This window comes from Physcomitrium patens, chromosome 19, assembly GCF_059467195.1.
Source record: "Physcomitrium patens ecotype Gransden chromosome 19, ASM5946719v1, whole genome shotgun sequence".
In the NCBI taxonomy this organism is placed as follows: Eukaryota; Viridiplantae; Streptophyta; class Bryopsida; order Funariales; family Funariaceae; genus Physcomitrium; species Physcomitrium patens.
In genome coordinates, this window is record NC_143428.1 from 8,889,754 (window position 1) to 8,961,842 (window position 72,089).

At 35.3% G+C, this 72,089-nt stretch overlaps 4 protein-coding genes across 6 annotated transcripts; 1 reads left to right on the forward strand and 3 right to left on the reverse strand.

The window, feature by feature from the left end:
* Positions 1 to 5,670: 5,670 nt before the first annotated feature.
* Positions 5,671 to 9,764, reverse strand: LOC112295851 (uncharacterized). The gene is made up of 5 exons (XM_024547854.3): positions 9,138 to 9,764; positions 8,005 to 8,886; positions 7,451 to 7,892; positions 7,070 to 7,343; positions 5,671 to 6,951 (listed from the first exon to the last, which is right to left on the reverse strand). Exons 2-5 carry the CDS (start codon positions 8,854 to 8,856, stop codon positions 6,699 to 6,701), a joined length of 1,821 nt encoding a protein of 606 aa, XP_024403622.1. The 5' UTR covers positions 8,857 to 8,886; positions 9,138 to 9,764; the 3' UTR covers positions 5,671 to 6,698.
* Positions 9,765 to 29,914: 20,150 nt separating this feature from the next.
* On the forward strand, positions 29,915 to 35,834 carry LOC112272883 (phenylalanine--tRNA ligase beta subunit, cytoplasmic). The gene is made up of 20 exons (XM_024501060.3): positions 29,915 to 30,143; positions 30,428 to 30,527; positions 30,642 to 30,697; positions 30,810 to 30,907; positions 31,169 to 31,298; positions 31,506 to 31,621; positions 31,832 to 31,898; positions 32,114 to 32,155; positions 32,328 to 32,369; positions 32,565 to 32,641; positions 32,849 to 32,975; positions 33,094 to 33,261; positions 33,570 to 33,686; positions 33,784 to 33,894; positions 34,061 to 34,195; positions 34,338 to 34,412; positions 34,512 to 34,619; positions 34,812 to 34,925; positions 35,327 to 35,410; positions 35,545 to 35,834. The coding sequence occupies exons 2-20, from the start codon at positions 30,470 to 30,472 to the stop codon at positions 35,617 to 35,619; spliced, it is 1,800 nt and encodes a 599-aa protein (XP_024356828.1). The 5' UTR covers positions 29,915 to 30,143; positions 30,428 to 30,469; the 3' UTR covers positions 35,620 to 35,834.
* A 5,167-nt stretch (positions 35,835 to 41,001) lies between these two features.
* Positions 41,002 to 46,469, reverse strand: LOC112272687 (uncharacterized). 2 transcript variants are annotated; one of them, XM_024500693.3, is made up of 10 exons: positions 45,891 to 46,469; positions 45,441 to 45,605; positions 44,989 to 45,243; positions 44,532 to 44,688; positions 44,112 to 44,380; positions 43,747 to 43,815; positions 43,384 to 43,440; positions 43,068 to 43,120; positions 42,737 to 42,812; positions 41,002 to 42,524 (listed from the first exon to the last, which is right to left on the reverse strand). In XM_024500693.3, the coding sequence occupies exons 1-10, from the start codon at positions 45,929 to 45,931 to the stop codon at positions 41,510 to 41,512; spliced, it is 2,157 nt and encodes a 718-aa protein (XP_024356461.1). In that variant the 5' UTR covers positions 45,932 to 46,469; the 3' UTR covers positions 41,002 to 41,509. The 2 variants fall into 2 exon arrangements, with proteins under 2 accessions (XP_024356461.1, XP_024356464.1); XM_024500696.3 differs by having other exon boundaries at positions 44,532 to 44,634; positions 45,891 to 46,467.
* A 1,189-nt stretch (positions 46,470 to 47,658) lies between these two features.
* Positions 47,659 to 51,589, reverse strand: LOC112272825 (4-coumarate--CoA ligase). Of its 2 annotated transcripts, none has more exons than XM_090244559.1 (5): positions 50,891 to 51,589; positions 49,276 to 50,459; positions 48,931 to 49,129; positions 48,551 to 48,764; positions 47,659 to 48,414 (listed from the first exon to the last, which is right to left on the reverse strand). In XM_090244559.1, exons 2-5 carry the CDS (start codon positions 50,413 to 50,415, stop codon positions 48,210 to 48,212), a joined length of 1,758 nt encoding a protein of 585 aa, XP_090100685.1. In that variant the 5' UTR covers positions 50,416 to 50,459; positions 50,891 to 51,589; the 3' UTR covers positions 47,659 to 48,209. The 2 variants fall into 2 exon arrangements, with proteins under 2 accessions (XP_090100685.1, XP_024356736.1); XM_024500968.3 differs by having other exon boundaries at positions 50,730 to 51,399.
* Between the last annotated feature and the right edge of the window lie 20,500 nt (positions 51,590 to 72,089).

The window sequence follows — 72,089 nt, forward strand, 5'->3', positions numbered from 1 at the left end:
CTTCTAGAAGGTTCCAGAGACTTGCTTCTAGAAGGTTCTAGAAACTTGTTTCTAGAAGATTCTAAGAACTATGTCCCTAACAGCAAAATTGGTTTACCTTTGTCTCATCACAAAAGAAAACATGCTTCCAATTACAAATGGTCCAATACTCACAACATCTAGCAAATTCAAGCTGCTTCTTGATGTGTTTCTACTTCAATTTACACATGCACATACTCTCTTGCTCGCTTTTGGTATTATGTGGTGTGTAGAAGAGTTCTAGTTGTAGGCATTATCATTCCAATGTCAATGTTTGTTTATTTAATTTGTTGTGTTATCTCTGCTTTACTTCTAACTTGATATTTCAATACTTGAATTCATGGTTTCATGCTGAAAGGACTTATCAATGGAGAGAGGAGTGGGAATTGTTTTGCATTGCAAAAGAGAGAGGGAAATATTTTGGAGATTGTGCTAAAAAAAATCAAGAGAAAATAAAGTCAATGAGTTTCATGGAAAATGTTATGATGAAATTCATGGTAGTTTTACTTTTGTCTTTGTTTATATTTATCATTTTTATTTTGAAAAATTAAAAATATAACCCAAAAGTTCATAATAAGATAATAAAAAATTAGAGATTTATAGAACAATGATTTTTTTAATATTTAGGAAAGTATTTACTAAGACATAATTTTTTTTTTTTGACGATTTTGGTAGAGTATAGAGGTTTTAGAAGGCACTAAGACTCAAAATTTGGAATATTGTTTTTCTACTTGCTATATGTTCTATAAAAAAATAATAGTGTTAAATTTTTAATTTTTTAAGAATAATTATTAAATTATTAGATATTTTCATAGTAAGAGGTGGTATGTGGACTATAAAAGAAAATTATTCAAATCAATTTCAACATTTGAGAATCACTTGCAAATTATATCTACATATTGATATTTTAAAAAATATTTTTAAGTTCAACTTATAAGAGTTTAACTAAAGATATTATAGAAAATAAGCATATAATTAAAAAATTTAAATTTTATGATTGGAAATAATTCCATTATAGAAAAAATTATTTTTTAAAAAAATATTCAAAAATAAATAAACCAATCAATTCTATATTTTATAATGAAATTGATTTAAAATTATATATAATTGATAGTTGTTTCATAGCTTGAATAAATGTTCATTACAGTTGCTTTTAGAATTTTAGATATTTACAAAAATAGGACTTCAAAATATATATAGTATTAGAAAAAAAAATTCCATTTTCTTTCAACAAAATTGTTTGAAATTTTGAAATATAAACAAAAGATCATAGTGGAAAGTTATATTAGAATCTATTCAAATATAGTTTTTAAAATAGATATATATATATATATATATATATATAGGCTTTAATTTTTTTGAATTGAAAATATAAATAAAATAAAATATCTCTAATATTTTTTGTTAGCAAGTCTTTTAAGGAAGCTTTTAAAATGAAGACTTCTCTAGAAACTTGAATTAGAAACTTAGACCAAAAACTTCTAACCTTCCAAAGAGTACATACAAAGACAAAACTAAATCATTCTTACTCTTATTAACTTATTACTTGAGTCTGTTTTAAACTTATGACTTAAAATCCTTTATGTACATGATCTTATAGTTAATACAGTATCTTCTAATGCAAACATTTGTAGCTATCACCTTTTAATTATCTTTACATAACATTACTTGTTCACAGTTAAAAAATCAAATTACATCTATGGTACCACCTACAAACCTAATTGCCTAATTTTCTATAAACATTATACAAAAATTCTATTACAACTAAAAATACTTACAAACATCCAATAAAACATGAACATAAATTCAATTTTGATGCCTAAATTAAGACTGTACCAAAAGCGAAAATGAATCACTTAGCTTTTTTCCATCTGATCTAATGAATAAAGAGAAAAAAGTCAACAACTGCCCAAATAAAGTAGATAAATAAACCGAAAGTCAGATGCTCACAACGACTAATTCCTGACAGGATTCTATGAGTCATCTCACCAGGTTTTCCTTTTTCTCCAAAAAGAAATTTCAACCCAAAAGGACATACGATATCATGTAAATAAATACATAGATTAATTAATTAATTAATAAAAAGAAAAAGAAATACATGTAACAACAACATTAACATCAACAAATACAACAACAGCTTCTCAGAAAAGAAATACATGAAGCATACATTCAACCATGGTAAGAACCAAAATAGTGGCACATCAGACACAAAAATAAATAAATAAATAAATAAATAAATAATAAAAAAAAGACCAACGTTGATGCATTTCTCAAAGCCATGGCATCAGTTCATTCAATATATATATATATATATATATATATAGTTATACACCCTCCCAACACAGCAACCCAATAAACAAATGGAACAGCACGAAACACACTGTGCCCAAACAAATTCTCTGTGTGTGTGTGTGTCTGTCAGTGTGTGTGTATGGGTGCGTGTGAGAACGCGTTCTTTCCTTCACAAAACACATGATCCTACACATACACAATCTAGAAAGAATGGAATGCTCAGAAAAATGGAGGAAGAAGAGGAAGAGCTCTGAGAGAGTCAAAGTCTACATAGAAAGAAAGTAAGAAAGAAAGGCAAACAAACAAACAAGGGGTCTGAAGTCTGAACCACCCAAACAACACTGAGCAGTGAACCAAAACCCATACACACGCTAAATAGAAAAGAATAGACAAATAGACAGATAAATAGATGGATAGAATCCGGAATGTGATGGACCCCGCTCCCTCCCTCGCTCGCTCCCTTCTGATCCCTCCCTCACAGATAACGTGACTGATCCGGTGCTGTTTTGGTATCGACACGTTCCGATGAAGGGAGGGTGTTTTTCTTTATTTCGCTGGTGGAAGCCACTGGACACCATCAGACCCTCACGCCCCTCCCAGTCAACCAAAGCCTTCGTCGTTGACTGTTTGATGTGGAAGAAGCGAATGATATAAATTCGGTGACGTCCGGCTGGCTGGCGGGCTTCGGGGTGTACCCTTGACACCACGGCCTTCTATTATCAGCGATGGATCCCGGTTTGTTTGCTTGCTTGTTGCCACAGTTGGGTTGTGTGAGGGCACTCTGGACGCAGCCACTTTTGGTCGAATCCATGCAGATACGAGGGATTTTTGTGTTTTCCCCCGTGTCACTCCCAAAGCATCGGTAGAATATTCCTGTGTTGGGGAGATTTTTGCTGGACGTTTTACTCTTTGTTGACTGCACTGCGGGAAAGATTGCCAAGTTCGTTCCCCCTCTGGTTACCGCAAGCTACCCTACTTTGTTTGCTTAAGTGTCTATCTGCTATTCCTGTTTGAGACGGTGATGCAGTTTGTCATCCTCGTCTCGATCTGCCGTAGCGGGTATGCCTACGAAGGTAGCTTCAGCCTGTGGAAGCAAACGGAGGAATGGATCGAGGTATATGGTGGTGGTGGCGGCGGCGAAGTACTCGGTAAGATGGACCTGGAGGTGGGAAGCATGGGTTGGAAACCTCCCTCGCTACTAATCGGTGCTGTTGCTTTTGTTCATTTATTTACAAATATATATATATATATATATATAGAATCTTTAATCTCTCTGTTAGAGGAGTATCACCAGCTTCTTGGAGATGATTCAATGAAAACCTTTGTGATCGATCACAATCGGTCCATGTGGGGGAACTTCTTCTCCCCCCCTCCCAGCTTTCTACTTCCAACGCACCTCTAGATTGGATGTGTTTGTAAAGTTCATACCGATCGTTCTCCCGTCAAAAGAAGCTGCAAAGTGCACCTGCAAGCCTTGACTAAAAAAGATATGAACCCACAGGTCGACATTGCTTTAAGAGTTCGCAAGCTAATGCCGCTCTCTGTCAAAATCAAACAGTGCTGCGAACTCTACCAAAGCTTCCGACAAAGAAAAATGCAGGTCGCAAAATAAATAAATAAATCAAATCAAATCCTTGTGACGATGGCACAAGCACAGTGGGTGGTCCAAAGCAATTCAGTTCTCGTGACATGGTATGATGAAAGTACACAAGGAACTGTGATCGTCCCATTCCAATCCACGATTACACTGTTGACACAAAAGAGGATGAGGTCAAGGCAACTGTTGTCCGCCACGACAAGTCGAAGCCACAAAAGTCCTCATTCCTGCAACAAAGAGAGTGCATTGCAGAATTCCAACACTGCATGGAATTCAGTACCCCCCCCCCCCCTCCTTATCGAGAGCTGATTACACAGCTGGGATCCTCACAAGAATGGTGTGTTTGCAGAAGCAGTATTTAGCAACTTTGGAGGCTGAGATTGTGGTGGATTGTTCACATATTTTGCAGTCTTATTGACTGACTTCGTTGTAGTAGATTATATTGACGTGTTTGGTCTTCATCTTTATTTGTCTTTTGGATCATGTATGCTTATGTTATTAGTAGGGTTTGATATCCTTTACCTTTGCTTGTGTTGAGATTGTGACTTTGCATAGGAATATACACAACATTGTAACTTATTGTAAGCTGGTTTTTTTGTCTTGATTATTTGGCATAGCATGAGACACTAATTTCTTCTTTTGAATGATTTGTCACAGCTGCGGAAAAAAGTGGTCAATGATTTCCTGTTGCCTTTAAAACTATATGTATCCTTGAACTCAACTTTTTTTAAGTGTTGAATTTCAAATTAAAATACCACATTTTGTTTTATTCTGTTTTGAGTTATTTGTATGTATATTATGAACAGCTTTTAAGTATATGTGGATGACTTTGATACTCGTTAAAAAATTTGTTACAAATTGACTTGATGTTTCAAAGACACACATTGACCCTTTACAATATAAAGTTCATGTTTTTTGAAAAATCAATAAATTGATACGTTTGACCAATTTACATAAATTTGTCATTCTTCCAAAAACTTATTTAAAAAAATAACTAGAGAAAAAAGAAAAAAGAAAACTCTATGCAAAAACATAATATAATTTCAAATAAGATCAAACTAAATTGAACCCAAATTAAATCTAAATGATGTAAGAAAATGCAGTGCAAAGTTAAGCAAATAACACGACATCAGATTCTTTATTTTTATTATTTATTTATTTATTTATATCTTACAGAGGTTATTTAAAATAATTTGTTTATGAACCATCTAGTGAGTGAAATTTGGTTTTTCATTTACATTTGCAGATGTGTTGTTCTAATATTAATGGTTTTTTTTTTTTTTTTTTCAAATATTATGTTATTCCTCAATATCGTTTTTTATTGCAATGAGATACATAACCCTTAAAACAAAAAAATATATTACGTATATTTAAATATATGGTTATTTAGTTAGTTAGTTTATGGTCAATAGAAACCAAAACAATTCAAAAGAAAGTTAAGGGTATACCATGCTTTAGAAAGTTAACATACTCAAAGAAGTACATACTGCTAATGTTTCTTTTGCACAGATAGGAACATTTGTTTCCGTGCTTTCAGAATTTCAACATACATTGTTTTTACATATTATTTTTAAGAATGAGCAAATACATGTTATTGATGCTCATGCATGAAAATGGGCATTGCATCATTTCTTTCATGTTCAACTTTCTTTTTACATGCAACAACATGAGTTGAATCAACAGTAATCACGTTTCTTTGTCAATTTGTCTTCGGTTCATTTCCCCATGAAATTTTCAGAGATCTTGAAGGCGTCAAGGCACTATTGCATGCAGAAAATCAAAACATTTTTATCACAATTCGACAAAACTGTCCATATCTTTTTCCATGAAAGATGCGCAGTAAAACCTCAGGTTACCATTTTAGAGCTCCTCACATTTTGCGCGAAGTCACACAACTTCAGCCTCTTTGCATCTATTGTTTGGTTCTGTAGACCCCGTAAAAGCATAGTATTAAAAAAAAAAAAAAAAAAAAAAAAAGCGAAGAGATTGAAGAAGATAGTATAAACAAAAAGCCCCGTTTGATAGACTCCAAAAAAGACTATAACAAAATTGGCTGCATATGGCAAGTCCTTGCAAGCATTGTCTCCAATCTCGAAGAAAATGTTGCACAGCAAGGCACCCATGACACGGAGATGCAAGGGGAGGACTAATGTCAGTGACAAGAGATGGCACTGCGGCATTGTGGTGAGAAACTGAGTTTCTCATGCCTCAGCATATCGGATACATCGTTACGTTTCCTGTGATGTCGTCGAGTCTCGGACGATCTACTCCTCATCGCACACAGCGATATAGATTCACCAGGATTGATATGCTTCCAATAAGGTCTACTGGGGAGCGAAAAGGATGTCGACTGTGATGTGCTGGTGATAGCCAATCAGGCTGTCATCGTGAACACTGTGAGAGTGTCTCTAGCGCCGCGCCGGCCGTTGTTATCCTAAGCAGCTGCTCTAATTTGGTTCGTTGTTATGATAGTTCAGTGGCTCAAATCTGCCACTTCAATGCAACAGACCATCGCTGCTCCATACCGTTTATTTGGTGCAGGCTCTTTCTAACTTACTCAAGCTTTGGGCAGAGTCTGAATCTGGCAGGTGCATCGGTCCTCAACGCATAGCTGTTGGGTGGCAGTAGCCGTATGATGCTAACTCCGAAAAGACAGGGCTGATGGTCTCGATCTGGAAAAAAGATGTGAGAGGACATCGCAGACACTTGAGGGATGACCCGTGTGGAAGGCCTTGGCCACTGTCAGTAAAAAGGAATGCCAACTGATGTGATCGAGCGTACGATGATTCAACTAACGCCATCTCAAGTGGAGAGGGTCCTTGTAACACTGAGTTGCATTCACACCAATCAAGTAATGTTTCGGAGAGTGGTCAATTTGCTTGACGACATCGAAAGCCACCCCTTCGCAACTATCTCTGGAGAACGCGGCCAGCACGGTGAGAGCCGACTGGTCTTGTCGGTGGTTCATTGGGTTGGATCCCTCCGGAGCTATGCATTGCCGCGTAATGCAGCACTCGTACCATGGACGTGCCAGTTGCTTGTACCTGGGTGGGATCCAAAAACCGAGCCGGTTCATCATCAGATGGATTCAACCTCTTTCCAGCACAAGGATAAACTCAGACTCATCGGAGAGATGAGAGTAAAAAGTGCACAGTTAGGAACCTGTCGAGAGTGAAGCCAATGCCAGAGGTGTCGCAGTTTGGCATCACGGTGATGGGGCGTCTGTTTGCTCCAAAATATTCCAGCTGCCTCACGTGAGTGGTATCCTTAACACGTCCGCCGGACATCCGGGATGTAAATCCTTTCCTCTCCAAGTGACGCAGGGTTGATGTTAAACCATTGGCGCTTCGGAAGCGATCCCCAGCATTGGCCCAGTACACAAAGCCCCTTTCGAGAAGCACCGTGTGCATTATTATGGCTTTCCACGCGTATTCTCCTGCATTAGAACAATAATCAGGTCTATCAACTGCGAACGATTAATAAAGCTCAGGTAATGAATAATAATTCGGAAAATTAGATCATCGAGATATTTAGGATTGTTACCACTTCCGGCGTTGGGGCTAAGTGTCTGATTGAGGTGCATCCAGGACGGCCAGGCGTCAAAATCGAATTGCCGTATCTCCGCTGGGACCTTGTACACAGTCTGAAGCTCATTAATCACACAGAGTAAAACACGTCGGGCGATGGCTGGAAACCTGTTCAGCGTATACACAACCACAGAGACATTGAATTCCGTTTGCTCGGCCGCCACTTTGCCTAACGATCGGAGCATAAGGAGACCAACTTCCGCTTTATTGCTGCTGAAAGCCGTCACAATGGTCGGCCGCCATTGTGACTCTGGCAAAATCGGAGGGTTTCTTGCGGGATCCTCCACGTCTAGGTTCACAATCTCCACGGTGTTCCAGAGAAAACCATATCTACGGAAGTCATCCCATGATGGTTGTGGGCTGTATCTCTTCGTCTCTCCAACCACCAAATGCTTGCACTGCAGATTGCATTAAAGCCAAGAAAAATAAGACACCTAGTTACCAAAAGGTCACCGCCATTGATTTACGTGCACATGGACAAAAGACAAGAGCCCCTGAGGCTAAACTTACATGATTCGTCTTTACGCCGAACTTGTTGTAGTTGGAGCACTCGACCGACGGACCAAGTTCGTCGCTCACCATGAGACAAAGGATTGTTGAGAAGTCGCCCCCTACATACAATTTTCGTTCGCTGAGGCTGCTCCAAGGCTCCGTCCCATTCGGCGCACCCTTGGCGGCGTTGAAGAGTCTGTAAAGCTCACCGTAAGGCAGGGCTGGTCGGTCGATATTGGGCTTCCGTCCAGTGGAAACCAACAAGCAGACATCGTAAACCCACTTGGTCGAAGCAGTTGGGACAAGCTGAAACTCCTCTTGGCCCACATTATCCTTACCAGATTCTTCCTCAATAGGCGAACTCGCAATCTGATCCAGATCTATTTCCCCCCATCCCGTATCCCAGTCAATCGAATCCCCTGCATCAGCCCCATCTTCAATGGTGGTTGACGAATTTTTCTCTGCATTAGCATGTTCATCCCCGTCAAACGAACTCCCATCGGCGACTTCTGGCGCACGAGGTGCAGTTCGAACTATCGCTGCGGCTGGCTCTGTAGCAATGTGCAGCGGAGCTTCGATATCGGCAAATTCGGAAGAGGAATTTAAGTCTGAACCTCTGTTTTCCGGTGCATGGCTTGTTAAATCCTTAGGTCTGGCAAGTTCAGGGGAAGGCTTTGCACTGAAGAAACTTATTGGATCGGATGCTTCTGCGCCAGAGAGCCACTCTACGCCCTTCTGAGAACTGCTGAAAGCTTCAAAATTCACTCTATCGATAACTAGACCGATGCACACGAGTATCGTCAAGGAACCGGCCAATCCACGAGGCGCCAAGCACGGACTCATCAATGAACATCTCTCCAATAGCCTCATGTTCTGAATGATTGTAAGATCACATGAACACTGCACGTCGCCGAAAAGATACGGTTCAGCACTTCTCAAAATCACCTAACCAGCAAGCTTTGCATGTCCGACCACGTCAACATCCAGGTGGCGACCCCGCAAAGAACCCTCCTTGGACCACAAATTGCAACAGAAAAACTGCACAAATCTACCAACAAACCGAAACACACGCAACGCTACTACTACCATCGAGCAGTCTACGTCATCACTAGCCAACTCCGTCGGCATGTTCTCTTCGACCGACCACTCACCAAGTTGGACGCAATCTCGACGACTAGTTCTCCACGTTGCAATCAGAAACAACGGAATGCGACCCACAAACCGGATGACAATCCGCCTCGTCTTTCAGATCCCACACCGAAAGTGTGAATCTGCAAGCACTCGTAAGACGTCGAAGACTGAATTTTAGCGTCACGCGCGCCGTCACACGCACTTTGGCGCATCGACAGATCTCGGCGATGAGGTCGCGGCTTGTGTCGGCATTGGATTTGAGGATTTGCACGGAGACTCCGCACACTGACACACTACATCTAGTGGCACCGATGCTGCATCTCTTACCAAACTTAAGCGAAGCAAAGCAAAACCTCACTGAAGCGTCTGTTGCTCGTTAAAAGAGTTCAGATCCCCTCCCGCCTATCGAATATTCTCTGTTTCTCTGATGCAATTTCTACACCAGATATGCTTCCATTGACGGCTGCAGTGTCGGTGTCGGTGCAGAGACTTAGGGTTTCAATTTCAGAGAATTGGATTTACATTCAAAATTGTAGGCAATAGATAATATGGAGCATAGGAATGTACTTTCCCGGGAATTGAAAATAAGCTGAGTATGATTGATACATCCGAAATGTTAACTTGTTTGTGATGTGATGTAGCTTTCAACTATTATGAATCGATGCTTCACACGATTTTTGGAATATTGAGGTTTTGGATAAATTTTTCATACAAATCAGGGTTATATGCATAAATAAATAGGGGACTGTTAAATAGAACCAACCTATTACTAAATTGATCCACCCATCATGAACAAAAAAAATGACCTCTAGATTCATTTCACCACTATTGGATCTACAATCAATAAAAATCAACCACATTCATCATAATTACCATATTCTTCATCAAGGTTAGGTCTATTTAGTAAAAGTATGGTTCTATTTAACATTCCCCTATATATATTTATGTAAATAATTGTAGTAAATTTTTTCTGTATATTACATTGTGGTATTGAAATAATACAAGAACTTACCATATATTATTCTTGAATTGTTTCTAAAAACATATGAGTTATTTTATAACATATGAGAATTTTCATTGATTTTTGCATGTGTGTTATTATTATTTTATTATTTTTGATAATAAAATATAAAGAAGAAATGATTATTAGCTTTAAGTTAATGGATTGAAAGTTTACTTAAGAAATTATCATTGACAAATATAATAGCATATATTTTTTAAAATCATGAGTATCAAAGTCAAAACACTAAATATACATTAATCACACCAAATATAGTGTAAATCTTATAAACTATACAAAACTTATAAACTCAAATATTTTTCTACTTTATTGCAATAGTTTCTATGTGTGTATTTTGAAATAATTTTATCCAAAAATAATTAACACCTTGATTTATTAATATCTCAAAATCAATCACAATATTAAAAAAAATAATAAATAAGAAGAATTGGCAAGATACAAGTATATTTTAAAACATTACATAATAAATAGTATTTTTAGATTCATTTTAGTATATTCATTTAAAAAATCATTCTTATTATATGTCAAAATGAATATGGTGTATATTTAATAAATAAACAAGACATTCAATTTACCACCTTTTTAGTGATTTTTTAATATCATATTATATTATGATATCTTAAGTTATATATATATAAATATATAAATATATATATATATATATATATATATATATCAAAAGAGTGAAATATACATACATACATACAATAAAATTAATGACATAATTTATATCTAGTATATAAAAAAATTAAAAATTTATAATTAAAATAAAATATTATTATTTGATATTCTTTAGATGAATATATATATATATATATATATATATATATAATGAGAGAGAAAAAAAAAAAGAAAAAGAGAGAGATAGTTTATATTCTAACCATCATAAAAGAAAAAAGAAAAAATGGCCCTTAGATTCATTTATCTACTACAAGATCCACATCCAATAAAAATCAATAACATTAATCATCATTATCATATTTTTTATCATAGGTGATTTGATTTAGTAAAAACATGGATCTATTTAATATATATATATATATATATAACATCAATTTTTATAATTAATTATGCTTTTATTTTTATTGAAGCATATTTCAAAAAAGAAAAGATTATTTAAAATATATTTTACTCTACCAATTATATCTAAAATCTTACATATAAATAATTATTAAAATTATGAATAAGTATTTTATATATATGTGTTACAGACATATATTTATTGTAATTATTATCTAAATAATATGAATAGGTAGAAATATATATAAGTAGATTAATTTCATAATATCTTATAGAGAAGCTTTTTAAAAGTTTCATAGACGTTGCTTTCACTTTACATGTGTTTGTAGTTGATTGATAGATTAGAAACTTGGTATCAAAGACATGAATCTTAAAGAAAGAAAATCCTCAACACACTCCTGTGTCATTGAAAGGAACTAGAAAGTCACTCAAACATGAATAATATGGAATTGGAATGTCTATTACTAAAAACAACAAGATTAGAAAGTCTTGAAATAAGATTGACTAGAAGTAAAGGCATTGACAAGAGTAAAGAAGGCTTCATTCTTGCCTCCCTATATACTCTCTAATTAAGAGCTATGTGGACCTCCAAAATATGTTGACTTTGCTAGCCACATGTCTTAACTTGCGAGGCAAGTTTTCTATGTATGCACCACATAGTTAGCTCATATTACAAGCTATTATATGAAGTTAACTTATTTGACAAGCTACTAACATGTGATTAACTTATTGGCCAAGTTTCTATCCTACAAATACATCTAAAATCAAAATCACATTTATAAAGCTTCTAAGAAGCTTTTCTAGAAGATTTTGTACAATTAATCTATGTTTATCTACTTCTATCTAATCATATAAGTAACTATTGAGGTAAATGTATATATCCGTGACATTATCCTTTCTTCTAGGAACAAGTTTCATGAGGAGTGGTTTTCATATGTTGAAGAAATCCAAGATGCAGTGAATTGTATTTGCCACATACTCTTATCTTTGCTCTCTTCGAAGATAGTTGATAGGCCCTCTATGCCATCAATAGTGTCTTATACTAGGGCGAAAAGACCATCCTATTATTTGATCATTGTTGAGGTCTTTGTAACTTCTTTCAAATAAAACATTTGGAATGTTGTCAAAAGTTGTTCCTACATCTAATAAAATTACCAAACATCAAGAGTCTCTTCTAAGGTCATGATACCAAACATATTGTATCTTGCTATCAATTCAAGGAATGATATGTCGTTCTTGAGGGTCTTTATCTCGATTTCATCATCTTGAAGATTGTAAAAATCACAATGTTTCATCTAATAAGTCCGCAAATAAAAGCTCTTGAGTTGAATCTATTCATTGTTGGTTCTCCATCTCCTTAGTATCACAAATACATAGAAGCTATAAAAAAAGATAAAAAATAGAATGTTATCTTCTTTTAATCTTGTTTCTTTTATAGCAAAGAATTGCTATTCTTCATCTTGATTTAGATGGATGTTGTTGATGAAAGGCTTCAATTCTCTTTACTGCATTTGCGAGATTCTTTGATGGCTCCTATGTTCGTTCATTAATATCATATCCATGCCAATGAACAAGATATTTTAACCTATTTTAGCATCGCCTTGAGTCTAGGACTTTTTCTACCTCAAACTCTTGATTATTATCCACTTCTATAGGAAGAGGTGGCATTTATCTTCTTTCCAAAATATTCACTATCTTATACGACTAAAGAAGGGACACATGAAATACAAGGCAAATCTTCATAGATTCTAATAGATATAATTGATAAGCAACAGGATTGATTTGTTTACAAATAAAAAAAGGTCCTAGCCTATGATAGTCCACTTATCACAATGAAAAGTAGTCTTGATATTGCGATAAAGTAATCATACCTTGTCACCTATGTTAAATTGTAATTGCTCGTTGGAATAAGCATCTGCGTTGGTCTTTTATCATTCTTGAGCTTCTTTTAATTGTGTCTTCATTGTTGCATGTAGCTCTAACAAACAATTTGCTAAATCTTCCGCCACAAGATTATCAACTTTTAAAAAGTCAAAAATATCAAGACATAGATGATAACCATAATTAGCAAAGAAAGGTGTTTGTTGAATAGAAGAATGTATCAAATTATTGTATAAAAACTTTGCTAATGGTAAAAGAATTGTCCAATTATCTTGTTGATAGTTGATAGTACACCTCAAATATTGCTTTAGAACTTGATTCACCTGTTCCGTTTATCCATCAGTTTGAAGATGAAAAGTTAAAGAGAGCTTTATATCCACCTTTAGAATCTTAAATAGGGTTTTTCAAAATCTTGATGCAAATTGAATCCCTCTATCCAATATAATATCCTTTGACAATCCATGATAGCAATAGGTATTCTCAATGAAAAGCTTACTTATTTCTTTGCTTGAAATAGATTTTATACATGGTATAAAATGTGCCATTTTAGTGAAGTGATCTATGATTATAAATATAGAATTATATGAACCTAAGACTAGAAGATTCGTGATAAAATCCATCAAAACAGAAGACCATGGTTGTTTTGGAATTGGTAATGGTTGAAGAAGTCTATAAAGGAGATGGCAAGGAATTTTGGGTCTTGAACAAGTATCACATGATTATACAAAGTCTTTGAAAACCTTCTGCATTTAAAGCCACCAAAAATCTCTTGATATTAGCTCCAAAGTCTTATTGTATCCAAAATGTCTGATTGCTGAAAAATCATGACAAACTTGAAGGACACGTAATCTTGCCTCGCTTCCTAGAATATATAGGCAATTTTCAAAATATAGTACGTTATTCTTGAATTCAAAATTTGAAGTGTCATAGGGCTTAGAAGAAATATTCTTAATATCATGAACAAGAGGATCAGAGGTCATACTTGGTTGAATTTGCTTGACAAAGGTTGAATCAACAGTCAATGTTGATTTTATTATTCAAAGATAAAAATGCTTGGGCTTCAAGAGAATCATTCTTTGTTGATAAAAAGATGCATCTCCTTCTTTTAGTGCAAAATAAGAACATTTAGAAAGGATGTTTGATAGACCTTGTTGTTTTTCAGGTTGACATATAATCTTGAAATTGAATCCGGATAAAAACATGCTCTAATACACTTGACGATGATTCAAAACATGTACTAACATGAAGTACTTGAGGTTCTTATAATCTACATATACGATGACTGAATTTGAAGTGCCTTCTAGATAATGATGCTATTCTTGAAATGAATCCATGATTGCAAAGAGTTCTTTGTCATAGATCTCATAATTAATCTCGACTGCTGAAAATTTATGGAAATAGAAAGCTACTGATTTGAGTTTGTCATCTATTCCCATTTATGACAATATAGCACCTATTGTAAAGTTTGACATATATGTTTCTATAAAAAAATACTTTAAAAAATTTGACACAATACAAGATTGGTGTAGAAGTAAACTCCTTCTTTAAAGTATTAAATGATGCTTTTACTTCTTTATTCCACTCAAGTTTGTCTTTACAAGTCAAATGTGTAAGCAGAGCTGCAGCTTGAGAAAAGTTCTTGATGAAGATTTGATAGTAATTAAAAAAACACAACAAATATTATACATCTCATATTGTCCTTGGAGTCTTCTAATTTATGACAGTTTCGACCTTTTTAGGATCCACCTTTTTGGGAATGATATACCCTAAAAAATCAACTTAAGTAGTGAGGAATAAATACTTTTCTAACTTAACATATAATCTTGCATCTCTAAGTTTGTATAACATGCGACAAATATGAAGTTCATATTCTTCTATTATTAGAGTAGATTAGGATATCATCTAAATAGAAAACCACAAAATCATCTAGAAACTCACAAAAAACATCATTCATAAGATGTTGGAAAGCAGCTGGTGTATTGGTGAGTCTAAAAAGCATGACATTATATTCAAAATATCCATATTTAGTTCAAAAAACACTCTTCTATTCATCTTCTTTGATATGAACTAAGTTGTATGCTCCTTGTAGATCTATTTCAATACAAATCTTTGCTTGATTGAATTGATTAATAAGTCCTAAAATCAAAAGCAAATAATATCTATTTTTGATGGTAATCTGGATGAATCCTTGATAATTCATATACATCTGCAGAGATTCGACTTTCTTCTTCACAAATAAAATAGGAGTCTCAATTGAAGATTTATTATGGCATATGAAGTTCTTTGCAAAGTTCTCATCAATATACTCTTTTAATGCAACCAACTCATTGTGCAATAAGCTCTAGATTGGTTCGAATGGTAATTGAGCTCCTTCTTCCAGTATAATTAAAAAATCATAAGGTCAATGCTTTGGAATAATATTTGCATTCTTCTTTTCGAAAATACCTTGGAATTCTTGATATTGGCTAGGAATATCACTTGACATTTTTTCTCCATTAAAAATGGATGTAGCATATATAGCAAAAGATGATCTTTTTTTTGTAGCATGTATGAAAGTTCTCGCACCTGTTAATAAAAGTTTGGATGTATTGACTTATGTACTTTTACTTCATTAATTAAATCTTAGATTATACTACTAGAAAAATTAAAGTTACTAGAAATCCAATATATTTGAAGATTAAATTTTTTTATCCACGATAATTCTAAAATAATCGGATTGAAAGGAGATCTTATTACATTAAATACTATTATGTTGTTATGATCTTTAATTGCTACATCTAAAAGAACAGTCTCATAGGTAATATTTTCAGAAGACAATGAATAACCATCTATGACTTCTACATATACAAATTTAATATTCTTGATTAAAGATTTTTTTTTATTTATTTATTTTTGACAAAATCTTTATCTATAAAATAAGCTAAGGCTCTTGAATCTAATAAAGCAAAGACATTGTAATTTTTAGGTTTTAAATACATATCTATTGTAAAATAAGGTGAGGGATCTAAAAAGAAAATAAGACCTTTATTAGATGTTGTACATGATTCCAACCGTACGGTTTCTATTGTAGTTGAAGAAACTTGTTTCCCAATACATTATCTTCTTTGGTAATTGTGCTTCTCATTTTGTAATTGCTTTGCTTCTTTAGAAAATATTGAGTAGTGTGTTTAGCTTCTCTACAATATAAATACAAACCCTCTTGGCAACGTCAAGTCTTTTTTTGCTCCATGAGAGATTTAAAATATATTATATTAATTTGCATTGGTTCCGGCCTTGATGAATATGTTTCAAAAAACTTAGGAGTTGTTGCTATTACTTGATTTTTTCTTCTTTAATGAAGTTTATGTTCTTGATGCTTTTCAAATAATTAATTGTCGCATGCAATGGCTTGAGCAATAAATTATTTTAAAGATTTTGCTTTTGACATTGTTAATAACAAATCTTTGACACTATCTTTTAATCTATATCAAAATTGATTGATAAATACTTTGTCATTTCAATCCATGTCTCAAACAAGGTTTTAGAATTCAGTAGCATATGTGGTGGCTGATTGTGATCCTTATCGTAAAGATAAGAGTTTGGTCTCTACTATTCATTTTCAATCATTTTTTCTAAATGTGGCCATAAATACTTCTAAGAATGAATTTAAATCGTAAAGTAGTCGGAATCCTTTTCCATCAAAGGTGCAAACCAAAAAAGAGCACTTTTAGATAGAAGTGCATTTATAAAGCTGACTTGGGTAAATCCATTTGCATATTGGAAAGAATGTAACCTTAAGTAAAGCTTAACTTGTTGTAAAAATCCTCAAAATTTTGATCCTATTCCATCAAACTTCTCGAGCATATTAATTCTTGCCACTCTTGAGCTTGTAGAAGCAAGACCTCCTAAATTTGGTTGTAAGGTTGATCAACTTGTTTCTCTCAACTGTACAATTTCTTAATGTAGACTTTGAACTTCTTCTATAGGTATAGAAGTAGTGCTCCCATAATTGATGTTGATAATGCATGAAATTTCTATCCTAAGAGTGTTGATAAGTTCGTGAAGATTTACAATAGTTACAAATCTATTCTTACTTCTACTAGGATTAGCATCCATAATCTTTCCTTCTACAGATAATTCAAATAAATCCAAAAAATTAAATTAGAGGAGGGTAATCTGCAACCTCTAATAAAAACTTCTAGAAAGAGGGATAATCTACTCTTTTTAAAGAAAAGTTAAATGTTAGAAAATAAGATTTTTTGTTTAAAGGTGAGTAGTCTACAACTTTCAAAACACAGTAATAAAAGTAGAATAATCTACTCACTCCTAAAATAAGATAAAAATAGTATATTAGTACTTTTGTCAAACTTTCAAGGACATGAATTTTAAAGAAAGAAAATCCTCAATACATCCTTGTGTCATTGAAAGGAACTAGAAAATTACTCAAAGATGATATAATATTGAATTGAAATGGCTATTGCTAAAAATAAGAAGATTAGAAAGTCTTGAAATAAGACTAAAGACTACATGGCTAATATTCTATAGGATCTTCAATATGTGTTGACTTTGCTAGCCACATGTCTTAACTTGTAAGGCAAGTTATCAATGTATGTACCACATAGTTAGCTTGTATCACAAGTTATTATGTGGAGTTAACTTGTTCCACAAGCTACAAACATGTGATTAACTTATTGGCCAAGTTTCTATCTTAAAAATATATCTAAAGTCAAATCCGTATTTATAAAGCTTTTAAGAAGCTTTTCTAGAAGATTTTATAAAATTAATCTATATTTATCTATTTCTATCTAATCATATAAATAATTATTGGAATAAATGTATATGTCCATGACACTTGGTCAACAAATTAATTACATGCCATGCATATTTGTTTCTTGTAAAATAAACTAATTATGTGATGTCCATATAAAAAACTTGTCTTGTAAGTTAAGATATAAGTTATACAAAGTTAGTACATTTTGGAGGTCTTATATAATGTCACTACTTAGCTTTTAGGTAGATAATATATACAGAAGCAAAAGTAAAGCCTTCTTCATTATTGTTAAATCCTTTCTTGCTTTTAATCTAGTTTTAAGAATCTATAGTTTTTTTGTCTTTTGGCAATAGCCATTCTAGCTTCCTTTAAATACATATACTTCCTTATTTCTATTTTTTCATATTTCTTTGAGAAAGTCTCACTTGTTTATTTTCTTTCATCAAGTTGTTGTCTTTAATAGATATACAAGAGTACACTTACAATATTGGAGTTTTGTCTTTTTTTGATTAAGAGTGAATTATTATTTTTTTTAATAAGTCATAAGCATATTAGAAGTTACAGATTATATTTTTCTAAACTAATATTATTTTTAGTATTTCTTCTATTTTCAAATTCTTTCTTTTACTTATCTTGAGTAATATTAGACATCTCTTTTTTTTAGTATTATTATGGTAGAACTTACTAAAATGAAGAGTGTAATGACAAAAATGCAAGAACAATTGAGAGAATTAATGCTTGTAATGCTTGTAATGCATCAACTCAATCTACCACCAAAAAAAAGACAAGAATGATAAAAAGTAGAGATATAGAGATGATTGGAGCTGCTTTAATATTTATATCAAATCATGTCTCTTTTCTTATAATAGAATACCATTCAAGTACTAAAGAACCATAAATTGCCTTCTTTGAGAAGTTTCATAGTATAAGATCAAAGTTTCAAGGATTCATGAATAAAGTACAATTAGTAATTAAACTTCAATTCCAAAGCTATCCAACTTCAAGATTACAAGTCAAGTTTGTTAAAACACTACTTTTTATTTTTGTATTATCATAGTTTTCATCTTTTTTTGAATGATGTGATTCAATATTAGATAATTTAAAAGATTTCTTGACAGAGTTTCAATCAATGTATAGAAAACATAATACAATTTGTCTTATAACAAAAAAGATATATATTATGTGATAAAAAAATCAATTAGTAATATTGTATGCTTTACAATTTTAATAACTTGTAATTGATAACAAGTGAAATGATGTTGTAGTAATTAGTCAATTTTTTTATTGATTATAATATGAGTTAAAGAAATTGAAATTAAATTTTCTTAATTTTCAAATATTGAATGAAGTAATTGATTTTTCTATAAAGTGTGACAATTGACTTTTTAAATTTTGGTCTCAGAATTACATAAGTAGGTATTAATATTATTATAATTTAATATCAATACCAATGTCTTCTCATATATCTTTGAAAGTAGAGGATATACAAATTGATGTAATATATTTTAAATCTCATATTGAGTAAGAAAGGACTTGTCATCATCAAGAAGGATTATGTTTATATTATAGAAAATCAAAGCACATTACTCAACATTGTCTAAAGAACTGATGCAATTATAAAATAAAAATTATGATTGTTAGAAAAGATAATATGTCAAAAAACAAATTTGATGAACTACAATAGAGAACGTACAATTAGAATCTTACACAACATCTAATGAAGGTCTTATTTTTTCTTCAAAATCCTTTCTTTATTTTATAATAGATATTAATTTAGAATCTAAACATCACAAAGCCTCTACCTTAGTAAATTTTGGAGTGTCAACTTATTTTTTGGATGAAGAGTTTGTTAAAAGAGATAACATATTTTTATTAAAGGAAATAAAATATGTTCATGTAGAAGTTATAGATGGTTGTTTGTTATCTTTTAGAGACGTTATTAATGAATTATTTCCTCTAAAAGTAATAAGTCCTATTTATACTTTGTTCTACCACCTTGGACTTTCTAAAATATTCTTAGGTAATGGAATCTATTTAGATAACTGCCTTAAACTCCTTCTAAAAGGTTTTATAGTAGGCTCCGCCTAGATAACCACCCTAAGCTTTTTTTAGAAGGTTCTTTGATAAGTGCCACCTAAATAGTTGACTTGAATTCTTTCTAAAATGTTCTATAGTGGATCCTACCTGGTCCATTAATCTAACTTCAATTCTAGAAACTTCCATGGTTCTAACTATCTATTTCTATGTGTAAATAATATAAATAACTCATCTATACTATGTTATAGTTAATCTCCTTCTACTAATGAGGAATGTCTTTGTTTTTCTCTTGATGGTATCTCCAAAATGTTTCTTGGCAATGAGTGAGGTTTTGGACAAGTTCCTAAGTTGCATCGTGAATGACATAACCTTTCCAAAGAAATTTGTATTGAAGTTGTGGACATCTATTCCTATGGCAAAGGTAGCAATGCTCCAAAATATTTTCTACTTCATATTCTCATTAGTAATCAACTACAATTGGTAGTGGTAGTGGTGATTAGTCTCAATCCGATGTCGAAATAAAGAGAGTTTATCTCAAAAAAATGTTGGGCTTATGATTGTGATTAATTATTCAATCAAGCTTCAAAATAAAGAAAGCCCTAATTTTATATATAACTTTTTTCTTTTTGAGAAATTATACCAAATATATAAGCTTCAAGTAACTAACAACATCCAAAGTATGATAAAATCCTCTAAAACCATGTATATCCTTATGTAGAAATTTTCTTGAACTTGAATACCTCATATCTTCTAATCCAACCATCCACACAAATTTAAATTTTACCTAAGGTAGTAATGTATTCTTATTAACTTCTAAAATAAATTTCAACTACAAATTGTTGCAGATCTTGAGATATCTTGAAAATCCTAACAATCACTTTAAACCCTTATCTTTATACACCTACATGCAATTTTCTTCATATTTCACAAAATATAAGCTCAAATGCCACGAAATTTATATGCAAAGATTTTTAAAATAAAATTTTACATTCTTCAAAAATTTTGAGCTAAAAAATTGTCAAAAAACTCAAGTTATGGCTCTAACCATTACTATGAATAAAACCACTCAATTATTGCCTTTGTTTTGAAAGTACCACCTTCAACTCCTTATAATTCTTTTATATAGACTCTAAAAGTAACAATTCATTTATAAAAGATATAGGCCTTGAAATCACCATTTCAACCGCATCTTTCAATTTTCAAAAGCTATTATATAATTCCTTGTATTTTCAAAAGAGTAATAGTATATCTTAAATTAATACCTTAACTTCAAATGGTTATATCTTCTTCATCCTAACTCCAAATCATTTAATTTTTATATATAAATTATAATTCAAATCCTAAACTTTACAATCTTGACTTCTAATTTCTAAATGTTCTCTTTGAAGTCACTAAAACCTTTATTAAGGTCGCAGGTAGCTTCCTCAAAGTCTACTAGGCATGGTATTTGACCAATAGGGATGAAGTTCTCCATTCCTTGCCTTCATTCGACCATGTGTTACTTTCATCTCTCTCAATTAGCCTCCTATTAGTTTAGATTTTTATCCTTAAGCTTCCACCTTCTCCTAAGGCTTTATACTAAATATTTAGGTCCTATATTTGTTTTAAAGTCAAAATCAAAACAAGTAAAAAAAAAAAACAAAATAAAGTTTCCTATACTATCTTTTTTTTTAATTTAATCTACTAATCATTCTAATATACATCTAGATTTATTAACATATAATATGTTTTAACTAATTTTTACATACTATAAGTATTTATAATATGACACCAAAAAGAATTTTGGCTCAATATGAAATTCCTTCAATTACAAAACATGGAAGATTGGATGGATCCAAATATATGGCGGAAGCTTAAGGCGGTATGTGACATCAAAAATCACTTCAAAAATGTAAAAAGATCCAAGCCACCAAGGTACTAGTTTATAGATTTTGATTGATGTAGCAAGTGGCAAGTTGGCATTGGAGAATAATACCTAATTACTTGCTCATAAGGTCTTGTGTTGCCAGTGGTTATCTGCATGCTCCTTTTGTTAGTTTTTTGTGGTAAAAAAGTGGTGCCATGTCTCTTATAAGGTCATTGTAAGCTATTGTATAAATTATTTTGTTGTCAAGTTGTCACTATTGATAGGACGATGGAGAATTATTTGTATAATTAGATATTGACTAGTATTAAGAAAAAATAGTAAATGACCACTACTTGCTTGAATACTATTATTGTAAGAAAATTCCAAGAACGTCAAGTATTCATCCCAATTATTATGATGAACCATCACAAATATCCACAATAAATCCTCTAAGGTCTAATTTATATGCTCTAGTTTTCTATTTATTTGAAGATGGAAGGTTGTATCCATGGCAAGTTGTGTGCTTAGTAGCTTGAACAATATTTGTTAAAAACTTCCTATGAAGCGTAGATCCTGATCTAAAATAATGACATGAGATAATCCATGGTGACAAAAGATGATATCAAAGAACACTTGTGCAAGAACTAAGACATCAATATTTAATCCTATTGTGGCAAAGTAAAGTTACCTTAAAAATCAATCCATAAAGATGGCAACTATGGTATGATTATGAGGCGACTATGACAAACACATAATAGGACCCATAATCACATGCTCCTAATGTATCGTTGTCATGATATAACACAACTAATAGGTGAAAGAGTGTGGAAATTATTGTAATGTAAGAGATCTTAGTTTAAAGTATTAGAAAAAATTATCTTAGAAATATAGTTAATAGTCAAAAGGGTAGTAAAACAAAAAGGTATCAATGCTGCCTTTTAGAAAGGTGACTTCTATTTACTTTGTAGGACCATAAGTAAAGCAAAACAAAGTAGATTGGAAAAAGAAATGATATAGGCATCTTTAGAAGAAAGTTAAGGATAAATTCTAGTAAAATTTACTTAGAAAAATTAGGACAATTATGAACTAGGATCAAAATCAGACCCTAAGGTACAAAATTAAATCTTGATGACGATTTCAGGGTTCTTTTGCAGATCGGAGAGTGAAGTTTGATAGCAGACTAGATAGGATTTCTATGAGCATTGGTTTTGGATAATTTGGAGTTGTTATGACTTTGTAAGAGCTTTAAAAAATCAAGATTGTTTTTAGATGACTTAGAATTTGTGAAATAAAATAGGGTTGACGTTTCTAATGATTTCAAGAGTTCTATAGTAGATCTATGGATGAAATTGTGTAAGTTAACGATCATAGTTGTAGTTAATATGTGTTGTAAATCTTAACTCAATCTAATCGTTAAAATGAGGGTTATTGAGGTTTAAGTGGGTTAAGGTCTGAGAAAGTAGAATTTTAGGTCAAGTGAGGGTTTTTAAGATTTCTTGCAATCTACTAGTTGAATTGCAGTGAAATTTATGTAAGAAGATATTAGACTTGTTTTTTTTATGTGTATGAGAATTTTGAGATCAATTGAATGGTGAAAACAAGAGATATTGGCTTTTGGAGATTGGCATCAAGGTTGGGAAAGGAGGCCGGCCAATACCCGAGAAAGTTTCTGAGATTATCGTCTATTTGGTAATTTTGATCCTTTTCAAAAATTTTGTGCTTGTTTTCAACTTAGTTTTTAAGAAGTGTGCATAATTTGAGTTAATATCAATATTTCATATATTAGTTAATAAGGTTTAATTTTGTTATAAAAATTACTAGGGTTTATTTAGGATTTGGTTTAGGGTTTAGGATTTGATTAGGGTTTGATTTAGGATTTAGGATTTAGTTAGGGTTTGGTTTAGGATTTAGTTTAGAATTTAGGATTTAATTAGGGTTTGATTTAAGGTTTAGGATTTAGTTAGGATTTGGTTTAGGATTTAAGATTTGATTAGGATTTGGTTTAGGATTTCGGATTTGGTTAGGATTTGATTTAGGATTTAGGATTTGGTTTAGGATTTAAGGTTTGATTTAGGATTTAGGATTTTATTAGGATTTGTTTAGGATTTAAGATTTAATTAGTTTTGGCTTAAAGTTTGAATGAAGTCGAATAGGATTTTAACTAGAATTAAATTAAGATTGAATTGATATGTATTTGAAAGATATTTGTGATCATTCTAATATTTCTTTAAGATTTCTTATTATTTCTTTGAAATTTCTTTGAGATTTCTTTGAATTTGATTAAAGTTTGCTTATCATTATTATAGTCTAATTAGAGTTTATTTAGTATTCTAGTATAGTTAAGATTTTATTGTTATAATTTCCATTCTACCTTCCACAGCTAAGTGTCCAGAGCATTCTCAAGCAAGACTTCATGTATTACGACACCGTAGGTAGTAGAATTGGCTCCAATAGTCCAAAAGACATTGCGTTGTATGCTTTATTACATTGATATGACTTGCAGGAATATACAAAGGTTCAAACATTATGATCCAAATCAGCCTAAAATCATGTCCTTAAGATCTATTCTAGAGTCTTTTCTTGTCTAAAATGTCCAGATATTAGCATGTCATTTTCCTTTTAAAGTATGCGCATCCGAAGTATAGCATTGTCAGGTACATAAATCTGTTTCTTGAAATAGAATAAGCCATCATAAATATTGTAATCTTAATATTATATATCGCTCATATTCAATCAATTGCTAATCATCTTAAAATAAGCATTTCAATGTATACCTTCCTTCCATTCTATCTCTTTGATTAGATTTAAAATGACACTATTAATGGTAGTGATTTTTGTCTTGTTTCTTCATTTGTCCTTTAAGTCTTGTCCTTAATTTAATAGGCTGTCTAGCATATTAAATTATTGCACTTACTTGTATTCAAGATGGATATCAAAAATTTGCAACTTTTCTTTCCAACGATGATGTCATGATTTAATATTTTTCAGATACAAATCATGTAGCAAGGATCAATGGTCAATCCAAACAACCACTGTTTTTTCTAATAGATAGTATTGCCTTACTTTTATGGTGTGTACAATTACTAATTACTCTTGATCACATGTAAAGTAATTGTGCTCTATTCTTTTGAGCTTACATGATTTATATGCGATAGATTGAAGGCTCCTACCAAAGTCTTATTGAAGGATTACTCTAATAGCAAAGACAGAAACATTAATGTGAAGCATACAAAGAAGATTTAGATCATATAGTTGTAATATTGGAGCAATAATGAGTGCTTCTTTCAACCTATCAAAGGCGCTTTACTGCTTCACTTTCCATTCAAATGGGGCATCCTTCTTCAATAGATTTGTCAATGATGTAGCAATATGAATAAATTACTAAACAAAATAATAATAATATCCAGCAATGCCTAAAAATGAGCAGACTTTAGAAACATCCTTGGAGGTTGGCCAATCTTCTAGTACTTTCTCTTTATCCTGCTTCATGTGTGCATCTTTGAAGGACACTACATGCCTCAAAAAAGTGACTTTCAACTTCTAAAGTTCACATTTTGATTGCTTACAATGAAGCAACTATCATATAATTGGTACAATACTTCTCATAAATGTTGTTTATGCTCTTTAAGGATTTTATTATATATAAGGATATTATCAATGAAGACAACTATATACTTATCCAAAAGGTCTCAAAATAATCTGTTTATCTGACTCTTGAAAGAAGTTGGAACATTGGTGAGGCCAAAGTGTAAAAGCAACCATTCAAAATGTCTATAGAGGGTACAAAATGTCATCTTTTTCACATCCTCTTTTGCAATAGGTATTTGCCAATATCTTCTCCAAAGATTTAATTTATTAAAGATGGTCACAACTTAAAGTTGATGAAGAAGATCATCTATGCGTAGAAGTGGATATGTATTTTTAACAGTCTACTTATCGAGGCTTTGATAGTTGATGTAAAGACAAAGTCATCCATCCTTCTTAGGTACAAAGAATATAAGTATTTTCGATGGTGATATATTTTGTCAAATGAAGCCTTTCTCCAAGAATTCGTCTAATGTCTTTTGCAACTCTTCAAGTTCTTTTGGTATTAAGCAATAAATTGGTTTGCTTACTCATTTGGCTTCAAGAAAGTATATACTTCTTCTCTTGATTGTTTTAGTTTTAATTCCAAGTTAGTCAATAATTTCAGTTGAAATATAATTTTTTATAGAACCACAATCAACAAGCATTTGATATGGTTGTCTTTTTAGTAGTCTTATTAGATGCAATAATTGATTCTTTTTATAGTTATCCAAGGCCATGCTATTTGTCTTTGAAAGATAGTAGTTATTCTTAGTATTGTCTCTTGGCGCCTTTACTAAAAAGCCTTGTTTTTCTGCTCTGTCTCATTATCAACTTATTGAGTTTTGAGACTATGAACTTGCTTTGTTTTATTGGTGCTTGAATTTTGATGTTTTAGACAATCTCTGCTCTAATGGCTTGGCTCCCAACAATAAAAATACAATCTTTTTTACACCAATATTTGTCATCTTTGTAATGTCAATGATCTTTGTAGGTCATTAATCTCCATTGGTATTGATTGTTGAGCCATAGTATTAGATAGCAAGATAAGACTTTGTGCTATAGGTTGTACTCTACAATTTTTGAAGTCTATAGCATCAATACTATCTATAATTCAAATTGCTTCTTTGAATGTTTGTGGATCCCTTAGCTCTACCTCTCATTGGACTCTAGATTTCAAACCTTATAAGAATTAGTTCATCATCTTTGCCTCCAAAACATTGTCAATTTGAAGATATAAGGACTTGAATCGAAAAACACAATCTTATATCGACTTAGATTGTGTAAGATTTGCCAACTTATTATGTGCTATCTTCTCTATATTTATGGACCAAAATTGATTCCTAAACTTGGTCTTAAACTCCTTCCAATCACAAAATCTATCTACTCCATAGCTTTAAACTCGATGTTGCTATCAAATAGCTGTCACATCTCTAAAATAGCTAGTTACACACATAATTCTTTTAGTGGTATTTGCTCCAGATAGTTGGATGTATTGTCGTATGTTAAAGAGCCATTGACATACATCTTCTTGTCTTGAAGTCCCAAAGTAGTATTAGGCTTATTTAATTTTATTCTAGTAGATATCGACTCTCTTGTCTTGAAGGCTTTTATTTGCCCTTGCAAAGTAGCTATTTGATCTAAGAGGTGTTGTATTTGAGCTTCCTTCTAGAATTGCTCTGCCATATCTTCTATGCAATAATTCCTTTGATGTATTCCACTATTAGAATGCCTTCTCATCTTCCACTTGATTTTTTTAGAGCAACTCATCGTAGCCTCAACACAATATTTAGTGTAACTCCAACAATTGATCTTGGACTAGATGATGACTATTGACATATTACCAAAAGAAAATAGTCTAACAGTGGCTCTAATACCAATGAAACAAGACCGATTTATTTCAAGTGTCCAAAATCCTTCTAATCCAAGTAATATGAAACCTCATCAAAATATAAGACAAATTGGATGAGAATTAAATACAATGGGATATGGAAGACAAATATGAGCAACCAAAAATAGAATATAATAAAATAAAATAAAAAGATACAAAATCCAATTATATTAAGAGAAAGGGTCTAAAGCCATACTTGACCAAATACTCCAAAAGGCCTTGGCTAGTCCTATTTATATTTTGTTCTACCACCCTAGACTTTCTAAAATATTCTTAAGTTATGGACGCCATTTAGATAATTGTCTTAAATACCTTAGATAGCTTTTTTTAGAAGATTCTTTGATAGATTCTACCTAAAAAATCACCTTAAATTCTTTTTAGAATATTTTATAATGGATCCCACCTAATCCACTAACCTAACTTCAATTCTAAAAACTTCCATGGTTCTAATTATCTATTCCTATGTGTGAATAATATAAATATCTTTTCCATACCCTATTACAATTACTTTGTAGTAATATTAAAACTATTTTTTTTTGTGATAAGTTGAATTATTATAGACTTTGATCATTTCTTATATGTGAACAAGTCAATCCAATTGCTTATTGATTACATCTATCTAAGTCTATGATAATCCATCTCATATTTCACATATGTCTTTTGGAGCCATATAAAATAATGAATATCCCGAGAAAAAAACAGATACCACCATATCTTATAGAAGTGGATAATAATAAAGAATTCAAGGTGGAAGAAGTCTTCAACTAGAGGCAATGCCAACTTAGATTAGAATATCTTATTCATTGGCCTGGATACAATATTAACAAATGTACATGAGAGCCAACAAAAAATCTTATAAATGCAACAAAGAAGGTCAAAACTTTTCATCAACAACATCCATCAAAGCTAAGATAAAAGATAGTACACATTTGTTATAAAAGAAACACAATTTAAAAAATATTTCATTCTATCTTCTATCTTTATTTGTAGTTTTTGTATAATTGCAACATTAAGGAGATAGAGAACCAATAGCTAGCAAATTCAACTCAAGATCTATTATTTGCTAACATTGTAATTATCACAACCTTCAAGATGATATTATAGGAATGAAGATCTTCAATAATGACATGTTCTTCTTTGAATAAATAGTAAGATATAGTGCGTTTGGTAATACAATTGGCTCTTGTTTCAAATAGAAAAAACTAGCAAGTGATTCTTTAATTAGATTTTTATTTTGATTTTTTACTTATATATATATATATTATATATATATATATATATATATATATATATATATTTATAATAATTTATCAATCTTAAAATTTCAAATATATATATATATTTGGTTATTTTAAGAATATAAATTGATATTAATTATATCAATTTATGTTCTTACAATAACCAAATATATACTTGTTTGAAATTAATAAATACTTAGATGTTAAATTTAATAAAATTCCAATAATCTATATTTTATATTTTTAAGAAATATCAAAGAATATATATATATATATATATATATATATATATATATAGAAAGTATATAAATCTATAATAGTTTTGATTTTTTATCTAATAGCCTTATAGATTATATTATTTTTTATTTGATTTGATTTTAAAATAATACATACATACATCTATCTTGCATCATATAAATATATTATGACATTAATTTTTAAACTATATATAGGATAATATTAAGTAAATACAAGTTTTTACTAAATCAAATCACCTATTCAAACTATCATGAAAAAAAATAAAAACAAATGACATATAGATTCATTTCTTTGTTATTGAATCTATAACCAATAATATCAACTATATTCATTATATTTACTATATTCTTTATTAAGAGTGGGTCTATTTTATAAAAATATGAATCTATTTAATATTCCTATAGATAGATAGATAGGTAGATAGATAGATATAGTTGCAAAAGACCTAGTATATATCTTGGCATTGTAAGTAAAGATTTTTTATATTGATGGATCTAATTTATCCTACTTATCCACATCTAATTTTTTTATAATCCTTGGTTTATATTTTAAATGCTTTTGCATTTGAACTTTGTTGACTACTTGATCTTCTAATATTTCTTAAGACTTACAAATTTTACAAAATATTTTTATTAAATTCTAAAATATACAAATGAAAACACAACAAATATGAAAAATATGAACATGTATAGACATTCATATAATATAAACTTGATATATTATATGTATAAATTTTTAGTCTTCAAATGTTATAAATATATTTACTTTTTTGAATGCCAAATAAATGATTACATTATTTCAAATAGCATTGAGAACACAAATGAAATTTGTCAACTATTCATTTACTTATCTTTGAAAATACCTTCTATTCAAAGTACAATCAAATTAACACAAAAGGATAAAAGAATAAACCAAACATGTAAAAGAGAAAATTGAAAAGAATTAGAAGCCAAACAAGCATATAACACTTTTTAATCAAACATATTTCTTTTATAGATTAGAAATCTCATAAGTTATTGTACAACATCTATACTAATATGTGCTAATGTAAAACACAAAATTATTAAAAATTGAAATGAAGGTGTTTTCATGAAAGAATATAAATGAGAGACATAGAAAACAAAAGAATTGACCACAATAGTATAATGAGTAAGTCCTCAAACCACATGGTAATGGATGATAAGGAATCACACGATAGATGAACGTAGACGAAAGTGGATGAATGTTGATGGATGGACTAATCACGTTACATAAAGACATACGATAAGGTCGATCTCCAGTGTCCCCCCCCTGCGGTGGGAAAAGGGTGAATGTGGAACCAGTCTTTTCATCGCAAAGAAGGACCAGACTCGTGGTGTCTCTGCTTTGACGACGACGAGGAGCAAGAGCGTTGTTCGTTGTTGCTGGGGGGGACTAATCCTCACTCACTCCATAGCCACAGCCTTCGATCTCTCCATTTTCCTGATCGTCCTTGCATTCCGAACCTCCAGGCTCACCTCATTGCATTGCGGTTGGACGAGGTGAGCTCTCCCTCTGTGGATGTCTGCAATGCGGAGCTCCGTATGACGTTGCTAAGGTTTAGGGTTTTAGGGTTCAGGGTGTGGAGAGCTAGAGCGAGCGAGCGAGAGAGAGAGAGAGAGAGAGAGAGAGGCGTGCCGGTCTTTGACGGATTGAGATGTGCAAATTGCTTTTGAGAGTGTGTTTCCCTTTTCTCTTTTTGGATAATATTGTTCTGGATTGATGAGGTTACCACTTTCTATCCGCAGTTTTTGGGAAGTGTTTTATTTGTAACGGATCTGTGCAGGGTTGAAGGAAGTGGTGTTGTCCTGTTAGGGCGCGGGTCGTCATGCCGATCGTCAGTGTAGGCCGGGATCGTCTCTTTGCTGCGTTGGAGCAGACGTACAGTGAGTGTTTTTACTTGATCTTATTGTTTTTTTCTTGGATTTGGGTTCTCTGCTCTTGGATTTTGTTTGATTATTCGTCACGACGTATTCACGCTTGAGATTTCGCTGGTGTAGCTGACCAGGAATTCGATGAGCTCTGCTTTGAGTTTGGCATTGAGCTTGATGATGTGGTAAGTGGCCTCTCGTGACTCTCGTTTACTTCACTTTGATATGCGTTGTGTTCGCAGCAGGTTCTGAATTGCTTCCGTCATGGTTTAAGTGCAAAGTGAATTGATTGTGCAGACCACCGAGAAGGAGGTGATGCGAAAGGAGAAGCATATGGATGAAGAGGCAAGTGCAGATGAAGAGATCATTTACAAGATTGACGTACCTGCTAACCGGTATTTATTGCTACTGCTCTTTTACGTACCTTCCAAGGAATAAAAATTAAAATAAATTAAAGAAGCAGCAATAACAAACTATTGAACGAAAAAAAACAAATATATATATATATATATATATATGTGTATCAAAACTTTTTACAAAGCCTTTCTTGGGAAAGCTTTGAGGTGTTTTCCTACAGTACCTCCAAATACAAAGCGTAGGAGAACTTAAGAAGCCCTTTAATTTAATTGGCTAGACTTCTTTGTCCTTGTTGACAGGTATGACTTGTTGTGCTTGGAAGGCCTGGCAAAGGCCTTAAGAGTATTCACTGGGAAAGACCCTATTCCCAGTTTTCGTGTGTCTGAGGTTCCAGCAAGCTCGATACAGAAGATGGTTGTCAAACCAGAGGTGCGCAGAAGTTCAAGCAATCTGTTTTACGTTCTAGAAAAAATTCAGTAGAAGTGTTCCGGATGTTAAACGCGTATTTGTTTTGTTTTGTTTTGTTTTGTTTTTTTTTGTTTTTTGTAAATTCTGACTTAGTGATGGCGTCTCTGTGCTGTATTAATGTATTGTTTGATTTCGAGTGATATTCATGTGTTTCATGCAAATGTGTAGACTTCGTTAATTAGGCCGCATGTGGTCTGTGCGGTGCTCCGGGGAGTTACATTTGATGAAGCGCGTTACAGTAGTTTCATTGACCTTCAAGACAAGCTTCATCAGAACTTGTGTAGGTATGCTTGCACTTCACTACCTTAAACCAGGGGTTCATTTATGTAGTGACAATACGAATCTTTCTACGCAGTCATTCCTCTGTTTCTCCTGCTTTTGTTTCATTTATGGTGCGTTTAAGTTCATTCACGTATCTATTTTGGACTTAGCCTTCTCTGTCTACGTCTTTCGACCTACGCCTCAGCAAGGTGTATTATTTTGTCAATTTGCAGGAGAAGGACTTTGGTTGCTATAGGGACCCATGATCTTGATGTGCTTGAAGGTCCTTTCACTTACGAGGTTATATCACGTCTCAACCTTAAACTTCCATTGTTTAACGTCGCGGTTGCTAGCACAACATCGCAGTATTACTAATACATAACAATGATATTGTAACTTCGTATAAACTGTTCATCTTTAATCCTTAGTTTACATCAGCTTGTGTAATTTTCAATCGCGCGAAGAAATTGGTCTGCAAATATTGGATCTATCTCACTTAAATATTCCTGGTGCAGGCTCTCCGACCAGCTGATATTAAATTCGTTCCTCTCAAGCAGGTAGGGTTGTTCTCATGTGTTCACGAAATGGAGCCTTCTTAGTTCAGAGGCATTATTTTGAAGACCCGTACAGTTTATTGTGAGTTTGCATGAATTTTTTCACTGGATTACTTGATGTATGTTCTTTTCTCATCATGATGTTGTGTGTGTGTGTGTGTGTGTGTGTGTGCAGACGAAAGAGTTCAATGGTGCCGAATTAATTGAGTTTTACAAGGTCGCTCCCCTGTGAATTTTTGTGATTAATATTTATTAGTTTTGAACTTTGCAAATATATGAGCGTTCCTGCTGGCAAATTTGTTAGGGACATCATTTGCGTTTGGTGACAATTGGGCTTCAACCGAAGCGGAAGAAAGAAAGCTACCAATTAATTTGAGAAGTAGAGGCTAATTGTGTTACGTTATTCTTACAGTCAGACATGAAATTGAAGAAGTTTCTACATATCATTGAAAGCTCTCCAGTCTACCCTGTTATCTACGACAGCAAGAGGTAACTTTCTTAAATACTTTTTCTTGTATTAGATTTTAAAGATCTGAGAATGTCAGCTGACGAATTTGTCAAATCAATTCTTTTCCGTCAGGCGATTTATGCATTACATTGTTTTCGTGCTCCCGTTCTCATGTCCTTAAATGCACTCAGATTGATTTGGTTTTTCTCTCTAGGGGCTCAATTGCCTGTTTCGCTGTGATCTATCAGGAGAGTGTTGTCATTGCCCCCAATTATTAACGGAGCACATTCGGCAATTTCTTTGAAGACAAAGAACGTCTTTATAGAATGCACAGCTACTGATTTGACCAAAGCAAAGATTGTCCTAAACACTATGGTATGCCATTCTTCTGGTTGGCGCCAATCCTTCTCATTAATCTTAGTTCCATTTTTCATTGTTACTATTGTCCAGGTTTTACTGAATAACTGTGTTTTGCTTTGGTTGCGGGGGACAGGTTACAATGTTCTCGCAGTACAGCAGCCCACAGTTTGAAGTAGAGCCTGTGGAGGTGGTCTCAGCTGACGGAAAGTCTACACGGTACCCTGATCTTTCACTTCGTACCTTTGAGGTGGATATGGCTTACGTCAATCGAACTATCGGAACTTCACTAGAGGCCAAAGAGGTAATTTATCATAATATCATTACCACTCTGGATATAGGTTCTGAAACCCCCATCACATTCCTGTTGGGCGGAGTCGGATTTAATGTTCGAGGAATCTGATCTACGTCTATTACTTTATGTAGCCCTTCGAACAATAAATTCAACTATCGGGATGAACTCCTTTCTGAAGGAAAGGCGAACACTTATCGAAAGTATTACTTGCAAGAATTTGTAATGTGTCGCACATATTGATGTATGGTTCGACTTGTACATCATTCAACTTAAAAAGTAGCATTTAGCATAATATCTTCGGAATTGTTGTGTTGCAGGTCTCCAAGTTGCTTAACAAGATGCAACTCTACACTGAGGTTCAACCTGACTCAAAACTTCGAGTGTCGGCTCCGCCTACAAGAAGCGATGTTCTGCATGCTTGCGATATTGCTGAGGTTGGTGTTATCTCTTGTATCCGTTTCATGCTTGTATTGAATTTTGTGATAGGCAGTTGATGGGAAAGTGACGCACTCGAGGTGCTGCTCTTTGCAGGATGTTGCCATAGCGTATGGTTACAACAATATAATAAGGACTGTGCCGAAGTCACATACTCAAGGGAAACAGCAGCCTTTGAATCACTTCACCGACTTGATAAGAGCAGAGGTACGAGGCTTCTGTTGGGTTCCAAATTTGCTCTTGAAATTACTTCGAGAATCCCTAACAGAGCATGTGCATTTTAAATGTACGTCCGTTGGATCAAACACATTGTACCATTCGTGGCTGGCACGCTGACTTATTCAAGTTGCCTTGGGTCTGGTCACACTTGCAGGTGGCAATGGCTGGATTCACCGAAGTTGTCACTTGGATTTTGTGTTCTCTTGAAGAGAATTTCAAGATGGTTAACCGAGAGGATGACGGGAATACAGCCGTAATCATTGGCAATCCGAGGTCTGCTGATTTCGAGGTGACATTTCTGCCGATGGTGTTCATACAGCTATAAGCATCAATAACTTAAGCTCTATCAGGGTTTCATTGTAGGTGGGTTTTTGATGGGAGATACCTTTCTGATGGATAGTCACGATTTAGATTCTGCTTCGTTATTGCAGGCAGTACGCTCAAGTTTGCTTCCAGGGATTTTAAAGACCATGGGTTCCAACAAAGATGCTCCTAGACCACTCAAGGTTTCATCTCATTATCCTCTCTCTTGATACCTTCATTGTCGCTTTATTATAATCTTAGTATTGATGATTAAACTGATAAGGGGGTAATTCTCATTGCAGCTCTTCGAGGTTTCCGACGTCGTTAGACTGAACAGTAAAGAGGACGTGGGTGCAAAGAACAGCAGACATCTTGTTGCTGTTTACTCCAATTTGAATTCCGGATTTGAGGTGCGCTAAGAACCTAGTGCAGACCCTGGCTCTGTCCATCTGGTTCGCCTTGAGACGCTGTTTCATCTTAGCATTCATTAGGATGTAATTATCTGTAAGTCTAGTGCTTTTGCAAAGGGAATTCCTTCTACAGTGTGAAGAACGTTCGTTTTTCTTGTTGGGTGCTAACTGCCTTTTTGGGTTTGCAATTAGGTTATCCATGGTCTTGTTGACAGAGTGTTCGAGGTTGTCGGTATTCGACCTGCTGAATTTGATAAAGTGTCTGGAACCTTCAGTGGAGATGGCTATTATATTACTCCATCACAGGTACGATACTGTATGCACTCTCTCAATTTCTTGTCTCATTATAGAGTCTTCTGCGGTGTACGCTTGTGATATATACTGGATTGTACCTTCTTTAGAAGTGAAGGAAGTAGCGATGTAGTACTGTGTTGAGGCTATGCATCTCTGCTGACCTAGTCGGCTGAACGGTTGTAACTTTGGTGAAACTGTCAAGAATTTCAATGAAGTACCGAAACAGGCAGACAAGGTTATACTAGGTCCGAGCTTCTGTTGTCCTAGACTAAAATGTCTTGGTTGTGATTTTTTCACGTTCACCTGTGAAGTAGGGAGGTTTTCCCTTATCTTGTTTTCACTATTTATAGATCCTTCTACATTAATGTTCCATCTCACAATGAGCTAACCAGAAGTTTTTCTATCTGCTTCAGGAGCCTGAATACTTTTCGGGACGGCAAGCCAACATCATGTGTGCAGGATCCTGCATTGGCTCCTTCGGAATCGTAAATCCTGAGGTCTGTGCCTTGCATGTTCATTATTCGGAATGCTTATTCAGTTGAATTCTCGCGTGCTTGTTCAGTATGCTGTTTGCTGCACACCCCATCAAATGTTCCGCTCAGCTCACTTTCCGTCTCTGTGCCTGAAACAGGTTATGCAGCGTTTCGACATCATAGATCCATGCTCAGCTGTGGAAATGAATATCGAACCTTTTTTATACTTGTAGTGCTCTCGGTTTCTTCTATTCCATATTCACATCTTTTGGCGGTCTGTTGTGACGATATTGGAGGATCATTTCCTTTTATGCCATTAATGTTGAGAAAGTATACCTTGGGATTCCCTACGTTCTCGGTATTTAGCCTCTCCATCATAATATGATTTAGTTGCTGTGTTCATGGTTACGTCTATTGATTGGCATCAATGCAACTACGATTGAACTAATGATGGGCTCTGTCGTATTTATTTTTATCTTTTATCGCACTATCTCATGTTAGAACCAGCTGGCAACTTAATGTATAGAAAATAATAAATTATAACAATATTGAAACAAGCTGGTGTGAGTAAGGCTGTCGTTGTCATTTGAAACATTAGTGTGAACTTCTATCGTAGATTCATGCTCAGAAATTAAGTTGGGGCGCCAGTGCCTGTGAATGTGCCAACCAGAATCATCTTACACCCAACGTCCACCATCTTCACATGTCACCTTTTATGTCGTAAAACATTTTTGTTGACAAAGTTACAGGAAAGCATATTCAAATAGTTGTGTCTTATCGTTGGTTTAGTATTAAAGAAATTATCATAATATGATATAAAATGAAACAAAATTGGTTGTATTCTAAAAGCTATGAAAAAATAAAGTGTGGAAACTGCAATTGGTTTATGGCGGCAGTTAGTACCTCAAAGCAATCGTAAAGTGATGTTTGAATTGCCAGTACTTCCTGGTTTACCGGCTGGTTCCAAAAATCAAAGTCGACTGCTGTTGTTTCTTCAGCCTCATCAAGGGCAAGTCCGTATTGGCTTTGCTATTGCTGAAATCCCTCGACTTTGGTGCTCGCTGCAATTCAAGACCTCGATCGCAACCTCGTGTGAACTCGTAGGATTGTCGATTATCAGCCCTAGCTGTACGAAAGTTCGGGGTTCTCGCCCCAATTAGCAATGTGAAGCGTTGACATTGTGACACCGCGAAGATCGTCAACGCTTGCAATCCGTCTGGGATATGGAATCCCACATGTGTTGCTTCTTGTCTCTTCTTGAATTACTGTGGAAAAGTCTCTGTTTTGTTTCGTAAGATCTAACCTGATACTGTAGCTTATTTTAATCGTAGTTTGTGAATCGGAGTGTTCACAGTCGTGGTGTATGCGGCGAATCGGTCGAGTTTTGGGACGATGGGTAGGATACCATTGTTCGATAAGCCTCGGCACATGAGGGCAGTCGTGCTTTTGGTTCTAGGATTTTTTTTTAGCTACTTTCAGTAGCAGTTCAGCTCAAGACGGGATGCCCATATGCAATGCTGGAGATCGAGACAAGCTGTTGCAATTCAAATCCCAGCTCGACAATCCCGAGAACCCTCTGAATGCGTGGCAGCCGGGTTCGAGTTGCTGTAACTGGGGGTTTCTGTTTGTGGTCGAATGCAATGGGGCAGGAAGGATTAACACAACTTATTTGACGGATTCTTTCGACGACGAAACTATTCCGGCAGGATACCAGGTGAAGGTGAAGCTCGGAGTTCGGAATCCAGGAGCTTCTCTTGGCGACCTGACGGAGTTGACCACCCTGGTTATGCGAAGAGCTTCATTTAGGTTTGCTTACGCTGTTCCTCCGCAGTTCGGCAAACTTGTCAAACTTGAAAGATTCACTTTAGAAAATCGTGATTTCATCCGCAGGAGTCCTGAGTTTATTGGCAATCTCGCCCCGCTGTCAGAGTTGAGCATGACCGGCAATCAGTGGACTGGTGGCATTCCGGTAAACCATTACACACTCTAAAAAAGAGCTTTCTCTTTAAAGTGACAGTGTGCTGAACAAGTTATGTTTGCTTCCGGAACATAATTATTAAACCTCATCATGTTTGATATTCTACATGCCAGGATTCATTTGGCAAATTCAAGGAGCTCCGCATTCTCTCTCTCCCCTAAAACGGACTAACAACCATCCGTTTGTCCAAGATCACCCAGCTAACAAAGCTCGACTTTGTGAGTTTTGACGACAACAAAATCTCGGGCTGCATACCCAAGTGGCTTGGCAACCTCAAGGTTCACGGCACGCCAAAGCCTATAGGCTCCAGAGGCACTCCACGACTGGCGGGCAACCCCTTCACAAGCCAGATCATAGGCGAGCTTTGCAACATCAAAGACTTGAATGAGCTCTACATCTCTGGCACCAACGTGACCTCCATCTGACCCAAGATCGCCAACTGCAAAAAGTTGTTCGTCCTTCACCTGAACAACAACAAACTCCAGGGCCAGTTCCCAGGGGCACTAACCCAGTTGACGTCGCTTTCTTCTCTATATCTGGGAAGCGATACTAGACACCGAAACCAGCTGACCGGCCCTTTCCCACTTGGCATTGGCGACCTGAACCTCATCAAGTTCGACGTCGGCAACAACAAGCTGCATGGTCTGATTCCGTCCAGCTATGGTCCCTTTGAACTAGGTGCGCGTCCGGGCACCAAATTCAGCGGCAGCAACTGTTGGAGTAATCCACTTTGAGTCAATAAATTCTGTCAACTAGGCTCGTGGACGACTTCTGTTCATCCACTCTCCTGAATCAGTATATATACCACTCTTGTAACATTCAATAAATAGTGTTGTTGTTAGTTACTCCAGTATTAATACTTATGTATGTATCAGACCAGCAAGTCATGTTGAAAGACATATCTGTGTCGTAGTTTAACCTTTCATAGTTTTATTCTTTCATGGTATCAGAGCTTGACTAGTTTCCTTGAAAACAACTTGCTAGCTTTGTTTGATATCTTTCTCATCTCTTTCCATCCTCCACCATAGACTAGCAATGTTGAAGGTGATCCTTGGTCTAGATGAGATTAAACTTGCGGGTTCTTTTAACTTCCACTTGTAGAAATACATGGTAACCCGTATCATAAAGCGTGAAAAGCTTTGTCATTTGCTTTCACCACCCTCTTATAGCACCTCCTCACAAAACAAGAAAGACTCTTGCAGCTCAAATAGTGAAGACTCCAAAGACAAAGCCAAACGTCTCATGTTTATATTCACAATGTCCATTAGACCAAGTCTACTCACGGTCCTAATTGACTACAATGAATCCAGGTGTTTATGGGATTTTCTGAAGGGATTATTTGAAAATGCTGACAACAACCACAAGTATAATCTTAAAATAAGTTACAGCTCAAGGTGTTAAAATTCTACAGAACAAAGGCTGATTATGGCCTATATCCACAGCTATAACAGAAGGATTCAATCTTGATAGCAAAGTAGACTCACCACAAATTGATGCAAAGCAATTCCGAAAATTCCTGAAATTTCCTTCGCTACGGGAGTCCCTAGCAGATACATGAATAATCCTTAAGTTCCACATCTACAAGCTGTAAATCAAGTTCTCTAATACATCAAAAATACTCTACAACTCGAAATCTTCTATGAAAGAAGCCACAACTCAATATTTCTAGGCTTTATAGATTCTGATTGGACTAATTGCTAGATCGACAAAAAATCAGTCATTGAATGAGTATTCAAATCAATAAGAGGACCAATTTTGTGGGCATCCAAATAACCATACAATGTAGCCATTTCATCAACAGATGTAGAGGCATGAGCACTAGCAGAAGGAATTTGTGAAGCTATTTGGCTTCAGACATTGGCATCCAAAATGCATAGAACAGAATAAGAACCTATATCAATTTTCTGTAACAATTAGAGCACACTAAAATTTGCTTGAAATCTGATATGTCATGACAAATCCAAACACATAGAGATGTGGTTGTATTATATACAAGAAAACACACTTACTGGAAGAATAGATTTGTTCTATATTTTAACCAATGATCAGATTGCTGACATCTTTACCAATGCTTTAGGTAGAAAAAAATTTGTGAAACTCAAAAGTGAAATGGGAATAAGAGACTCAACTTTATTATCAGATTCCTAAGATAGATTACAGCATAGTAAAATTCTAAAAACCCTAGTTTTTAAGCATAAATAGTTTTGCCTCTTCCATAGTCCTAAAGTTCTTACAGATCACACCTTAAAACGTAGTCACTTGCCTTTCGCAATCCGACCACTTGTAGTAAACTCTACTGCATCGACCACGACAAACCACATAGAATCGCAATTGACCACCAGCAGAGCCAAACTCCTCCGATAGAACATTACCAAAATCTCTATTATTCGTAGGGAGACGTAGCAATAAACAAAGATTGTCCAAACACCAACCGCAAATCCGATGCAATGCTGCCAGAAAAAACCAGAAGCTCAACAAGAACATCTGAAACTGAAAAATATTAATCAATGCTTAAAATCACGCCTCAAAGATAGACATTTGCAACTGATCTGATTTCTTATCTTTGATTCAAACATATAGATTCACCAGTGAAAATGACTGAACATCGTGACAACTTAACCTCGTCTGACCATGCATCCTTCTACAACACAAGAAACTTGTAATACCTCAACTCCTCTGTCTCATCAAAATACAAATTGTAAAAGCCTCAAAGTGCGGGAGGATATTGGAGAAATCCACTTCAAGTCAATGGATTCTGTCAACTAGGCTCGTAGGTGAGCAGGCTCGTGGACAACTTTTGTTCATTCACTCTCCTGAATCAGTATATGTACCATCCTCGTAACATTCAATAAACAGTGTTGTTGTTGGTTATTCCAGTATTGATACTTATGTATGTATTAGACCAGCAAGCCATGTTGTAAGACATATTTGTGTTGTAGTTTATTCTTTCATAGTTTATGCTTTCAACCTCTCAGGTGGTGCAACCCTCTCAAAGCCCTCCATTCTGTTCAAATGCATTGCATGGTCTTCAGTATTCCTCTGTTCATGTGCAATCTGTCACATTGATTCTGCTCGTCTCCTACTCATCATCGCCGTGGGACTGCTCGTTTCGCAAGGCAAATCCCTGGGAGTTTACGCAATCTTGCTGCCGACAGATTCCAGCTCCAGCAACCCGCGGCTGTGCGGCGCCCCACTCTAGGCCTGCAAGTAGACCGGCAAACTTGACCACGTCATGGCTTAACTAGTGCGTGTTGCCACATATACATCCACCATTTTGGATGGAATTTGTCGATAAGTTTTTACCTTTTGAATGTCCATAGATTTATTTTTGTTGGACGATTTCCTTGTTAACTGTGTTAATAACAAATTCCATGGTATCTTCTTGCATAATTTTCTTGTCAGGAAATTGAAAAGATCGTTTGTTGTTGAAATCATTTTGTTCATTTTTTTTTTTTTGAAAAAAATATATTTTTTGGGTTTTCGCTAGCCAACGGAGGTGTGATAACTAACATAGTTTGATAAGGCGCAGTCTCTACCTTCAATTCATAATCAACACAAAGTCTACCAGGTGGTGCATTAGAATAAAATAACACTAGTTCCCTTGAATTCTTTGCACGGCCTACTTGTGGCCTGGATATTAGGATCAACAAATAGAATTCGAAGATTCGATTGAATCAAAATTTGCATCAGATAGGTGTTGTTCCATCTGATTCAATACATACAAGAATCATTATGATCAACTAATACATTCTATAGTACAATTGGCGCCTCAAATCTTTGAGACTGTCCCTACTAGATTACCTTCAAAGGTCCCGCTACTGCTCAACTCTGGATTGCACTCCAAGGATCCTCGGGTTGGGTCAAGCCACTTACATACGATCATATCGACATGAAGAAAAATCCAGCTATTTGTGCAAATTCTACTAGGATCGAAAACTGCTCTCTCCAATCATGCTAAAGACTCGTAGAATGCTAAGATTCATCAGGCAAAGAATCCCAAAACTGCAGCATATACCGAATACCTGTCGCAACACGGAGGGAGGTCAAGTGGATTTTAGCTTCGATGCAGGAGGTGACTTTACAGTGGCAGTCACCTCTGGCAACTCTTCCATAATTCTGTCCTCCTGCATTTCCCCGTTCCTAGATTATCCATTCGAAGACTTGCCAAGGCGTCTCTCTTTGAAGGAATTGCGAGAAAGAGATCCGGTCAGTTTCCGTGAACTTTGTGTTTCTTCAAGAGGCTCAATGATGGTGCCAGGGACAGGTGCTACAAGTGACAGACGAGACGTGACATAGGCCATAAGCTCTTCACGATTGGCAAAAGTAAAATCTAAATGAGCAAACTCAAACTCTGAATAAGATGCTTGGCAACCCGCACTCCTCATAGTTTCGAAGTGTTTCTTGACCATAGTTGGTGGAATCAGCTTGTCTTTGAGCCCACCCACAACATCTACAGGAATATCAATTACACCATAGTTGGCTCCAACGTCCAGTGGATAGGGAGTGCCATATGCCTGAATATTCAATTCCCTTCTCCCATAATCATACAGTATAAAGCGCTTGGCCCGCATCATCTGGGCAAGATGGACAGCAACTCGAACAGCCACACCTGGCATATTGTTCATGTTGTAATGCGACACCCCGATTGCTCCCACCCAATTAGAGCTGTCTCCACCGATTAGATAGCTAAAAATAGCTTGGGCTAAACCACCCAACGCGGGGTAATTCTGAAAGTCTCGAGACAACTTGTTGAAAAGACCCCGAAAGAATCTTGTGGGTATATATATACCAGGCATGAAAAGGCTGATAAAACAAGCTGAGAACGGTACAACATAACAACACAACTTTAGAGCCAAGGGAGCAGCTTCGTGGAACCCAGCTGGAGAAAGAAGGATCAATCTTGAAAGATAATGGGGCCTGTTTGCGAGGCGTTTTGTCACCACATATATCAACATTGCAGCGCCCCCCAAGCTGTGTGCTACCCCGCAGAGTCGGTAAGGAAGTTTCTTGGGATCGTCGTCCACATACTGAGAGATCTCACCATTCTGGATCCCTGAATGCGGTGAATCTTGTAACTCCATCATCTTGAGTTCGTGTATCTTCGATATCATGGCTGGAATATCTTGCGTGCCATGCTCATTTACCGAAAAACTCCAGTATCTGCATAGATTCCTCATGAACCTTACAAATAGCACAAGAATCTGTGGCCTTACCCTAAATATACTCAAACGCTAGAATTTTTTAGATTTCAACTGTTTGGCGAACTACGATACCATGAGTGACGACTTACATACAGCATTTAATAATCTAGTCAAATAGCTCAACAGTCCGCAAATGTAGATATGATATATATTACAAGAGTAAAGTCTCACATTTGAGGTGAGATGTGTTCATCCTCATGTTCTCTTGATGCCAATCCCCGCAGATTTCCCAGATACACATCATAACCTATACAGAAAACACAGATCAGTTTTCCAACGCTGAATATAATGGTATTAAACTGAGTTAGGAGACATCCCAAGTTGATTTCCACCAATTTATCCTCTAACGACTGATGGCGACCTTCACTGAAAGTGACAATTCGAAATTAGGAAGCATATTTCTCTTGATAAAAGATTAATATTACAAAAAAAATTAAGCCAAATCAAATGGATAGGAAGAGTTTTAGGGGATTCTCCAAATACTCAGGAAAAACTTTATTACCTTGGTCAAAAGCTGCGAAGGCTTGGGATCCAACGACTCCATTCGAGACCCAGCTGTGTCACAACATAATGTGTCAAGGTTCCCAACTTCTCAGCAGATGTCTTGGTAAATCTTCAAAAGCTTAACAGTCAAGACTTGAACTTACAGAGCCCATAGAAAGAAACCTTCAAAACAATTTTATGCCTACAGGTGAGCCCTGATTAACGAGCACAAAGAATAATCTTCCAATCAGGTAACATTAATAGAGGACACTAATCGAGACGCAGTGGATATGCAGATCCACAGAAACACTGGAAGCGATTAAGTTGTAGCTCACCTGAGCGAAGAATCGAGAATTCCATGCTGTAGCATAACCACCTTTCGTGACTCTCGCCTACAAGTTACAAAAATAAAATAAGCAACCTTTTGTACAGTCCCTTTTAAACCTTTCATGAGGACTTGTGACGCAAGTCGAATAATTCATAGCATATCACTACAAATTAGGAAACGCATCCACAAATCCCATACAAGGTACAAGATTTAGATCACATAGAAACCAAACCTAAAACTGATGTAAATAACGTCCATCCCAATAACACATAGATCTTGTGATAATGACTTGAGCAGAAAGAATCCAATTTCTCCAAATAATCCAGAAAAAACCCCTAAATATATTTAGTGTGAGATGCAAATGTACAACCTTGGTATCCTTTCAAGTAGGAGGATATGGCCATCTTCTGTCTTCACGCGATATGCTTCGTACGGGTACCTGCAGAATGCCAAAAACAGAGATCCACATACCTTTAATAAATTTTGACCCGCAACATCAAAAGTGGGCTTCTTTGCAGATCATAGACAATAACTCCAGTCTGCACCAGTCTACTTTTAGATGACAAAACTCACTAAGGTAATCTAGTCCGTAAGCAACATGTAACCTAATAAAAAGGCCTCGACAACCAAGACATATTAAAAATATTACTGCAGGTGGAAAAGTTCTGCTAAATTTCACTGTGGACAAATATGCTGCACCGAAGTGAAAAATATATTCAGGAAGTAGGAAATTACCCCACACTTCTGATGATATCCTGACACGTGCGGTTGTCTGTATTCAAAGGTTGCTGTGGAACCTGCTTCTGTTTGTGAGGAACGGGATCTGAAGCACCTAAAGTGGCTACATCTGCGAGATCGGAGGCGTCGTTGTAGCTCGTATCACGAAAGAATGCCCAATGGATAAATTCTCCAAATGTCTTAAACGGTGATAGAACATGGTGAATTATGTAGCGCACTACCTCGAACACACGCTCTATTTGAAGCTCTATCACGAGTTGTAAGTCCTGCGACAATGAATTACGTAATATTGATGAAATAAAGAGCAAAGCTTAAAAGGAGCAGTGGGACATTGTATGACTAAAAGTCCGATGCTCTGTGTAACAAGCTTTCTAATGAACACTGAGATGCAGGCAACAGAGTGACTTCGAGATATACCTCGATTATGCCACGTCTACGATCAGCCACTGACTTTGGCACTGCGAATTCTCTGCTGCCACTGAAGCGGCGAGCTAATCTCCTGAAGCTTCCCGAATTTGACCTGCGGGTTTCAGAAATTGTTTCGAGATGATTTGAACTTCGATTTACAGATCGCCTACCAGCTCAAACCAAACGTAAAAGCCTCAGAAACGACAGTAAAGTCATGATCTTTTACAACTCTAAATTAAATATCCAGCCCTGTTACAACAGTAAGAGTATACTTTTTCCTAAAATACCAACAGACTACCATAAAAAGTTGACGCTGCTACCTCCCTTACATGAATCCTGCATCTTCATTTAAAAATTTCAAAAGACAGGTGCAATCAATATCACAAAAAAACAAAGACACACACACACACACAAAAAAAAAAAAAAAAAAAAAAAAAGGGGGAAAGAAAAAAAAGACTGAACTTACCACACACAAGTCAAAATGAAAAACCAGAAACGTAGTGGCCACATCATCCATATTAATAGCCGTTGCAATAGAGTCTTGTTTCGCCGGTGGCGTCTTCCTGAACTACCAGCTCGTGATAAGTGAGAAGACTCCGAAGAGGGAGAAGGTAGCGCCGTGCTATCGTTATCTTCAACACCTGATCCATCCTCATTCTCACTGTTCGATTCGCTGTCCGTGTCATACTCTGATATAAATGTATTGAATGAAGACACGCCCCTGTAAACCACATTCCGCTTTCAATCACGGCAGTTTACTATACTTACACCCACAAATCAACACCAAACACCAGCTCATGATTACAACGAAGGATAATCTCTCCACATATAATTAATCAGAGCAATTTTTCTGTTCTTTTCTTTTCTTTTACGAAAATAACGTTGATTTGAAATGGACTAAAAATTTTATAAACTTACTCCTCCATCCATCGCGGCATGCGAGGGGCGCGAAATGTACAATGCGATTGAATTCCATGCAATGTGGGCCCTTTTCCTGGCAAGAACGCAAGTACCAGTGCCGAAAATCCATTGATCACCCTAACGGTGTTCTGAAATGATTCTTGTGTGAATGTTTTTATTGACCTGCAGTTTTAAGCGCATCAACATCAACTCTTTTCCAATGAAGTTTTCGCAACCAACAGCAATCAGAAACTCCAAATGACAAATGAGACAGCTAATATTCGAAAGACTTCGAAATCCAATTCGCATAATGCCATTAGCGACTAGTCATACCAATCTCGCACCATTTCTTGTTCTGAGAAAGATATCCAACGCTCATAAACTAAAGTCATCAAATTAGGCTGAAATTCGAATTAAAGGAAAAAAAAAAAAAAAAAAAAAAAAACGCTGAAAGCAAGCATCACTCACTCTTTGGCATTCCCAAGAACGGTATCCACAAGCCTCTGCATCCTTCACGTCAATCGACCATAACCAGAGTAATGCAACTTCGAAACGCCCCCCACGCCTGAACCAAATCACGGAAAGCCGAGAAAAACCGCTTCAACCCCCTCAAATCGCCTTCCAGAACTACACCGACCACTGCACTAATCCAACCCTCCGACCAATTTCCACCTCAATCTCGTCCCCTGGACGCAAATTTCTCCTCGTAAAACACCATCTGAGCACAATTCGCAACCTCCTCTCCAAAATCACATCCATGAACACATCACAACCAATACCACCGCCACTACCACAACACTCTAACGAACTCCCACGTTAACCACGCTTGACTTCACTTCCTGGAGGTTCAAGTTGCTCCGACTCCGACACTCCTTACGACGCACTTCACTGTTACAGAAAATGGAAGATATAATCGAATCGACAAATTGTTCGAAAGCGTCGAATCGATGACAGTGTACGCAACAATCGTCGGAAACCGCGGACGAATCCCCACTAGGTGAAGGAGGGGCAACAACCGAGGCAGCAATGCAAAAATAATAACAAGGTATAATCAAAAACCAAATGTTTTAGTGGCGTAGTAGCTTTATTATTATGGTTCAGTGCCGCAACCAAGACGCCGACCGGCGGACGGCGCCGGATTCATAGCCACGTGGCGTCCGGCCATGGGCCACAGGGGCAGCGGCAGATTCTAATTGCGGTTGATATGGACTGTCCACGTGGAGGGGTTGAGTAGGTGGTCGGAAGCTTCGACGTGTGGACGACATTCGTTAATCAACGGAATAAAAGAAACTCTGTCCATTGTTCCTTTTAATGTGAACGCGTTCGAGCTGTCAATGCTCCTTACGTGTGAAAAGGACTTTCTTCATGCCTGATGTGAAGATGGCATGTTGTGCAAAACTTTTGAATATCGCTCTTTCTAATTCGAAGTAGAGTATGAATTCTTTTTTAATAAAAATTAATGAAGTTTTGCATGACATGTTAAGATAATGTCACAAGAATAATAACAATATATGTAATAATCAGAGGTCTCTTAATTTAACCCGTGTGTATAATGTACTTGCACAAGTATTTGTACTGAATTTCACAATTTCTACTGACATTTTTTAATAATTTTTTCATAAAATTAAACAAGAAAAATAAAACAAGCTGGTTCGTAATCCAGTATTACGCAAATTCTTTGAAAATCTAATTTATTATACTACGACTTTATTATGTATCAGTCTAGTATTAACATTGTTACAATTAAAGTGGTTGTTCATTTTGTAGTCTACAGAGTATCAAATTTAGAATGTAAAGTACTAAATAATTATGTTTCTTCATTGTGAACATATCCACTTACAAGAATGTTTTTGCTTATAAAAATCAAGCAAGTGCCAAAGTGAGAGCTCATAACATAACAAAAAAGTAAGTTTTCCATGGGAAACTTGTGAACAGATGTACCCAAGACAGACTCATGCTTACAAACTTTCAAAAATATAGAAAAAAAAAAAAACAAAAAACACTGAAGGATGGCATATGAAAATCTGTGATTGAACTGAAAAGCTGCCATGAGGATAGAGAGTCATGTGGCTAGAAAGATAGAAAGAAAGAGTGATGGACATCCCAAAGACAATGAGTCAACACAAAATCTGTCATCGATATATAGATTTATATATGTATCTATGTATCTATGTATATATATATATATATATATATCCAAATATTGCACACACACACACACACACACACAGGTAGATGGAATGAGAATGAAGGATTTCAATTAATTAGTTTCATAGTGTTTTATCGTCATCGGAGCATGATTGCTTATGAACCTTTGCATATCTCTAGACATGGAACTGTAAGCATGCTAGGACCACAAGAGCCACTTGGGCAGCAGCAGCGGTGGCGGCACTAATTGTCAACGCATGCTTTAACATGTGGAATCCAGGCTGCCAACAATTCCAGTTTCTATGTTCTCACGGGAAAAAAATTGTCGTTGTAGGTCGCCGCTACAACAGACTTGTGTCGGCAATGCTACGTTTGCGAAGTGTCGAGCTCAGTACTTGTGCACAACCTCAAAGCCACGGACGTCGCGGTGGAACACAGCCCTGCTTGTGGCCACAGCTTCGATTTCATGTGCGTGGAGTGGTGGTGTGTGCCAAAAGCTTCTTTGGGGTGGCTCGAGATGGACACTTATTCAAGAATGGAGTGGGTTGTACATTGTGGGAGGATACCGCTTCTTTTTTGTCACTTACGTTTTACCGAAAGAATGAGACCTACTGATTGGTTTTGAGGTTCTAGTTATATCTACACCTTGTTTCTGAGATCCTTCCGCAAGATTTTTCCAGATGCGGACTTGGGGATGGAGTCCACGAAGTATACGCTGTGGATCTTCTTGTAGAAGACAACCTGGTCGGCTATGTAAGCTTTCACCTCCTCTTCGCTGATGATGCTGCTGGGAGTTCTGACGACGAATGCCACGGGGACTTCTCCGGCAATGTCGTCCTTGCGCCTGTTGGACATGAACATGTGAGAGGGAGAGTTAGTCTCCGCTGCGTAATTGAGTCGGTGCATCAGAAGTTTCTCGAGTCGTTAGTGAGGGTGAAGTGCGGGGGGGAGGGTGAAGAGCAGGATATGGCGGAACTTACGAGACTACGGCGGCATCTTGGATGAGGGGGTGGGAAAACAGAAGTGCTTCCAGTTCGGCGGGCGGGACTTGGAAGCCCTTGAACTTGATGATTTCCTTCACCCTGTCCACGATGAACATCTCCTCGTCCTCATCGATGAACGCAACGTCTCCTGTGTGCAAAAAGCCGTCTTTGTCGATAGTGTTGGCTGTGGCTTCAGGGTTGTTCAAATAACCTGAAAATGAAACGACTACCTCGTCAATATTGTATCATGAGATAGTGAAATTCAAAATTATTGGCTGTCAGACGCACGGGTGTCTAAGCAGGGACCTATAATGTGAAGCGTTTTGCACAGCATTTGAATATATAAATGAGCAAAACAAAACAGAGCAGAAGCAAACCTTTCATAATTTGAGGTCCCCGAATGCAGATTTCTCCAGGCTGGTTGTATGGCAAAGACATGCCGGTCTCGGTGTCCACAATCTTCACCTCCGCATTTCGAACGACTGTACCACATGACCCTGGCTTCACTGGAAATGGAGTCTTGGCGAATGCCAAACACATTGCTAGCACTGGACCAGCTTCTGTCATTCCGTAACCCTGCAAAATTCACAACCCAACACCAAACTTACATAAGTCTGTGGGCTCCTGGACAACAATGTGCACACGCTATGAACTTGGTATGCTCCTGCTTCTTTTACGTAGGCATTACAAAGGGGAAATGTTTGCATCGATTGTTTTGATACCTGGCCGAGAACAGCATTGGGCAATCGAGCCCTGAAGGCATCTTCCAGCTCTTTGCCAAGAGGAGCGGCGCCGGACATCACCATCCTGATGCTGGAGAGGTCGTAATTGTCCACAATGGGGTTCTTCGCAATCGCGAGCACAATTGGTGGCACAAATGGCCCCACGGTCACCTTGTATCTCTGGATGAGATCCAACAACTTGGGGAGCTCGAACTTGCTCATGACCACAAGCGCAGCGCCGACTCGCAGCCCGCAGAGGAGGATTGAGTTAAGGGAGTAAATGTGGAACATGGGCAGCACGCACATCATGGTGTCCTCCACAGTGATGTTGAAGTTGGGCACTTCGCCATCGACTTGTTGGGAAACACTAGAAACCAGGCCTTTGTGTGTGAGCATGACACCCTTGGGCAGTCCGGTAGTGCCGGACGAGTATGGCAGGCAGACGACGTCGTCGGGGTGGATTTCGACTTGCGGGCACTCGGCCTCGTCGGCCTCCAGGAGCGCGGAGATGTGCAAGCAGCCATCAACGTGCTGATCGACAGTAACAATCTGAACAATTAAACCCTCTAGCTTCTCGACGTAGCTGGATTGAGTGACAACCATTGTCGTCCCCGACGCCAAGATCTGCTTCCTGAGCTCAGCGGATGTGTAGAATGGGTTAGCGGTGGTGATAACTGCGCCCCTCTTTGCGGCTCCGAGGAACACTTGGACGAACTCTGCGCAGTTAGGGAGGAGCAAGGCGATGACATCTCCTTGCTTCACTCCAATGTTTGCTAGACCTGCAGCCACACGTCGCATGCTGACCTCAATCTCACCATAAGTATGCTTTCTCCCTGTGTTGCCATCTATCAAGCACACATTCTCGGGCCACTGGGCTGCCTTCTCAAGACAGTAGTCGGCCAAGGGCATGTGGTTGGGGATGTCAATGTCTGGCAGCTTGGACCGGTAGATAAACTCCTGCACTTGCCCATATTGCGCAGGTTCCGTCTCCGTCTCCATCGGGGACTCAAGTAAGAGTGGCTCAGAGACCGCGGTGGGTGGGATTCTCGCCTCCCTGACTTCAGCTTGTGCTGTCTTCATCTTCATCGACACTGTCGCGGGCTCGGAAATGAGGGACTCTGCAATTACACTGATAGACATCTCCGAAACTCTTGCTTCCTGGTCCAGCCAACGCCGTGCCCCCTCTGTTCAGAGAAACAATCCTCGTTAGTGTTAATTTATCTGGAGAAGTGTAGCAACCTACTTGCAAAATCCTCCAACACGAAAACAAAATATCGACAGAACCGCAACAATCAACTACTGACAAACCGCTGGCTAACTACGATAGTGAGCAAGCATCGGCAGAAAGGCCCACAACTTTGCATTTTCGCTTGTCATATTTCTCGCAACAAAATCCACTCCCCAAATCAAAGCCGCAGCATCTCCAAACTCAAACACGACACTGAATTTATCACCTTCCTGGTTTACTAGGAAATCCGACACAAAGTAGACTCTCGAACTTCGGACGCGGGAGAAAGGCCGTTCTGTAAGAGCTGCACACAGACAGAGGCTTCCCAATTCGGCAATGCCCGCACTCATACATATGCCACTCAAATTGCAGGCTTGATGCTTCTACCTTGACAGCAGCTGCTGAAACCTGAACGACTCCTTCCGAGACAATCGGCACCACAGCTAGACTAGATTGTGCGCAAAGCCTTGTTGAAAGCTGGGGTGGAGAAGGGTGCGACGCGGGTATGGTGAACTTGCTACCAACTGTGGACCAACTTCGGAATGAGGAGCCTGCGGCAGATGGTAGATGACACCTGGAAGTTGAGAGCTGGTGATTATAGTTGGAGGCTGGAAGCTACAACGTCAGCAGAATGAACAAGAGGACGACGAAGGGCACATCCGACGGCCTGAAAACTTCCACGCTCACCTGTCCTGCTTCCTCTATCTGGTACACTACAATTGCCAGTGCAATCAAATCACCCAGAATCGCCCCAGCTCTAATCCTCCTCAATGCCCTGCTCTTCACCGCTCTGGTGAGTCCTCCCTGTATCCCCTTTAGCCACTTCGCTCCAACTTCAAAATAAATAAATAAATAAATAAATAAATACTAAGAATGTCTCTTCAACGTTGTCCTCAGAATTTGCTCATGAGCGCAGACTCACAAGCACCAGCAGGCCTTTATCAGCATTAGCACCAGATTGTCCGTCCGCGGTGCGGAGCAATTGAATGGTTCTTCAGATCACGTCACAGATGACAATGCTTCTTCAACTGCTGGACCTGGGCTCGAAGCGACTTCCTTTTTCACAAATTCAAGCGCTGAGAAGCTACAGGTTATTCTTGGTTCAACACAGAAACCGTGCTTGGGTTTCGTGGCGCTGGAGTTCATCACCGTGTCCAACCTGGAACCAAATTTTTCTTCATGCTTTGCGGCTCTTTTCTCCCTTTCCTCCTTTCTTCACTTTGACCTCACCATGGGCTTGGTGAAGACTCAATGCTGACCTGTTGAATCTCTTCTTGACGGTGTGGTGGAAGTGGAACGGAGATGTGAACTTCGTCCGCGTTACGGTCTCACATTTGCGTTGATACTCTTCCTGCTTCCTTCCTGCCTTCTTTCCTGCCTGCCTTCAAGGGTGATCGTCTAGTGTCCCATGGTGGGGCCCTAGAAGGCCAGTCAGCTATTGACTCTGCAGGATCGATGTGGACAGTTTTCTTTCAACTGAACGGCAGCGTCCAACTCGGGAGCCTCAAAAGAGGGCAAAAAGCGGATGAGGAACAATCTCTTCCAGTTGAAAAGATCTAAAGGGAGACAACCCACCAGGGAAGTCAAGCCCCGGCTGCGCTTGAAACCCTCACGCATTTCAACTCCATCCTTGCAGACTTCCACCCTCGTTGACAGGAATACACCCCATTGTCCACCCCCCTTTCGTTTTTGTGTTTTAGTGTTTTTTTGTTTTGAGTTTTGCGTTTTTTATTTCAATTATATTTCCCTCTCTCGGCAGACCTTCCTTGACCTCCATGGAGAATGAGAGGAATGGTGTAAACACTGCGTTTCCTTGCACTGCCAACCTGCAATAATATATCTATCTATATATATATATATATATACAAGAATGGTGGTCCATGCGTTGCCGCTGTGGGCTTCAGATTTGAACCTTGACTCCCTTGCCATCGATAAAACCGACAGAGAATTCTCATTCATTCATTTATATATATATATATATATATATATATTCTTGTATGTGTATGGGTAAAAGAGAGATACATAATATGTTGCTTTTGGTTTGTGACATAAGTTCAACAAGTTTCATATGAAATTTTTACAGAATTTTTGAAATTTTCATAAATTATTAAATAAAAAACACATGGATATTTACACTACAATCTAAAATGGGACAAATGAATGCATGAGAAACAGAAACTTCAGAAAAAAACTGAAACTCCTAAGTATACAGTGTGTTCACACTTAGAATGCATCTGGCCTTTTGGAAATAAGAATTTCCTTTCACACTTCATGTGTTTTCAGCTAGATCTATTCCAACACACATTTTAGTTTTATTACAATAAAATCAAATAAATTTTAGAAAACATATTCAAACATAAATCTTATTATTTTATTTTTCAATAATCACAAAAATCAAGTCAAAATTGAAACAAGACAAGGGAATCTCCATGTTATGAAAATATATATATATATATATATATATATATTATCCTTTCTATGTGCACAATATACATGGTAGTGATTTGAAACTATGGTCTAGTTGTAGATGAGCCACCATGAGAATTGAGTGAGTCCTTCCTTCTCTCATGAATGTTGGCTTTGGCTCCTTAAATTTTTCTCCATCCACATTATAAGGTGTTGGTGGTGAAGATGACTCATGTAGCTCTAGACAATAGAAACAAGGGTTTGGTGGAAATGGAGTCTTTTTGTGTGGCCATGGCCAATATTCTCTCATCAACTCCACATCAAGGAACAAGGGTTTGGTGGAAATGGAGTCTTTTGTGTGGCCATGGCCAATATTCTCTCATCAACTCCACATCAAGGTGCTACGGTTAGTATCATACTTTTTAATTGGTTGCCACTCTTCTTTTTTCAAATTTTAAAATCAAAATTGACTTTATTGATTGATTGATTGATTTATTTTTCATGTGTATTGGATCTAAAAAGTGGCACAAACCACCCACAACATAAAATGGCATTAGATTGTTACTATTATTATTATTTTAAGTTTAAAATATAACCTAGATGATGAAAGAAAAATATTGATTCCATGAGCAGATTACTTCAAATCTGCTTAATTTCGAGAAAAATGAAAAATGAAAAAAAAAAAAAAAACCATCTAACGTATTCAACCGTAGGAGACACACATGTGAAAACACACGCAATTCGAAGAACTTTGAAATTCAATGGTATAACTCAGAGGAAGCTTACAAGCTGCACCGTGAAAATATTACAAACCTAGCATAACTAACCAAATAAATCACATCGTGAAAAATCACAAAGAACAAAAGTTAGGAGTATGCAGAAGTACTGCACATCATTTTCTAAACTCCAACAACTACTTATTAAACAAATGAATATTCCGGTCAATGAAGCTATTATGGGTAACATTACAGCATCACAAAACACATGCTGTCCGGCAATGGGCACAGTCAACCAGCTTATAATACAGAATGATGAAGTAGGAAGAAGATGAGTGGAAACGTGGAAACACAATTCGATCGGAACTCCTGGTTTTCCTCGTCAAAGTCGGCAACCCCGTGGACTCCAAACAGTGAGTTTGGAATCCCATTGATCCTCGAAAAAAAACCCACGGCTTTCGACCATGTGGGTGGCTGCAGAAGCGTCTACAAGATCCGTGCTTGGTTAGCTGAGCTTCTAGATTCCTGGTTTTGCTGAATTTCTTGCAGGTGGTTTAGATGAGTGTGTTGTATGATGAGAGGGGGACTTTTCCTTGACGCCGGCAGTTTTGAAGACATGGCTCAGCTTCTTCCTTCTTCCGCTAGCTTTTTGTCACATTTGGAAAGCGAGAGAATGGTACTCTGTTGCAGCATAATCGGGTTCGTGAGCTTTTTTGGGGGTTTTGTTCGTCATTTCCACCGTCCTGAAGAGCGTGTGTGTCTGTGTGTGTGTGTTGCTCTGTCTGGCTTTGAGATGCTCGACTGTTTGATGTTGTGATGTTGTGCTCTCTGTGGGGTAAAGGATTCGGTGTGTAACGATTCCGTTGAAGTGGAATGATTCATGGCTGGATGCAGTTCTTTTGGAACTGCTTTGGGGGATCGATCTAGTTGTCTTTCAATTGCTAGTTGTGACGACTGGGTTTTGTTCTTTGTTTTCTGGTTTTTTGTTTTTTTTTTTTTTTTTTTCGTTTGCGCCGTTTCGGCGGTTAGATTGGTTGGGATGAAACGTGTGTCCCCTCTCCGTCGCGGATTTGGTGTGGGGAAGTTATGGCGACCGAGATGCCTGATCATGCAGTTTGTGCATCCTAACGAATGCCTTAGAACTGCAATTTTGACATTATAAAGAGACCTAGAATTTTTTTCAGCGTTAAGCGCATGCCAACCTCGTGGGTGGTGAAGTAGTCGCCACACCACATCGTGGTAACGCTTCCCATCACAGTAGGAATACTCGCCAATTCGGAAGACATGAATTGAAGTCACTCTTCAAAAGAAAAAAATCCAATTTATTTGTTTAGCAGCCCATCCACACTATTCGAATAAATAAAACCAGGAAAACTGAGAACCAAGCAAATAGCATGACAAAGTTGAATTGGTTATAGCCAATCCTAGGGTCGATTCTCACCGCACCACACCCTATAGAATGGATTTGGATCTAGTAATCCAGTATTCTAAATGGATATTCCTCCAATTACCAACTTGCTCCATAGATTAGACCCAGATTTGTAAGTGTAACTTCAGATAGTCCACGTGTTGTGGATGCTACAGGATTAAAACGCACGGTGTCTGGAAAACTGCCAGGTCCACACAGCCACCGTTTACCGAGTTCAACCTCTGGGGAATAACAAAAAAGAAAGGCGTTATCAGACAGTTACAATTTGTTGACCAGAGGTAGTAATCTGGTACTATGCATTCAGTGCATCTAATATTTTCGGAATCTGAAGCTCACATTTCACACATTCTGGGCCTCTTTTTACCCTTTACGTCGTCAAAAGTTGGGCACATTCAAAATTTGTGGATGATGGTGTTAAGCGTTGGTTTTCCAAGTTCAGCACCTAATGTAACAACCCAAATAAAGCCTTCATGAAGCGGTTCCAATACCTGAGATCAGTTTAGATGTCTATCATGACAAAATACGAGTAACGAGGATCTTCTTCAGCACCGATCTTCCGTTTCTGAAACCATCCAAGCATCTCGCAAGAGAGCGGTTCGATTTGTAAGTGCAACAAGCTTGTCCATCGGCCTGCAGCTGAGTGGTGATTGAGGTGAGGATAGTTACAAGTCTTTAACTTCTTCAAACAGCTAGCTTGAATAACTCTCATCGAATCTGAAACCGAAGAAAATACATACACACAAGTGTGTGTGTGTATATATATATATATATATATATATAAGAATAAAAGGAGTGCGATACCAGGACATTACAGAAAGGAGTGCTAAACCCTCCAGTCTTAAACAACTTTCATCACCAAAGAGACGGAACCAGGTTGAGTAAATCATGCATAAACTTTCAAGTCCAAATACACTTACAACACGCTTCGATTTAGAGAGATTCGATTTACAACACACTTGCTCTAAACCATTCGGCTTAACCCATTTAGAAGACCAACAGAAGGACTCAAAGCTTGGGCTACAAACTTGTAATTACCGTCCCTGCAATGCCATCTTCTCCTGCAAGCTCTTCGGCATCACTTGCTAGATCGTCACCGCAGCACAACATGGAAGCAAATTCTCACGGTGTTGTGTGCACCTCAAAACACCCTCCGAACATAATCCTGGCCATCTCCAATTCCACCATAGCTATGAAGCAAAAGCTTGTGAAGAGACCTCTCTGCAACGCCAAGATTGCAGTGCAACTGCTGGGTGAAGCATTCTTCGTTTCATATGAAGTTGAGGTTGCTGAAATAGCCCCACAAATCCCACACCCAGGGCACAATTTGATGATGCACATCGCATTGTTTGGTTGAAGTATACATTTATGTTTGGTTTGTGACATTTTCAGCATTCATTCTCCAATTCAAATTGTGTTTGCTACTGGTTGTTGGATAAGGAAAACAGAAATCCAAAAGGTTTCAAGCTATTTAGTTAAAAATCATCATATTTATTACATGAGATAGTGTTTTTGCATTCAATGAGAGATGGCAGAAGTAGGAAATGTATCTAGAAATGGTCTTGAAAAGAATTAGTGTTGAAAAATAATTGAGATAAAAATTATTGGCAATGCCATCATGTGTTGTGCTTAAAAGAGAGTGAAAAATATAATTCCAAAAATAGTGGAATTAACAACTAAAAATTTAAAAATATAAATATAAATAAATTGAGATATTTGTTTCTGAGTTACAAAACTAATTTATTACCTAATGAAACATTAAGATGCATGCGTTATTTTGAAAAAGAAATCAAAATCAAAAAATCAAAAAAAAAACAAAAAACATGTCTTTTTTTCTTCCAAAAATATTTTAATCTCATTAGTTATATATAGAAAAATTTGAACTCAATTGTACAATTATTTTAGCATATTTCAAATCCATTATTTTTTTCATTAATTATTATAAACATACATATTTACTTAGATTTAAGGAATTAGTTAGAAATAAATAGAAATAAATTAAATTAAATAAATTTAATAATATCTTATAGACAAGCTTCTTATAAGCTTCACAAATACAGATTTGACTTTATATGTCTTTGTTGGTGATTGATAGATTGAAAATTTGGCCAACAAGTTGGACATATGTTGCATATGTTAATGGCTTGTGGTATAAGTTAGGCATGTAGTGTATATGTAAGAAAATTTTCTTATAAGTTAAAAACATGTTGCACAAGTTGGATAAGTATTTAAGGTCCTATAGAAAGTTGCCACATAATTCCTAGTTGTAAACTACATATGGAGACAAAAGTGAAGAGAGTAGAATCTCATATATTTCAAATATCAACTATAGATGTATTATTTCTTTGTCTACCAAAGAAGTCAATGATGAAGTTTAATGTTTATACTAAAAAGTTGTATTATTAAGTAAAGTAAGAAAATCAATCTTACAATTAAATCTAAGATGTTTTTGTACTGCAAGTATAAAAGAAGCAAGGATAAGTATGCCAAAGAAGTTTAATAGAACAAGATCAAAATTTCAAAGGTTTAAATAACAAGTTAAGTTCTATCTAAGATTGCATCTTTTCTAATATCTTGATGGATTTACTTGAATTAGATTTATAAATAAAATTTAATTGAGAAGAAAATTTTATTAATTTGTATCTTTTATGAAAAGAATTTGCAACTCTTATATGATCTAAATTCATTCCTAGAAGTATTTACAACAATATTTAGAGAAAGTGATTGAAAAAGATTTATAAGGACCAAATTCTTATCTTTACAAAAACATATTATTTAGCCACCATATATATTGTTAAATTCTAAAACCTTATTTACAACATGGATTGAAATGATAAAGCCTTATTCAAACAACTTTGATATGAGATAAAAGATAATGTCAAAGGTTTATTATTGATAATGCCAAAAAAATTTATTAAAATTTTTTATTAAAAACATTTATTAAAAACATTTATTATTAAATCCATTATAGACAACAATTACTTTTTTGAAAGATGCTAACAACAAAGATTTGATAGAAAAAGAACTAATCAAATAATGATAGTAATTCTTAAGTTTTTGAAATTAAATCATTAAATTTTGTAAATAGCTTTCTTCAAAAGAATAAACTATTATCATCATCATCTAGTTATTTTTTATTTTTTATTTTTTTTATTTTTTTGTTCTTGTTTTTCTTCTTCTACTAATTGATATTAAAATAATATAAAAGAATATTTTTTTTAGTACAAAAAAAAAATTTAAAAAATGTCTCTCAATACAAAGGTACTTGGATGAGCAAAAGTACTTATTAATACAAAAATTCAAAATTAAGAACATCAACAGTTTAAGTCAATAGCTTAGAAGAAGCAAAAGATTGATAATTGATAGAGATGTAGGAAAGGTAAAGAAAGAGGCAAAAAATAGCAATTAATCAATGAGTTTGTTTACATTATGATGATGTAGACCAATTGAAAGATCAACAATAAGATGTAAGAGATTAAATTCATATTATTTTATTGAATGTATCCTTGTAAGAATATATAAAAAAATTGTACAAATTAGACTGGAGAAGGAAGACATTTGGATAGTTAAAAAAGTGAGTGTCAAGGATATAAATCTTGAAGAATTGAAAGATCAAGGCACTCTAATATCACTTAAAAAGACTAGGTAACGAATCAAAGATGATATAATATTAAATTGAAATGACTATGACTAAAGATAAGAAGACTAAAACATCTTACAATAAGACTAAACACTAAAAAGGCATTACTAAGAGTGAAGAAGACTTCATTCTTATAAGACAAAATTTTTAAACGTACACCTGTCACGGCCATAATCATGTAAGCTAATAATTACATATACAAATACATAGAAGTAAATAAAGGTAGGTAAAAGTAAGTTAATTTTACAAAATTTAATATGGAAGCTTCTTAGAAGCTTCCTAGACGCTACTATGACTTCATAGGTGTCTTTAATTGGCTTTTTGGATTAGAAACGTAGTCAACAAGTTGGCCATGTGCCACATATGTTGTTAGCTTGAAGATCAAGCTAACTATGTGGCCCACACGTAGAAAAACTTACCTTGTAAGTCAAGGCATGTGTCCTACAAAGTCAACACATACTGGAGGTCCTATAGAACGTTGCCACGTAGCTCCTAGTTAGATACTATATATAGAGATAAGAGTGAAGGCTTCTTCACTCTTGTCAACTCCTTTCTTGCTTCTAGTCTAATTTCAAGGGTCTCTAGTTTTCTTGTCTTTTGGCAATAGCCATTCCAGTTTCTATTTCAATATATATACTTGTTTATATATATTTTGTTACCTCTCTTTGAGTGAAGGCTCACTTGTCTGAATTGTTTTTTCATCGAGTTCTTGTCCTTGACAGATTGACAAGAGTACACCTACAATATCAGAGCTTTGTTTAATCTTGATTAAGAGTAGATTACCCCTTTTTCTTGATAAGATATAAGCATATTAGAAGTTGCGGATTATCCTCTTCTAAACTGATATTGTCCTTATCATTTTTTTTGTCCTCAAGTCCTCTCTTCTATTTGTCTTGAGCGATATTAGATATCTTCTCTCTTCTAAGTGTTATCATGGCAGAACTTCTCAAAATGAAGAGTGCAATGGCACAAATGCAAGAGCAATTGAGAGAGTTAATGCTTGCGATGCATCAACTCAATTTACCACCACAAGGAGCAACAAGATTGGCAGGAAATGAAGATATAGAAATGGTTGGAGTTGTTTCAACATCGGCACCAAACCATGTCCTTTCTCCTATAGTGGAACGCCCTTCAAATGTTAGAGAACCAAGAATTGCCCTACCTGAGAAGTTTGATGGCACCAGATCCAAGTTTTGAGGATTTATCAATTAAGTGCAAATGATGATTGAACTTCAACTCCAAAGCTATCCAACTCCAGGATCACAAGTTAGATTCATTGGTACGCTTCTTTCAAGTTCAGCACTATCGTGGTTTTCATCTTTTCTTGAACAATGAGATCCAATATTGGATAATCTAGAGGCTCTTTTGGCGGAGTTTTGATCCATGTATGGAGAGCATGATGCAATTCGTGTTGCAACCAATAAGATCCGTATTTTACGACAAGGTAATCGATTAATAATGTTATATGCTTCACAATTTTGACAACTTGCAACTGATATTAAGTGGGATGATGCTGCACTTATTAGCCAATTTCTCTACGGATTACAATATAAAGTAAAAAAATTAATGTTCAACTTACCTGATCCTCAAACATTGAGTCAAGCAATTGACTTTGCTATGAAGTGTAACAATCGCCTTTTTGAATTTCGATCTGAGAACCGTACAAGTGGACCTCAACGTTATTATAATTCAATGGCAACACCAACACCTCTTCAACACATACATTCGGAAGTAGAGGATATGCAAATTTATGTAATACGTTTCAAACCTCTTATTGAGCAAGAAAAGACTCTTCATCGTCAAGAAGGATTATGTTTATATTCTGGAGAACCAATGCACATTGCTCAACATTGTCCAAAGAAATGACGCAATCACAAAATGAGGAGTATGGCTGTGAAAGAAGACAATATGTTAGAAAACGAGTTTGTCTAGCTACAATAGGAACCGTGCGGCTGGAACCTTGCACAACATCTAGTAAAAGTCCTATTCTCTCCTCAGAGCCCTCTCCTTGTTTTACATTAAATGTTATTTTAGGACCTAAATATTACAAAGTCTCTGCCTTGTTAGATTCAGGAGCCTCAACGTGTTTTTTAGATGAAGAATTTACTAAAAGACATAACATATCTTTAGTAAAGAAAACTAAACATGTTCATGTAGAAGTCATAGATGGTCGTCCATTGTCTTCTGGAGATATTACTCACAAAATCCTTCCTATAGAAGTAATAATCAATGGTCATAATAGTTTTGTAGTATTTAATATTATTAGATCTCCTTCTAATCCAGTCATTTTAGGTTTATCGTGGTTAGAAAAATACAACCCTCAAATAGACTGGATTTCTCAAACTCTTACTTTCTCTAAAAGTATAACTAATAGTATAGTTAATCAAGTAGAGAGTCATAAGTCCAGTTCAATTAAACCCATATTTATAGATGCAAAAGCTTTTTTGCATGCTGCTATAAAAGAATCATCATACATTATTTATGCTACACCCGTTTCTATTGGTGAAAAGACTTCAAGTGGCATTCCAAGCCAATATCAAGAATTTCAAGATGTATTTGAAAATAAAAATGCGGATACACTCCCGGAACATTGTCCCTATGATTGTTCAATTGACCTTCTAGAAGGAGAATAACTACCATTTGGACCAATCTATAGTTTATCACAAAATGAGTTAGTTGAACTCAAGGAGTATATTGAAGAAAATCTAGCCAAGAATTTCATACGCCATTCTAAATCTCCAGCAGGAGCTCCAATTCTATTTGTGAAGAAAAAAGATGGATCATTGCGGATGTGTGTTGATTATCGAGGACTCAACAAGATTATCCTCAAAAATAGGTATCCACTACTTTTAATATCTAGACTTCTTGATCAGTTGAATCAAGCTAAGATCTATACAAAAATAGATCTTCGGAGAGCATACAATCTAGTATGCATCAAAGAAGGAGATGAATGGAAGACTGCGTTTCGAACTAGGTATGGACATTTTGAATACAACGTCATGCCTTTTGGACTTATAAATACACCAGCAGCTTTTTAACATCTAATGAATGATGTTTTTCGAGAGTTTTTGGACGATTTTGTGGTATGTTATCTAAACGTCATCTTGATCTATTCTAAGAATCTAGAAGAACATGAACTTCATGTTCATCGTGTGTTACAAAAATTAAGAGATGTAGGACTCTATGCCAAGATAGAAAAGTGTGTATTCCACACTACTCAAGTCGATTTTTTAGGTTACATCATTTCAAATGATGGACTTATAATGGATCCTAAGAAAGTTCAAACTATTATAGATTGGAAGATCCCAAAAATGGTAAGAGATGTCTAATGTTTTTTGGGATTTGCTAACTACTATCGGATCTTCATCAAAGACTTCTCTCGAGTTGTAGCTCCACTTACACGTTTGACTTGTAAAGACAAACTCCAATAGAATCAAGAAGCGGAAGTTGCTTTTGAATCTTTAAAGACAACGTTTGTTTCTGCACCAATCTTGTATTGTGTTGATTTTTTCAAAGCATTCTTTATGGAAACAGATGCATCGGACTTTGCTCTGGGTGCGGTTTTATCATAAATGGGAACAAATGACAAACTTCATCCAGTAGCCTTTCATTCAAGAAAATTCTCAGCAGCAGAAATCAATTATGAGATCCACGACAAAGAACTTCTTACAATTGTGGATTCTTTTCAAGAATGGCGTCATTATCTAGAAGGCGCTTCTAGTCCAGTCATCGTGTATACGGATCACAAGAACCTCAAATATTTTATGTCAGCACGCGTATTAAATCATCGCCAAGCTCGTTGGAGCATGTCTTTATCAAGATTCGAGTTCATCATCACTTATTGGCCAGGAAAACAACAAGGTTTATTTGATGCCTTGTCTAGACGTTCTTATCTTGCACCAAAAGAAGGAGATGCAGCTTTTGAGCAACAAAGAACAGTTCTCTTGAAGCCGAAGCAATTTCATCTTCGAGCAATAAAATCAACATTGACTGTTGATTTAACTTTTCTTAAGCAAGTCCAGTTAAGTATGTCTTCAGACCCTCTTGTTTGTGATATCAAGAACAATTCTTCTAAATCTCATGATCTATCTAAATTTGAATTCAAGAACAACCTACTCTATTTTGAAGGACGCCTATATGTTCTAGAAGGAGAAGCACGTTTACATGTTCTTCAAGCTCGTCACGACCCTCAAGAACAGGACATTTTGGATATAATAAGACTTTGGAGCTGATATCTAGGGATTTTTGGTGGCCTCAAATGTGGAAAGCAGTTAAAGATTTTGTACAATCATGTGATGTTTGCTCAAGATCAAAAACTCCTCGTCATCGACCTTTTGGACTTCTTCAGCCATTACCCATTCCAGAACAACCATGGTCTTCTATTTCTATGGACTTCATCACGGATCTTCCAATCTTAGGTTCTTATGACTCTATATTCATGATAGTAGATCGTTTTACCAAGATGGCACATTTTGTACCATGTACAAAATTTATCACAAGTGAAGAAACAACTAAGCTCTTTCTTGACAATATCTATCGCTATCATGGATTACCCAAGGATATTATATGAGATATGGAAACTCAATTTGTATCAAGATTTTGGCGGACTCTTTTCAAGATTCTTAAAGTGGATATAAAACTATCTTCGGCATTCCATCCTCAAACTGATGGACAAACAGAGCGTGTTAATCAAGTTTTGGAGCAATATTTAAGATGTACCATTAATACCAACAAGATGATTGGACAACTCTTTTGCCATTGACAGAGTTTGCTTACAATAACACGGTACATTCTTCTACAAAATAAACTTCTTTCTTTGCTAATTATGGTTATCATCCACGACTTGATACTTTTGACTTTTCAAAAGTTGATAATCCTGCTGCGAAAGATTTGGCAATTCATTTATCAGAGCTACATGCAACGATGAAGGCGTAGTTAAAAGAGGCTCAAGAACAACAAAAGGTCAATGCGGATGTCTATCGAAAGGAACAACCATCATTCATCTTGGGTGATAAGGTATGGCTACTTCGTCACAATATCAAGACCACTCGTCCTTGTGACAAGTTGGACTATCGAAGGCTGGGACCATTTTCTATTTCTGTACAAATCAATCTAGTTGCATATCGTTTACATCTATTGGAGTCAATGAAAATCCATCCAGTATTCTATGTGTCTCTTCTTGAACTATACAAGACAGTGGACATACCAAGAAGATGATAAGCTCCACCTCCTCCTATAGAAGTGGACAATAATGAAGAGTTTGAAGTAGAAGAAGTCCTAGATTCGAGGCGACGCCAAAATAAATTAGAATATCTTGTCTATTGAAGCGGATACGGTATTAGTAAACACACATGGGAGCCAATAAAGAATCTTATAAATGCAGCAAAGGCGGTGGAGGCTTTTCATCGATGACATCGATCAAAATCAAGATGAAAACCTTCTTTATAAAAGAAACAACATCTAGGCAAGATAACAATCTACTTTGAATTCTTGTTCATAGCTTCATTGTAGTAGTGACGCTCAGGAGTTGTAGAACCAACAACCAGCAGATTCAACTCAAGAGCCTTCATTTGCTGACCTGCCAGACGAGACATTCTGATTGTCACAACCTTCAAGACGACGTAATGGAGATGAAGATCTTCAAGAACGACATGTTCTTCCTCGAGTAGATGGCGAGATACAACGCGTTTGGTATCACGATTTGGGAAGGGACTCCCGATGTTTGGTGATTTTGCTAGAGGTAGGAACAACTCTTGATGGTGTTCCAAATATTCTATTCAAAGGAAGTTACGAAGGCCTCAACAATGATCAAATAACTGGGTGGTCTTCCCGCCCTGGTATGGGATACTACCGATGGTTGAGAGGTCCTATCAATCATCTTCGAAGAGAACAAAGATTAGAGTATGTGGCGAATACAATTCGTCGCATCATAGATTTTCTCAACATATGATGACCGCTCCTCGTGGAACTCGTCTCTAGAAGGGGGGGTAATATCACGGCCATAATCATGTAAGCTAATAATTACATATACAAATAAGTAGAAGTAAATAATAGTAGGTAAAAGTAAGTTAATTTTATAATATTTAATATAGAAGCTTCTTAGAAGCTCGTAGATGTTGCTTTGACTTCATAGGTGTCTTTAATTGACTTTTTGGATTAGAGACGTGGTCAATAAGTCGGCCATGTGCCACATATGTTGTTAGCTTGAAGATCAAGCTAACTATGTGGCCCACATGGAGAAAAACTTGCCTTCTAAGTCAAGGCATGTGTCCTACAAAGTCAACACATATTGGAGGTCCTATAGAACGTCCTATAGAACGAATTTAGCAAAGAACTTTTTATGCTATTCTAAATCTATAATCAAGGCTCCTATCTTATTTGTGAAGAAAAAATATGAATCTCTAAAAATATGAGTGGACTATTGAGGACTCAACAAGATGACCATGAAGAATAAATATTTTCTATCTTTGATTTTAGGATATCTTGATTAACTAAATAAAATAATAATCTATATTAAAATAAATTTAAGAAAAACATATAATTTAGTATGCATTAAAGAAAGAGATGACTAAAAAACTATGTTTTGAACTGAGTATGTATATTTCAAATATAATGTCATGTCTTTTGGACTTACAAACATACTAGTTGCTTTTCAACATCTAATGAATGATGTTTTTTTATGAGTTTTTTGATGATTTTATTGTCTAATATTTAGATGATATCGTAATTTATTCTAAGAATACAAAAGAGCATGAATTTTATATTTGATGTATGTTACAAAAATTAAAAGATCCAAGATTATATGCCACGAAGAAAAAGTATGTATTTTACACTTTTTAAATTGATTTCTTAAGGTAGATCATTTCAAAAAATAGTCTTATAATGGATCCTAAAAAAATCAACACTATTATTGATTTAAAATATAATAAGATATAGAGAAGATAATTATATAGATAATTAGACCATGGAAGTTTCTAGAATTGAGGTTAGCTTAGTAGACCAAGTAAGATCCACTGCAGAATATTTTAGAAAGAATTTAGGGCAGTGTTTAGATGGATTCCACCATAAAACCTTCTAAAAAAAACTTAAGGTAGTTATCTAAGTAGGACCTATTATGGAACCTTTTAAACTAAAAGAATTTAAGGTGGTTATTTAGATAGAATCTACTACCTATTAAGACTCTAGAAAGTCCAGGGTGGTAGGACAAGGTATAAATAGGATTGGCTAGGATCTTTAAGGCATCTGGTTAGGTATGGCTTTAGATCCTTTCTCTTCGTAAAGTTTGATTTTGCATCTTTCTGTTTAGATCTTTTTTTTTTTTGTTTATTTTTTTTTGCTCAATTTTATCTTTCATGTCCTATTTTATTTAGTTCCGTTCAATTTTGTTCTGATTTGTTTTGTCTTATTTTGTGATGAGGCCATATATTATTGTGGATTGGAAGAATTTTGGATTTTTGAGATATATTAGTCTTATTTCTAAAAGATTTTAAAAATAATCAAAGATATGTAATGTTTTTTAAGATTTGTAAATTATTACCAAATATTCATGAAAAACTTTTTCAAATTACATCTTGTCTTACATGCCAACATGTAAAAAAAAAACTTTAGTGAAGCAAAGAAATTGAAACATCTTTTGAAGCTTTAAAGAGAACATTTATTTTTATATCAATCTTATATCACGTTAACTTTATTAAGGCATTCTTCATGAAACAAATGAATCAAACTTTGCTATGGATGTTGTTTTGTCACAAATGAGAGCAAATGATAAGCTCTCCTCAATAGATTTCTATTCTAAGAATTTTTTAGTAGTCAAGATTAACTACAAAATCTATGACAAAAAAATTCTTACAATTGTGGATCATTTTAAGAATGGCGTCATTGTCTAGAAAATACTTCTAATCTAATCATCCTATACATAAATCATAAGAATCTTAAGTACTTTATATTGGCATGTATTTTGAATTTTTGCCTAATTTTTTGGAGCATGTCTTTATCAAGATTTGATTTTTAGATTATATATTGATCCAAAAAACAACAAGGTTAGTAAAATTCCTTTGTTAGATGTTCTTATCTTGTATCAAAAGAAAAAAAATATAGCTTTTGATCAATAAAAAATAATTTTCTTAAAAGAAGAGCATTTTTATCTTCGAGCAATTAAATCAACACTAACTTTTGACTCAACATATTAAATATTGAATATATCTTTTGATATTCTTGTTCATAAAATTAAGAATATATTTTTTTAAATCTCATAATACCTCTAAGTTTGAATACAAAAAATAATGTACTCTATTTTGAGAGATGATTATACATTCCCAAAGGTGAAGCACAATTACGAGTTTTTTAAGTTCATCATGACATTTTTAATAACCAAACATTTGGATACAATAAGATTTTGGAACTAATATCTAAAGATTTTTGGTGGCTTCAAATGTGAAAGATAGTCAAAGACTTTGTATAATTATGTGACATTTGTTCAAGATCAAAAACTCCTCGTTATTGATTTTATAGACTTTTTTAGCTATTACCTATTTAGGAACAATCATAATCATTTGTTTCTATAGATTTTATTATAGATCTTTCTATCTCAAGTTCATATGATTTTATATTTGTGATAATAGATTATTTTATCAAGATAGCATATTTTCTATCATATACAAAATCTATCACAAGTGAAGCAATAGCTAAGCTTTTTCTTGATAACATCTATCATTATTAAGGATTGCCTAAGGATATTATATCAAATAAGAGGTCTTAATTTGTATTAAGATTTGAAAAAATCTTTTTTAAGATTCTAAAGGTGGATATAAAGATTTCTTTAGCTTTTTATTTTCAAATTGATGGACGAATAGAGTATATAAGCTAAGTTTTGGGATTGTATTTAAGATGTATCATCAACTGCCAATAAGATAATTGGACAAAACTTTTGCTATTAGTAGAGATTTTTTTATAATAATATAATATATTATTCTATACAAAAAAAACATTTTTTTAATCAATTATGATTATTATATATGATTTGATATTTTTGACTTTTTAAAAGTTAATAATTTAAAAGAAGAAGATTTAAAAAATTATTTGTGAAATCTATATGCAACAATAAAGGTGCAATTAAAAGAAACTCAAAAATGACAAAAGATCAATGTAGATGCCTATTACAAGGAAAAATCATAATTCAATATGAATGTCAAGATATAATTATTTTGTTGCAATATCAAGACTATTCATCTTTATAACAAGTTGGATTATTGTGGGCTTAAATTTTTTCCTATTTGCAAAGAAGTTAGTTCTATTCCTTATTGATTACATTTATAAAAGTCTATAAAGATCCATCCTATATTCCATGTGTCTTTTTTTGAGCTATATTAGATAGTAAATATCTCTAGAAAAAGACAAATGCCACCTCCTCCTATAGAAACAAATAATAATCAAGAGTTTGAGATGGAAGTCTTAGATTTAATACAATACCAAAATAAATTAGAATATCTTATTCATTGATATAATGTTATGTTATAATATGACTATATAATAAAAATATAATCAAAAATATTTTTTTAATTAATATCTAATTATCTTGATTTAATAATAATTCAAGATATTTAAACATGGATTTTATAAAAGACTCTTAGTTTATTTTTTTGTCTTAATAGATAATAGATTAAATGTTGGTTAATAATTTAACTTCTAAATTGTAGAAACTATTTTATTATCTTAAAAAGCTATAAATTAGTAAAAATAGGATGGAAGAAATAAATAATTAGTATGATTGATATTAAGATAAAGTTAAAGGTAGAATTGGTCTAAAACATCCCTAAGATAAGTTGGATTGATATCCAAGGATTGACTATTTGATGAACACGGTCAAAATCAGACCTCCAGATACTAAAATGACTGCTTAGAACTAAATATGGAGGATATTTGAAAATTAAGGTATAGAATTAAAAAATTAACTTCAAATTTATTTTAGAGGCATAAAGATTGATTTTATAGGATTTGAGATGACTTTGCAATTGTTATTCAAAGTCAAGGTTTATATTAGTGACTTTGAATTTATGCAATATAATTGGAGCTAGTACTCTTTGCTAGTTTATATAATTGATATCACATCTATAGTTTAAAAGTTGACATTGCTTCATTGATTAGGTTTATTAAGTGTGTATAAAATTTTGTATTATTTTAATGGTGGAGTTGAAAGATATTTGTTTTTTGATACAAGAGGGTAGTGGAAGTTGGCAGTTTGAAGTTGGATAGGATTTCTATGATATCTAATGATCTACTAATCAAAACAAAATAAAATTTGGCATAGTAATAGAAGACTTGAAGATCAAGTTATACATTAATTTGAATTAAAGTTAATAGTTGGAGAACGAGAAATCACTATGAGAATATTTGCATCAATTTTTGAGTTGGTAACCAAGTGATCTTAGCACAGTCTTTTTGGATGTTTTCTCACAGTTTGTAAGTTAGATTAGATTGAATTTTTTTGAATACATAGAAGACTTATAATGGCATTTGTGTAAAAAATTATGTACCAATTAGACAATTAGATTAAGATTTATAGCTTGCTAAAGCTCATTGATTAGAATTAGGATTTACAAAGAAAAGTCAAAATTGCCTTATTATAAAAGTAATAAGATAATTGAAATTTTTATATAGTTGAAATTACTAAGAAGAATATTTTTGAACACTTTGTATTAGCTTTTAGAAAATCTTAATTGAAATTTGAATTACATTCTTCTTATATAGATGAAACTTAATAAGATTTCTTAGACACTTGTAAAACACAACTTTATCTTCCACAACCAAGTACTCATTGCATTTCTAAACAAGTCAACACATAATATGACAATAGATATGATATTAATAATACATATGGAAGCTTGCAAAGAATATTATAAATGCACCAAAAAAGGTTGATGCTTTTTGTTAATGACATCCATGAAAATAAAGATGAAGAATCACAAGATCCATGAAAGATGATGACTGCTCCAAAATTCATTTTAAAATAAGAAATAATATCAAAAAAATATATATATTTATTCTAATAATTATCTTTATGATTAAATAGAAGTAGATAAAAGTAGATTAATTTTATAATATCTTCTAGCAAAGCTTTCTACAAGCTTCAAAGACAAAATTTTAAATTTATATGTATTTATAGTTGATTGGTAGGTTTTAAACTTGGTCAATAAGTTAACCATGCATGTTATGTGTTGGTATGTTATATAACAAGCTAATTATGTGGTGTTGTCAAGGAGAAGAACTTGATGAAAAAACAATTCAGCCAAGTGAGCCTTCACTCAAAGAGAAGTAACAAAATATATATAAACAAGTATATATATTGAAAGAGAAACTAGAATGGATGTTGCTAAAAGACAAGAAAACTAGAGACCCTTAAAACTAGACTAGAAGCAAGAAAGGAGTTGACAAGAGTGAAGAAGCCTTCACTCTTGTCTCTATATATAGTATCTAACTAGGAGATATGTGGCAACGTTCTATAGGACTTCCAATATGTGTTGACTTTGTAGGACACATGCCTTGACTTAGAAGGCAAGTTTTTCTCTATGTGGGCCACATAGTTAGCTTGATCTTCAAGCTAACAACATATGTGGCACATGGCCAACTTATTGACTACGTTTCTAATCCAAAAAGTCAATTAAAGACACCTATGAAGTCAAAGCAACATGTCACGGCCATAATCATGTAAGCTAATAATTACATATAGAAATAGGTAGAAGTAAGTAAAAGTAGATAAAAGTAAGTTAATTCTATAATATTTAATATAGAAGCTTCCTAGAAACTTCCTAGACGTTGCTTTGACTTCATAGGTGTCTTTAATTGACTTTTTGGATTAGAAACGTGGTCAACAAGTTGGCCATGTGCCACACATGTTGTTAGCTTGAAGATCAAGCTAACTATGTGGCCCACACGTAGAAAAACTTGCCTTGTAAGTCAAGGCATGTGTCCTATAAAGTCAACACATATTGGAAGTCCTATAGAACGTCGCCACATAGCCCCTAGTTAGATAGTATATATAGAGACAAGAGTGAAGGCTTCTTCATTCTTGTCAACTCCTTTCTTGCTTCTAGTCCAAGTTCAAGAGTCTTTAGTTTCTTGTCTTGTGGCAATAGCCATTCCAGTTTCCTTTTAATATACCTACTTGTTTATATTTTGACTTATTATATCGAGATAGTCTTTTGGTGTATATTTTCCCTCATCGAGTCTTTGTCCTTGACAGATTGACAAGAGTACACTTATAATATCAGAGCTTTGTTTTTTCTTGAGTAAGAATGGATTACCCCTTTCTCTTGACAAGACATAAGCATATTAGAAGTTTGCGAATTACCCACTTCTAAACTGATATTGTTCTTAGTATCTTCTTTGTTATCAAGTCTTTCTTTTCTTTTGTCTTGAGCAATATCAAACAAATTTTTCTTCTTAGTGTCATTATGACAGAGCTTGTTGAAATGAAGAGTGCAATGGCACAAATACAAGAGCAAATGAGGGAGTTAATGCTTGCGATGCATCAACTCAATTCACCAACACAGGAAAGAACAAGAATAGCAGAAAGTGGAGATATAGAGATGATCGGAGCTGCTTCAACATCTACAACAAATCACGTTCCTTCTCCAATTATACAACACCCTATAAGCACTAGAGAACCAAGAATTGCCTAACCTGAGAAATTTGATGGTACGAGATCAAAGTTTCGAGGGTTCATCAATCAAGTACAATTGGCAATTGAACTTCAACCGCAAAGCTATCCAACTCCAGGATCACAAGTCAGGTTTATTGGCACTCTACTTTCTAGTTCTGCATTATCGTGGTTTTCGTCTTTCCTTGAACAACGAAATCCAATATTGGACAATTTGGAAGCTTTTTTGGCGAAGTTTCGATCTATGTATGGTGAACACGATGCAACTCGTGTTGCAACAAATAAGATCCGAATTTTGCGACAAGGAAATCGCTCAGTAACAGTATGTGCTTCACAATTTCGACAACTTGCAATTGACATCAAGTGGGATGATGCTGCACTCATCAGTCAATTTTTTTATAGATTGCAATACAAAGTAAAGAAATTGATGCTCAACTTACCTGATCCTCAAACTTTGAGTCAAGCAATCGATTTTGCGGTAAAATGTGATAATCGACTTTTCGAATTTCGATTCGAGAATCATTCACGGAAACCTCAACGTTATTACTCAATCGCAACATCAACATCTTTGCCAAACGTACATTTGGAAATAGAAGACATGCAAATTGACGCGGTACATTTTAAACCCCTAACTGAGCAAGAAAAGATTCGTCGTCATCAAGAAGGATTATGTTTATATTGCGGAGAACCTAAGCACACTGCTCAACATTGTCCAAAGAAACGACGCAACTATAAAATGAGGG

Excerpts from the sequence above, each read along its gene's own strand:
- LOC112272883 (XM_024501060.3), top strand. The coding sequence starts at position 30,470 with ATGCCGATCGTCAGTGTAGGCCGGGATCGTCTCTTTGCTGCGTTGGAG. Across the intron at positions 31,299-31,505 it reads AGATGGTTGTCAAACCAGAG|ACTTCGTTAATTAGGCCGCA; the intron begins GTGCGCAGAAGT and ends GCAAATGTGTAG. Across the intron at positions 34,413-34,511 it reads ATGCTCCTAGACCACTCAAG|CTCTTCGAGGTTTCCGACGT; the intron begins GTTTCATCTCAT and ends TTCTCATTGCAG.
- LOC112272687 (XM_024500693.3), bottom strand. The coding sequence starts at position 45,931 with ATGCAGAGGCTTGTGGATACCGTTCTTGGGAATGCCAAAGA. Across the intron at positions 42,813-43,067 it reads CTTCGCAGCTTTTGACCAAG|GTTATGATGTGTATCTGGGA; the intron begins GTAATAAAGTTT and ends TTTTCTGTATAG. Across the intron at positions 42,525-42,736 it reads GAACACATCTCACCTCAAAT|ATACTGGAGTTTTTCGGTAA; the intron begins GTGAGACTTTAC and ends GAATCTATGCAG.
- LOC112295851 (XM_024547854.3), bottom strand. The coding sequence starts at position 8,856 with ATGAGGCTATTGGAGAGATGTTCATTGATGAGTCCGTGCTTGGCGCCT. Across the intron at positions 7,893-8,004 it reads TCGGCGTAAAGACGAATCAT|TGCAAGCATTTGGTGGTTGG; the intron begins GTAAGTTTAGCC and ends TGCAATCTGCAG. Across the intron at positions 7,344-7,450 it reads TAGCCCCAACGCCGGAAGTG|GAGAATACGCGTGGAAAGCC; the intron begins GTAACAATCCTA and ends GTTCTAATGCAG.
- LOC112272825 (XM_024500968.3), bottom strand. The coding sequence starts at position 50,853 with ATGAGTGCGGGCATTGCCGAATTGGGAAGCCTCTGTCTGTGTGCAGCT. Across the intron at positions 50,460-50,729 it reads TTTCCTAGTAAACCAGGAAG|AGGGGGCACGGCGTTGGCTG; the intron begins GTGATAAATTCA and ends TTCTCTGAACAG. Across the intron at positions 49,130-49,275 it reads CCAATGCTGTTCTCGGCCAG|GGTTACGGAATGACAGAAGC; the intron begins GTATCAAAACAA and ends TGAATTTTGCAG.